The 72,089-nt window shown below is 40.8% G+C and overlaps 1 pseudogene; it reads right to left on the reverse strand.

Annotated features, from left to right (window-relative positions):
* Nucleotides 1-17,268: 17,268 nt before the first annotated feature.
* On the reverse strand, nt 17,269-21,869 carry LOC124081797 (keratin, type I cytoskeletal 10-like; annotated as a pseudogene).
* Between the last annotated feature and the right edge of the window lie 50,220 nt (nt 21,870-72,089).

Here is a 72,089-nt window from a genome sequence, read left to right on the forward strand (position 1 = left end):
TTGCCCCGCATGCCTTGATTTTTCTGTAGGCACACTCTTGCAGTCCTGCTTTCTCCCAGGAGATGAAGCATCATGAGGCTCTCACAACAAATCAAGGAAATGTTTCCAGAACCATGAACCAAATAAACTTCTAGTCTTTTTAATTTATCCAATCTCAGGTATTCCATTATAGCATCAGAAAATGGAGTAGGACATACCATCGTGGGGTTGGGTATGCAAGTATTGGGGTAATGCAAGTAAATATGCATTAATAGAGGGCAGAGTATTTTTATCCTTTGAAGAAGGGGTACAAAATTGGGCATTGTGTAGAGAGAAGGGGAGAAAAGAAGGGGAAGTATTATACATAAAGATTCCTTTCAAGTTGTGTCTCCAAAAGTATCTTATCTGAGATTTAATAGAACTCAAATACTTATCAGGGACTTTGAAGTTCTTTGTTTTGGTGAGGATGATGCAAACCTGCCATGTACATAATCATTGATAAGGTCCTCCTTGCTCAATAAAGACTTTGAGAATAAATTACTGAAAAAAAAGTGTTCTAATTCTCATTTAATATGGTGAAGAGTAAAGACAACATTCAAGGTTAAAAAAAAACTTTGAAAAGAGAAAAGAGTATCTTCATAAGAATTTGCTAAATCATAGGGAGCATTTGATGGGCTACAGAATTGATAGAAATAGGAATAAATTATAAAAGAGGACCACGTCTATCATCAGATACTGTTGGTGCAGTGGGTGGCACCAACTCATCACAAACATACCCCAGATGTTGGAGTGTCATCTCTTCCTTGATATAGGTATCATGTATCCCTAACCATTCCTAACAGAGATCAAGAAATATTATTTTTTTGGTGGAGGTGTTAAAAGGAGGTTGGATAATGTGCCAAAATACAGTTTCATAGGAAGAATAAGTTCTAATGTTCTACAGGAGAGTAGGTCAAAACAATTTGTTATACATTTTAGAAAGAACTGGAAGGGAGGAGTCTGAATGTTCCCAACATTAAAGAACTGACATGGAAATGATAATTGTTTAAGGAAAGGGGAATCTCAATGACCCGATTTAATCATTACACATTGCACCTATGTATTGAAGGAACACACTATACCCCATAAGTACATAAAATTATTTTATGTCAATAAAAATATTAATTCAATGAATCTCTGATTCCTTTGTTTGCCTGATATATCTCCAGTGACTCCACATTGTCCTTGAATTTCTTAAATGGGTTATAATGAGGTTATTGAGGGCTGGTATTATTTTTATCTTTCGGAGTATCACCTGCCACCACAAATCTTGCTTTGAGTGCCCTTAACAGCATGGTGTAGATGTCCAATTCCACCATATTCTCTCTTATCCCTGGGTCTCAACTGTCTATGCTTTTCTTCCCCTTTGGACTCAGAAGTGTCCTGTTCTCTCTTGTCTTAGAACTTTACTAGAACACCCTTTCTTCCTCTCTCCACTCCCTAATGATCTTTTACCAATTGACCAGTTTAGATTTTCCTCTTCTGTACCTTCAGGGCATGGACACATTCTGTGAGGGCTTGTTCTGCCTTTGCATCAGTTATGATCTAGTCAGAAAGACAACCAAAGCCAGTAATTTCAATAGAAGGCATTCAGTAGAAAGCATTGGGTAAACAGACATTGGAGGATTGAAAAGGTAAAGATGGCAATAGTGTGGTGTTAATAAGTATAGGAACAACAGGAGTCAGTTATTACCCCTCTATCTGGGAAATGAAGAAAGAGTTTGGAGGTACTAGAACCTCAAAGCCTGCAGGAGGAGTTCTGCCAAGCTGAGACCCAGAGCAACCTGCCTGGTTTTGATATGGCCCCATGGAGCTTAGAGGAGGGGACCCAAAACTATGGGGATGCTAACTAACAGGAGCTGTTATCTTTTGGTTGGAGGGAAGGAGGGAAGAGAGTGGGGAGTGTGATAAGGGTAGTTTGGGGAATGTGGTGAGAACTGGAACTAACCAATAATGTTGGGTAAAGATCACTGGTGGCTGTGCTCACAGATACAACAGCAAACAGGATACATTTTATGTCCTTCTTGTAGGCTCTTTCTAGCAGCCACTGTTGGCCCAGCCTAGTGGGAGCCCAATGCCAGGGCCATAGGTTGTATAATCCTAGACCAAGAGTCACAAAAGCATGTGTTTGGAGCTGAAAAAAAATAGCTTAAGACAATGCAGTCCAGTTCATTGCAATCGGGAACTATTAAGCACTCAGGAAATATTTATGAAATGTAGGACTGCATTAAAAAATGAGCATCTAAACTTCTGTTCCAGAAACTGACCAAAATGATCAGGTGGATATATCAATAAAAGGAGAACTCCAAAGCTCTCCTCAGAGAAGAATCAAGAGAATGGTACCAAGAGTCCCTTTGGTATCAAACAACCACAGAGCACAATTACTTCTGGATAAAGAGCAGACCTTGATAAACTCAAGGAAGACACGGGAAATCAGCAGATGAGTCTTATTCCTGAGATGATGGCACAGCCTTGTGAGAAGAACCTCTGTCAAGTTCAAGTGTTATCCCTTCCTTTGAGGTCATGGAGAGGTTACTGGAGAACTGTGGCTGTCCCACTGCATTAATAGCACCCCAAGGGCGTAAGGGTGGGTTGCAAAGGAAGCTCACAGTACAGATGTTCTCTAGCATGTCCCTGGCTTTTTCTACCCATGTGTTGGTGATAAGCAAGAGAGAAAGCAGAGAAACCCTCTCTATTGTGTCAGGCAAGGTTGGAAGAAAGAACCAACCAGATCTTTGGGGATTACTCTATGGACAACTATTCCTTCACCTTGAACTGGAAAGACTCTAGAAAGCAGAGTTTTTAGTTAAAGGAACTGGATCACTTCACATTCAAATAGTATTTTCAAATCAGAGGGACAATGCTAGTCTCTGAGCAACAGGAAGGAGACAGTTTCATGGTTTATGCACCACAGATCATGTCTGCATAGAAAAGCTTATAGAGGAAGGTCGTTCCTAGTTGCTGTGGACACAAAGAAAATAAAATAGACAAATGAGTTCTCCTGCCTTGAGATTGAGACTGCCATGGCCTCAGCTCCCTTTCCTAACTCTCTCAGGACCCAGAATAACCCAGCTAGCGATCTAGACCAGGACACAGTAAGTAGGAAACAGTCCACAAGAGCATCCACCATTCAGCTCAGTGGAAATGACTCGTCTTCATTGATCTGAACAAACTGAGGGAATAGTTAATAGCAGAGCAAATAAAAATAACATGTAACTTACTTTAGTATGTAAAACATTAAAGAAGGAAATTAACAAGCCATTCACAATAAGGCAGGGGACACTAGGGAAGAATAGCATTACCTTAGATTAGGTAGAGGGAAGTGATGGGAGGGGAGGGGAGGGGACTTGGGGGTAGGAAAGAGAGTAAAATGAAACAGACATTATTACTGTATGTATATATGTGACTGCATGACCAATATGATTCTGTAACGTGTGCACTCAGAAAAATGAGAAATTATATCCCATCTATGAATGATATATCAAAGGGCATAAATGCATTCTACTGTCATGTATAACTAATTAAAACAAACAAAAAAACAAGCCATGTAAGTAACATATGCAGAGTCAGAGCCATGAGTACCATAAGGAACAAAAAAATATTGGCACTAGAACTTTTTTAAACAGTAGACTTGGTGAAAATAAGATTACAAGATAATATGTTAAAAAGAAATGTGTTGGGGCTGGGGCTGTAGCTCAGTAGTAAAGTGCTTGCCTTGCATATGTGAGGCACTGGGTTTGATTCTCAGCACCACAAAAAAATAAATAAAGCATTATATGTCCATCTACAACTAAAAAAATATTTAAAAAATAAATAAAGTTAAAAAAAAGAAATGTGTTATGGGATATTTAAAGAAGAAGGTAGGAGAGACAAACTTTTACTTTAGAGTTTATAGCAGCAATGAGAAACAAGAAAAAGAATATTCGGAGCTCCAAAAATTGAATTGCATGATGAAGATGGTTTTCATAAAAATCGCCCATCATGCAGAGCAGGAGAACAAGGAGATATACATAATCAGAAGTAGGAGAGATGAGGAGTAGACAGTGGAAATTTGATAATATAGGACAGTTAGCTTTCCTGAGAAAGAGACAAAATAAAATAAGCAAAAATATTTGCAAAGATATATGAAAAAAAGTTTCTAGAGTTTAGGAAAGATTTGAACTTATGCATCCAAAGTATTCTCTAATTTTTAGGCAAAAAAATAACAAAAAGAAACAAACCAGTTATATTCTTGTTATATACTACATGCAAACAGAGTCACACGCTAATCATATTCTGTTGACAGATTAGTTCAGAAATATGGAATCCTACCATCATTTAGATGGAATGAACAAGTGACTGACTTACAAAGAAATAAGGCAGACTTCAGATGTTTCTTCCATCTTTGATGCCTGAAAATAACAGGAAATGTCTAGAAATTTTCAAAAGGAAAAGATCGATCCTCAAGATCCTTACCTATAAAAGTGCTATTTCCAAGTAAAAGGAGCAATACCACACCAATTTAGGAAGTATATGACCTCACACTTGTCCTTAAAAATGGACTCAGCGGGGCTGGGGTTGTGGCTCAGCCTTAGAGCGCTTGCCTACCACGTGCGAGATGCTGGGTTCGATCCTCAGCACCACATAAAAATAAATAAAATAAAGGTTTAAAAAATAGATTCAGGAAGGTGGTAAGCTAGGGAGAGAAGAATTGAGTTGTAAAGCTGAAAACAGGAGAGTAATAGAGTAAAGAACCTGCCAAGGAAATGTGTCTCATTCCCTTCAGGCTGCTATGACAAAGTGCCTTAGACGGGGTGGCCTCTAACAAGGGACACTGATTTCTCACAGTTTCAGAAGTTGAGAAGTCCAAGATCAAGGTGACATCAGATTCAGGGACTGGGGGCGGGGGCGGCATTTCTTGACTCTCAGATGGAAACTTCTAGTTGTGTCTGCACAAGGTGAAAGGGGAGAACTCTGGTGTTGCATTATGGAAGTCGAAACTTCCAGATTTTAAGTGTGTGCTTTGAAGATTGAGAAGTGACTACCAAAAGAAATAAAATAGCATCATTTCCACATGGCCCTCAGGATAATAAATTAAAGATGATACAGTTGATATCTAAGGAAATACCTTTCCAGCTGTCCTGTGTCTGCAAATCACCTGGGATCTTGTTAAAAATGCAGACTGGAGTTCACGGGGCAAGGCAGGAGGGTGGCTTGAGACTTTTCATGAGTAACCGGGAGTCCCCAGGTGGTTCTGCTGCAAGTGACCTGTAAGCACATCTGTGGAAAGTTATTGGTGATGGCAATGAGCCCAAACCATCCTTAAGTTCTGTCCATAGGAGGTTTCAACACACTAACCTCAATGTATTCAAATATACTTGGAAGCTCCCTGCTATACTTCAGACACACTTGGCATCCTATCAAACATGCCCTCCCATCTTCTTTACCACTGTCAATATTCTACTGAGCAACCTCAGACAAGGTCAACACAAATCGTGGGACCTTCCTGATTCCCAAGGCGAATTAATCCCTCCTTTCACTTGAGCCTTGTCTTATGGAACTACCTACTTTCTACTCTATCATAAACCATCTGTGTACATGTCCTCATTCCCTTACAGGAATATAAGGATCTCAATATTTGGGAGCCTGTTCTGTTCAACATCATTTGCTCTAATACCAAACACAGGTCCTCAACTGTATTCAATGCCCAACCTCGTTAGTTGAACTAAATTAACTGGGAAATGAGTGCAGCTATTGGCCATTAGAGAACTACAGGGGAAACAGGAAAATATGAAGGTGGTTTCTCAAGTAAGACCTCTTTTGGCAGCTTGATCTGTTGTCTCTGGAGTGTCTGAGCAGCAGTGGGAAGAGGTAACTAGTTAAGATGGTGAATCTATAGATAGCTGGTAAGTCCAGAGAGTTTGTCCTGAGTACCAACCCAAATCATTCAACCCAGCAACGTGCAGAACAAAAGAGGGGAAAGCATTCTGTTGATTAACTGAATTTTTCATCTTTAAATATTTGTTTTGACTTGATATATACACAATAAATATCAGTCTACAAAGGATAAATTTGCTTAAAATTTCATGAGTAATTTCTTCCATTTCCTTAATAACCCCTTTTCATTTTTCTTTGTCCAATTTCTGGGACCAATCTATATTTTAAGAGAGCTGAAAAATGAAAACATTCAGCCAAAAATATCAAAGTCATTCAAATGAACTCAAAGTTTGTTTTAATTACATTTAATCAGGAAACATGGGGAGAAGCGCTATTACATTACAGATAACAGGGAAATGATGTTCAGCTTCTATTTTGTTCCTCTCTTCTCCATTAGGAAAATTACCTTCAAATAAGGGAGGCTAGACTAACCGGGGATATGAGACTTCTAAAGCCCCAGAGAGGAAGAAATCTCATTAGAGAACTCCCTGCCAGTCTTCAGGAATCCAGGACACCTGTGCTTTACAAACTGTAGCCTCCAAAACAACACGGACCGGCAGAATTGATGCTTTCCTTGAAACGGATGGGAAAATTGTGACAGAGAGTCCCAGGCAAACACTGTCCCAGGCCTGATTGAACCCAAGGGCACTCTGTCATTGACCATCCCCAGCCCTTTTTATTTTTTTTTTTTAATTTCAAAATTTCAAAAAATTTTTTGTTAAGTTGCCCAGTCTGACCTTGAACTCAAGATCCTTCTGTTTCAGCCTCCCCAATGGCTGGGATTAACAGGCATGTACCACCATGCCCTGTTTTTAAAATGGGAGAAATGTGGCTTACTCAAAACAGAGACGTGCTCCTTACTTATTACATGGAATCATATTTATTACTTTCAAATTGTGAGCCTTGGTAAGGAAACTGGAGATCACTGGGAATCAGAGGAGGGTCACTTAGAATCAGGCAGAACCAACTTCAGTTTCCTTTGAGTAGGATCACCGGTCTATTTTCTCAGCAAGCAATAATAGCATGAATTTTATTATGTTATTTTGGTGATGATAAACTTAACCAAAAGTACTGTTGATGTGGCAATGTTAAAATAGAAGTCTCCAGGAAGCTGTCACAGGAATCAAGCTGCTGCTTCTTCTTTCTACTCCTCCTCCTCTTCCTCTTCTTCCTCTTCCTCCTCCCCTCCCCCACCCTCTCCTCCTCTTCTTCCTCCCCTCCCCCACCCTCTCCTCCTCTTCTTCCTCCCCCCTCCCCCACCCTTTCCTCCTCCTCCTCCTCCTCCTTCTCCTTCTCCTCCTCCTCCTCCTTCTCCTCCTCCTCCTCTTTCTCCTCCTCCTCCTCCTCTTCTTGCCTTCTTGCTCTTCCTCCTCCCCTGCCCCACTCCCCCCTCTCCTCCTCCTCCTCCTCTTTCTCCTCCTCCTCCTCCTCCTCCTCTTCATGTTGAACACATATCAAATGGAAAATATGCCTAGCCTTTGTCTTCACAGTGTGAAATCATTGTTTACTTCTCAACATGAACCTTAATTTGCTCCGGAGAACTTGGATTTTGTAAAACTTGCCCAATTTTGAGGAGCTTTTATTTACCAACACCTTCGGTTAGATCTTAAAATCCCCTCCTATATGTGCAGTAGGATGATCAGCTGTCTGGATTTCCTCAGACCCAACGGGACACATGCAATGATAAAATTGGAACCTTCCCAGGTAAGTTGGGAAAAGTCATCATCCTAATGTGAATATTCCTTGCCTCCTTAATCAATCGCTGTCTTCCAGAAATTTGCTTCTCTCATCCTCTTTGGATTGAGCAAGGCTCAGTACCAAGGGAGCTGTAGGTGCCATTTCTCTTTATATATCAAGGACTGTAGGGTGAATTGACTTCAAGTGTGAGGTCTCCCGAGATAAAATGTTGCTTACTTTTTAAAGTATATGCCATTGTGTTGAGTTGGAGGGAAAGATTTTATAAATGATATTAAAAATGATCATGGGGGGGCTGGGATTGTGGCTCAGTGGTAGAGCACTCGTCTGGCATGTGCGAGGCTCTGGGTTGGATCCTCAGCACCACATGAAAATAAAATAAAAATATTTTTACAAATGATCATAGGTGGTCAGGGTAGTTCTTTTGTCAGGCTGACCTAAGGAAATGACAATTTAAAGTCCAGTTGGATTGTGATGGATGCAAAAAATGGAAAGTTTTGCTTTCAGGTTTTTAAACAGATGTTAGTTCTCCCAAATCAGGACTTATTAGCATAGTATATCACAAAGACAGTAGAAGAATACCCCTTACTGGCTGCTTATATCATGGGAAAGCTTAAGATCTCCTGCTCAGATGACACTGAAGGATTTGTGTCTCATTTGAAAATAGGTCAACAATGTTTCCTGTTTCAAAATACTCTGGGGGACCTTAGGTTTCCTCCCTCTATATGTAGTTATTCCTTCAATAATTGCTTTTGTTGAAATAGTCTTGCTGACACTTCATGGTGTTGATGGATTGTGGAATTTTATGAACAAAAGTTGTTTTAATATAGGATGGTTATAAGGAACTTCTCGAAAACTTTTTAAAAACTGGCCAATATTAGACTTCCTGATGCTGAAACTTTGATTTTGCCCAAATCATCATGTCTTAATTTTTTTTCCCATAATGTGTTACAATTCTCTGAAGTAAGTTAGTATTTCATGTAAATTTTGTAAACATATAGAGAAAGTATAAACATGTTTAAACTAGTATAAACTAGAGCTAAAGACTTCTGTTTCTTGATATAGTATCACATTTCACCTGTACTATCTTCTCCACAGACCTGTCATCTGCAGCAGCCAGGCCTTGGCACAGCAGGGAGGCCTGCTGCAGAAGCCCATGCCATGCATCACTGCAGCTGGGTCCACAACCTCAATTTCCCACTACTCAACCTCCATTGAGAAAATGGAAGTGGGGCAGACATGAATGAATGGTGGGAATATAGAATTGACCAATAGCATTAGACCATTTCGAAACCTGATTGGACAGTCTGGACCAATAGCATTGGTACATTTTTCAAACCCTAATTAGCATAACTTTGAGCCAATCACAGTGACCCAAGGGCTATATAAGACCTCTTGCCAGCCACACTTCGTAGAAGATAACTGAAGCTGGCGGAGCAGAAGAAGCCGGCGGAGCAGAAGAAGCCGGCGGAGCAGAAGAAGCCGGCGGAGCAGAAGCCGAAGCTGCCGGAGCCGCCGCCGGCGCCGCCGCCGCCGGCGCCGTCCGAGCCGAAGCCGTCGGAGCCGAAGCCGGCCAAGCAGAAGCCGGCGCTGCCGCCGCCGGAGCAGCCGCCGCCGGAGCAGCCGCCGCCGGAGCAGCCGCCGCCGGAGCAGCCGCCGCCGGAGCAGCCGCCGCCCGAGCAGCCGCCGCCCGAGCAGCCGCCGCCCGAGCAGCCGCCGCCCGAGCAGCCGCCGCCCGAGCAGCCGCCGCCCGAGCGGCCCCCCGCCGGAGCAGCCGCCTCCCGAGCAGCCCCCCCGCCGGAGCAGCCGCCTCCCGAGCAGCCCCCCCGAGCCGCCGCCAGAGCAGCCCCGCCGGAGCAGCCGCCGCCGGAGCAGCCCCCGCCGGAGCAGCCGCCCCCCGAGCAGCCCCCGCCGGAGCAGCCGCCGCCCGAGCAGCCCCCGCCGGAGCAGCCGCCTCCCGAGCAGCCCCCGCCGGAGCAGCCGGCCAGGCAGAAGCCGGCGCTGCCGCCGCCGGAGCAGCCCCGCCGGAGCAGCCGCCGCCCGAGCCGAAGCCGGCCAAGCAGAAGCCGTCGCTGCCGCCGCCGGAGCAGCCGCCTCCCGAGCAGCCCCGCCGGAGCAGCCGCCGCCCGAGCAGCCCCGCCGGAGCAGCCGCCTCCCGAGCAGCCCCGCCGGAGCAGCCGCCTCCCGAGCAGCCGCCGCCGGAGCAGCCGCCGCCCGAGCAGAAGCCGGCCGAGCAGAAGCCGACCCATCTTCAGTGTGTTGAACTGCGAGTCTTCTACGCTGTTTTTCAACAAATACTTGCTCCATCTGGCCTGAGGATTCCATTCTTCGCGTTTGTGGGAGAAGACCTTTAAAAGAAAACGACGTTGAGGGTGAGTTGCTGGGGTGTGCTGCTCTGCACGAAATACCTCTATTTTATTTACTTATTTGTGTTTTAGGGATTGGCTAGCTTCACTTAGCATAATCTGCTCTAATGCCATCCATTTCCCTGCAAATTCTATGATTTTGTCATTTTTTAATGCAGAGTAATACTCCATTGTGTATAAATGCCACATTTTTTTTATCCATTCGTCTATTGAAGGGCATCTAGGTTGGTTCCACAGTCTTGCTATTGTGAATTGTGCTGCTACGAACATGGATGTAGCAGTGTCCCTGTAGCATGCTCTTTTTAGGTCTTCTTTAGGGAATAGACCGAGAAGGGGAATAGCTGGGTCAAATGGTGGCTCCATTCCCAGCTTTCCAAGAAATCTCCATACTGCTTTCCAAATTGGCTGCACCAATCTGCAGTCCCACCAGCAATGTACAAGTGTACCCTTTTCCCCACATCCTCGCCAGCACTTGTTGCTGTTTGACTTCATAATGGCTGCCAATCTAACTGGAGTGAGATGGTATCTTAGGGTGGTTTTGATTTGCATTTCTCTGACTGCTAGAGATGGTGAGCATTTTTTCATGTACTTGTTGATTGATCGTATGTCCTCCTCTGAGAAGTGTCTGTTCAGGTCCTTGGCCCATTTGTTGATTGGGTTGTTTGTTCTCTTATTGTCTAATTTTTTGAGTTCTTTGTATACTCTGGATATTAGGGCTCTATCTGAAGTGTGAGGAGTAAACATTTGTTCCCAGGATGTAGGCTCTCCATTTACCTGTCTGATTGTTTCTTTTGCTGAGAAAAAACTTTTTAGTTTGAGTGAGTCCCATTTGTTGATTCTAGTTATTAACTTTTGTGCTATGGGTGTCCTATTGAGGAATTTGGAGCCCGACCCCACCGAATGTAGATCGTAGCCAACTTTTTCTTCTATCAGACGGCGTGTCTCTGATTTGATATCAAGCCCTTTGATCCATTTTGAATTAACTTTTGTGCATGGTGAGAGAAAGGGATTCAGTTTCATTTTGTTGCATATGCATTTCCAGTTTTCCCAGCACCATTTGTTGAAGATGCTATCCTTCCTCCATTGCATGCTTTTAGCCCCTTTATCAAATATAAGATAGTTGTAGTTTTGTGGATTGGTTTCTGTGTCCTCTATTCTGTACCCTATAGAGATTTTTTTTATATGAATCACAGTTGTGAAGCTGGGTACCTCTGTGCAGTACTGGTAGCTATGCCCATATTTGTTTTAGAGTTTACTTCCCACCTTTTAATCGTTCAATTTGTGCTGCTCTCCATGGTTCAGTCCAAGAGCCACATCTTTCAGTGAATCTTCCCTGATAAGCCATTATAATTCGTATTCCAACATTGGCTTGCCCATGATCTCCAGCCCCTGACACATACTTCTATTGTGGCATGTATCATGGGGGACAGTTTTGACTCATTTAGCTTTTTATTTGCAGGACCCAGCACATGGCCTGACATTTGGTGTTCAATTGTGTTTTCTGAATAAACGAGTGAACTTGATCTATTGGGTTAAACTTTCAGGGGCTCCAAACCCTTCCCTCTTCCTGGCAGAGTTCTGAAAAGGCTTCCCTGCTGGAGTTCCACAGTGCACCACACCCTTGACATTGTCCAGAAGGCTTGATCTTTCTCTGGCACAGCTGTTTCTGCTGCACTTTTCTTCTGCTTTATTCATGGAAGGAAGGGTTCTTTTTGCATTGGTGCAAAACACCATTGGTGTTGGCAGCTTTTCCTGAGCTTCCATTTCAGTACTTGCCTTCTCTTACCTCAGTCCCAGAGAAACATGGAAACAGTGAATGAATCGGAAAGCACTGGAGGGACCCTCTCTGCCTGCATTCACATTTAGAAGTATCCTCACTGGCTCTGAACTAGTGTCTTAGGTTCTAAAATCACCTGCTGGGAGGGAGGGAGCTGCTATTACTGGAGGTGAGAGGACTCTTGTAGAAGGTTGGGACCACCATTAACTGAGTTTAGATATTTTCCATAAATGAAGTAGTGAGTGTGGAGAGCTAGAAAAGTTCCTAACACATGGGAGACCCTGGATGACATGGCTGCTCTTTTTCTTTTTTAAACTCAGCCTTTCTGGATTTGCCTTGGGAGGTGTGTAGGCATTAACTCACTCATTTTGTTACTCACTTAACCAGTATTTATTGCGCCTTTGCTATTTGTGTGATGATAACTGTGCTGGGCTTGGGTTTATAGTGATGGATAAGGCAGACATGGTCCCCATTTCACTGGGATTACAGTCTAGTTTATAGAAGGACTTCCCAAAGAGTTCCTGGGGAACATATGCTGACAAGTTTTTTTTTTCCTACAGGTACTCTTCATGTGCAAGGAATGAAAGCTTAGTTCTCAGTCTCAGTGAAGGGAGACAGTCCTCTAGGGAACGGTGTGTGTGTGTGTGTGTGGTCATCACAGTGATAGGATCATTCCTGGCATGTGGTTGGGCAGGGGGCAAGAATGCCAGCTATCCAGAAATTCACTATACAGTCTGACACAAGGACTTGTCCTGTGTTCCACATGACTTTTGAATCTCCCATGGGACATTCATTGAAGTGAAAATCTTATTTATAATGACCTGTCTGGAAACTAGTTCCAGTTTATAACGCCAAATTGCAAGGAATTCTGTCTGCATGGCTGTGACCAAAATTTTCACTGTGTTTGCACTAATATATGTTGTACATCGAGCTACAGTACAGCACATATATGAAGGCATGCATTTATGTATCGTTTAAGGTAAGTAATATACTCATTGGGCAGATCAGAATATTTTTATTGACTAGGAGTCTGTAATAGAAAATGTCTAGAAATCTGTGCTCTATAAGAAGGAGCTCTAGGCTCAAAAATCAGAGATCCTGGGTTCAGGATGTAAGTCTGCCATTTGCTGTGTGTGAAGCTTTGTGCAAGTCATTTAGTATTTCTGAGCTCTGCATAGGTCCCAAGGTGGTGCTGAAGATGATTTCTACATACAGAGATAAGCACTTTGTATGTACAGGTAGATGTTTACAATTATCAGAGTGTCATTGTTCTCTGTATCATTTGATAACAGAAGCAAAGACTTCCTTACTTTGGTGTGTCCTCATCATATAATACAGTATCCTACACATAAAGAATAATTATATACATATACATATAAATGATTCTAAACAGTATTTATGATCATTGGAGTCTTGTAGCTATGTGAATACCTTTCCCTTAATTAGAATGAAGTAGAAATTCCATTGTGATTATTTCATTTCTTCCATCTCAACATAGTTTCCACAAATAAATAAATGTCATGCATGTTGTCCCTACCAAGATGGGACATCTTGGTCTTTGTCACCAATTTTGGAGAAGATAATCAGTTCTACTAAGACAGTAGATGAAAAGAAAAAAAGAGCAATTACCTACCAGCTCCCTGAATCTCTTCCCACCAGAAATGAGAAGATTGAAAGTTTGGTTTGAATCTGAATGTAGACCCCCTGTGGACATTTCAGAGGGCATAGGTTGCTAGGGATGATTTCAATTGTATAGGAAATATTGCATTTTAAAGCTACCATAGCAACCTGGGATTAATTCTGTGTAGTGCGTTCTGTCCTCTGAGTGGCTATTTCTGCTAATTTATGGGCTCCTTGAGGTCACTATTTTATCCCCATTACCTGGCACAGTGCCTGATGCTGCTAAATGAATGCTCAACCAACCAATAAATGGTGTGCACTGTGAGCTAAAGTCTGGGGTAGACATTAGGTTCCTTTAGGTCAATAACTGGAGTTATTTTAAGAAGGCAGAAAGACAATGGACAGGTTTGGGGAGAAGGAGATGAAAAGGAATGAGTGATGGGCAGCAGGGAGAACGTTATTTCATTCTTTTCTAAAAAGGCAATTTGGAAGATAAACTTCTTATAGAAGAAAAAAAAGACCTCAAGAGGGAGGTGACATGGAGCTTGGAAGGGCGAGGATACATCAGAGAGGAGACGTTGCTGTGAGCCTGTTTCTCTTGGCTGCCTATCAAGTAGCAATTACCTACCAGCTCCCTGTATCTCTTCCCAACAGAAACAACCTAGTTATCCAAATATGACTCATCCACACCCCCAAACTGACTTTGATAACAAGATACCAGAAGAAGCAGGGGGAAGAATTTTAAAGATTGTATGCATGTTATGACTCTCATCTTTTCTTTCTCATACCAGCCTTGCAGGTATAAGCTGATGTGATTATAGACAGTCTATGGTTCAGCTTTACTTAATTCCTAGGCTCTTTAGATTAATAAGAGTATGACTCAGAAAGCATGGTCATTAAAATGTATTATAATGGAAATTATTTATTTGTGCCATTCCTTGTTATAAGGACATTCCATACTTTCCAGTTGTCAGAGTATAAGCTTTGTTTTTGGAGCTAAAAATAGAGTAGAAATCGACAACATTTAACACACTGAAAAATGAAATGTTCAGTCACAATTTGTTTATTTTCACTTTTTAAAAAGGAAAGGTTATTGAGGTTTAAAACCCCTGTGAACTTTATAGCAAACGTATAACTCAATTAACTTCGACACATTCAGTTGTATTGTAGCTACCAGAAACAAGGTGGAGAACATTTCCATAATTTTGAGAAGTTCCCTTGTACCCCTTTGTGGTGAACAACCTCTGGCAACCTCTGGTCTGTTTCCTAATTTTCCAGCTTGACTTATTTAAGAATATCATATAAACGAGATGCAGCACATTAGCCTTTGAGTCTGGCTCCTTTGACTTAGCTTAATGCTTTTGAATTTTCAGCTTGTGGTTTACAGTAGTTTCTCATCATATGTGGTTTTGCTTTGCATGGTTTCAGTTACTCACAGTGAAGTGAGGTCCAAAAATATTAAATGGTAAATGTCAGAAATAAATAATTTACAACTTTTAAATTGTGTAATGTTCTGAGTAGTGTGATGAAATCTTGTGCTATTCCTTCTGGGGTGAGAATTGCAGTATACACAACCCATCCATTAGTCACTTAGAAGCTCACTTATCAAATTGACTGTTGTGGTATTGCAGGGGTTGTGTTCCTCAAATCCTTATGTTACTTAATAATGGCCCCAAAGTGCAATACTAGTGATGCTGGAAATTTGGATACACTGAAGAGAAGTTGTAAAGGTGAAAATTTATTATAGGTATGTGTGTATAGAAAAAAAACACAGTATGGAGTTCTGTACTAGCAGGCATTCACTGAAAGTCTTGCAATGTACTTCCCTTGGATAAGCGTGGGGAGGAGGCTATTGTTTTGTTTTTATTGTACAGATTAAAAAAAAAAAAACTAAGGTTCAGAAGTAACTTCTCTATGTTAACATAATATGTAAATGTAATGCCAGGATATGAAACCCAGGGATCACTGACTTGAAAATTCGTGTTTATAACCCTGAGAAGGCACTTTCCCCAATTTCTACTGTCAAGATGCACTCCAGATGGGATATACTGGATGTACCTTTATTTAATCTTAATCAAGCTACCTCCCTGATAAAGGCGATACTAACAAAGGTGTTCTCCATTATCAAGCAAAATATCAAGTCATCATAAATATCAAGGCCAGTGTGCAAAATGTTAAGGTCTTTAGCAGCATTAGAGAATATTTGGGAGAAACAAGCTTTTTACTATGCAGTATAATTTCACATGGGTGACAAGTTGACTCTGCCAGTTTCACTGTGAACTGCTTAGCAGGATTCTACAACAATTTTAGTATCTGTAAAAATATGTACAGGACTTTAAAAAAAACAGCTACAAGACAAAGCTATGTGGTAAAAATAGTGTTATGTGCTATTTAATAATTTAAAAAACTTATTTTTCACAAATACCAATGTTCTTGTCAAAATTATTTTTGACAGATTACATTTATTCAACCATTGTACCACAGTATCAGTCAAGAGAGTAATTCTTTATCAGGTACTCACTGTATCTGAGATAATTTAACATAAATGTTTAATGAGGTATTGGAGGATTGAAAAGGTATGAAGATCACTATGTATTGAGGCTTTTCAGGAATGAAGGTTTGGGTTGCCACTCAACTAGATAAAGAATTCTAACCAGCCAAGATCCTGGCTGGAGTAAGGAGGGAAGAATGGACAGAGACAAAGCTTAATACCAAGGACAACTGTCTCATGATAACTTGTCTTGAATCAATGTTATTGGATATGAAAACTTTTATTTCTGCAGGATAAGGACAATGCTCATCTCACATTATGAACAATGCAATCCATCCCAGGGATTTGGTTAACTTTATTAGACAATAGTTTCAAAGATCGTGTTTCTGAACAGCAGCCACTCCAGCACTATTACACACAGTAGGAACTCAGTCCTCACCCAGCAATACCTGTTTCAGGGCTTCACAATGAGGCATGTTGGGTCTTCAATGGGGGACTATCTTCTAATAAGAGAAGCTGGTACAAATGTCCACATATAAAGAGGTAGTGAACTACAGTGGAGAGCTTCTCAGATGTGGTAACACTTGGTATCAAGTTGGTTATGGAGCCTGGACTGTAAAGAAGTCCATTCATATTGAAATATGGCTCTTGTAATTGATTTGAGGGTAGTGTATAATGTAGAGGGAATCCCAAATGTCATGCTAACCAGGGTTCCAATCCTGGGAGAAACTGGAGCTCAACTCAAAGGTATTGAGGAAGGTTGCTGTTTGGTGGGCATGGGTAATCCAGGAGACCACCAGGGAACACAAGTAGTTTTAGGGGGACATATTAACTCTAGCCTCTTTTCTTCCCCTTATAGTATTACCTAGCAGAGTACTAAGTAAAGCCGGCTGGGTTATTATTGGCTAAGGGATGGCACTGGGCTAACCCTGAAAATACCAGGTCTTTAGTACTGATCCCTGGGGAGGATTGTGGAAAGCAGAGACCTAGAGTTGCCCCTTTGATCACACTGGCATCATCTGATAGACACCAAGTAATTTTGCCGGCCTTGATATTTTACTGGGCTGGTTAAGTTTGGAAAGTATCTTTTAAGCAATATAGCAATTGGAATGAAGTAATATAGGAATAAGGGCAGGCAAATGTGAGTAGACAACCAGAAAATGTGGAATTTCCATTTTTATTTTTTTGGGTCTTATTTGAAATATTTTAAACTTCCAGGACTGAAATAGTTTAAAGCCAAGAGAGATGGGAGCTTACTACATATTGCATATCTTTAAGAAAGTATAAGACTGGGGATTTCTGAACCTTTTTATTCAGTGAGATTGATTAATTTGGTCTGAGCATACCCACAAGATTAAGTAAAGAAAAACTCTGACAAATTCAGATAGTTTGCATCAGCAAGAAAGTTTATTGAAATTCATTAGTAAATGAGAACAGAAAGGTTTTCTTTTTTCTTTTTCCATGAAAAAACACTTTCTGGCAAAGTGAAAAGAAGAACTACAGAAATCACAAAACACCTTTTAGACACCTTATTTTCAAGGAGTGAACCTGTTTCCACAGACCATTAAGACAGAAGTGTTGAACATTTTGCCATGCATCTGTTATATAATGGCCTGTGCGAAGGGAGACTCTTTCGTCTTGATGCTACTTATTAGTAGTGCTTCTTGGTTTCTGATTCAACCATAGATGAAAGAACACTACCATCAGGTGTCACTTCTTCAATAATTGTCTTGATTACTCTGGTTTTGTTAGTATCTGTGAATAATAATAAACAAACTAGAATTTAGGTTAAGCAATTTGTAGGTATCCTTGCTAATAAACATGCAAATATTCAAAAGGAAAAACGATATTGCACTTTTTAAGAAAGGAAAATTCAAATTTTCACATTAAAAATAATCCAATCAATGTTTACTCAAAAGTGCGTTTTGTTAAAAAATGCAAATGAAAACCCTAAGATTTTCATTTTTAAAAACAGCCCTAGAGCTGAAGAAGCACTAAAACCATCACGTAGAGTTAAAACTAATTCTGATTACCCCAGAGATTTTCTGCTGACCTTGGTCCCTTAGATGAGACCTCTCCAGCGGACCCGGAAGAGGAGGATTTGAAGCCTCCGCTTCCGCTCTGGCCTCCGCCGGAGCTGCCACCGCCAAAGCTGCCGCAGAGGCCACCGCCGCCGCCGGAACTGCCGCCGTGACCACCTCCACCAGAGCTGCCGCCACCGAAGCTACCGCCATGGCCGCCGCCGGAACTGCCCCCGTAGCTGCCGCCGCCGTAGGATCCGCCTCTGGAACTAAGAGGGGTGAGGGTCCTAAGCAGTGATCTTGTAACAGTGGAAAACGGTGGCTCCCTCTCTGGTGATTGTTATTTTAGTAGATAAGCCAAGGTTTTGAGAGAATACAGTACTGCCAAGCACGTGTTTTAAAACCCACTGTTTAAAACAAACTTATCTACACACAGCCCTGAGATTCATTCACTCCTTTTTCGGTACCCTGCCTCCTCCTTACACCTCCCTTCTTCCCATCCTCTGGCATTTCCTTGGGAGTTTGGATAAGCCTTGCTATTCATAATATTGAATGAAAACAATTGGGATTTTTTTTTTTTTCCCCAGTTTTCCAATTACCTTCCCTCTCCTTCTAGCAGGCTGCGGTAGGTTTGAATTTCATTCTCCAGTCGGATCTTAATATCCAGGAGTTGTTGGTATTCAGCGTTCTGGCACTCGGTTTCAGCTCTAATCTGTTGCAGCTGTTCCTTCAGGGAGGTGATCTGGCCCTGAATCTGTGAGAGCTGCACACAGTAGCGACCTTCCGTTTCTGCCAAGGAGGCTTCCAGGGATTGTTTCTGAAAAGAGGATTTTGTTGTTGCTTAATGACCTCGTTGTTCAATTGGCATACTGAAGCTTATCAAATTATTTAATAAGATACTACTGGAGAAAAAGGGAAATGAATAAAATTAGTGTTTTATGTAATGGCAACATTTCAATCTCAGCACTTCATACTGATACTAATAGTTCTTTTCCTCCATTAGCATAGAGTTCCAGTTTTATTTCTGCTTTCTTATCCTCAGCTCTGTGTTTCTATGATAAAATGGAAGTCATGTCTCAAGACTTAACATACCAGGGCCAGTTGGGACTGTAGTTCAATCTCTAGACCTTGAACCGTGCGTCTCAATTCAGTAATTTCGGATTTGTGGCTGGACATTTGTTCAATGTTGTTATCGATTTCTGTAGTCAGTTCCTTGCTCTGGAATTATAAAAATGGGAAAATATGAGAAACCTCGGACATGACAACAGAACTTACATGGGCTTCACTGTGAAGGGTGGTTGACTTACCTTTTCATTGAACCAGGCTTCAGCATCCTTTCTGTTCTTTTCAGCAAGTTGCTCATATTGGCTTCTCATGTTATTCAGAAGTTCAGTCAGATCAACACCTGGGGCAGCATTCATTTCCACATTCACATCACCAGTAGATACGTTCTGAAGGTCTCTCATTTCCTGTTTGAGGAACAAAAAAAGATTTAATGACTGCACCATGACCACAATGAACCTTTTGAAAAATTGGGGGAAATATAATTTTGTATCACCTCTTCATGGTTCTTCTTCAGGTACTGCAGCTCTTCAGTCAGGCTCTCGATCTGCATCTCCAGATCAGCCTTGGTGAGGGTCAGCTCGTCCAGCACCCTGTGCAGGCCGTTGATGTCGGCCTCCACGCTTTGTCGCAGGGTTACCTCATTCTCATACCTGCAACAAGCATGATACATATATTGGATACAATTCTTAAGAAGGAGTTGTATGTGGAAAAAGACTTTAAAAAATTTAGAGTTGATTTCATGTCCTTGCAATATTTACCATATACTGACTCACATAGGAAGATTAGCAATTACTTTAAATGCATTTTCTTCCTTTAAAGCTTACCAGGAAGGTAATTCTGAAATTGAAACTTTCTCAGATAATTCCAGTTCTGTCACTTTGAATGAATTCAGGAAAATGTAAATGCTACTATGGCATCTAAAGTCACTATTACAAACAATTGATGTATTTGTATTGATAGTATTGCACATTCAATTAGCTTACTTCATTCTGAAGTCATCAGCTGCCAGCCTGGCATTGTCAATCTGAAGCAGGACGTTGGCGTTGTCCGTTGTTAGGTTGAGGATCAGGAGGAACAGTCATTTAAGAAAAGGTCAGATGCAAATATGGCTTTTATAGTGGCATAGATAAGCTGCATTTTTATGTTGTTCTCTTCCAAAAACTTTTTGTGTGGATTATTTTTAAATATAAAATATTTTAAGCTTACCCACAAACTTAAATTTAAAAACCTATCTTGAAGTTTCTACACTATTCTATTTCTGTGTCATCCCTTTCTGAAAACTAACTATATGTAATCCTATTAATGTATTAGCCTCTTTTATACTTAGTGATTTTTATGTATTTCAACCAACTTTTGACTGGCTCACCCCTGTATTTGTTCCATTTGCTATAAATATTTCTAAATAGATATACTCTGAACTGGTAGGTACAATTCACAGATTCCCTGGAGTTAAGCAATATCCCAATTCCATAAAGGAGACTTCATGGATTTTGCAATGTTGCTATTGAATATGGCTTATTTGTTATCAGTCTTAATAATATTTTTGTTCTTATTCATTTAATATTTTTCAGCTCTTACATTTTTAAATGATCTGGCATATTTAACTGTGGGCTCATTATATGTTCATTAAAATCTAAAATTCCTTGTTAATCTGCATCATGTAAGACAGACAAAACACATGCTGGATGAAGATTGCCATGACCATACCTTCATTCAATTTATCCTTGATGAGACTGGATTTATTTGGAAGCAAGAAAATCACAGTGAACAGCTATATTATACTTAAGATTCATCTACCCATATTACAGGGATAGAATTAAATTTAAAGTTGGATTTTAAAATGCTCCTTACCTGATTTTTCAGTTCTTCAATGGTTTGGTAGTATTTGCTGTAGTCCCGAGGCTCCCACTGGCTTGAGTTGCCATGCTTTTCATACCACTCCTTGATTTTACCTTCCAGCTCATAGTTTGATTCTTCCAGAGCCCGAACTTTGTCAAGGTAGGAAGCCAGCCGGTCATTCAGATTCTGCATGGTTACTTTTTCATTTCCAGAGAGAAGGCCACCATCTCCTCCAAATCCACCACCAAAGCCTCCTCCATAGCCACCTCCACCAAAGCTGCCACCTCCAAAGCTGCCTCCTCCATAGCCCCCACTTCCATAGCCCCCACTTCCATAGCCCCCACCAAAGCTGCTGCTTCCGAAGCCTCCACCAAAGCTACCTCCACCATAACCTCCTCCTATTCCTCCAAAGCCATCTGAAGAGCCCCCAAAACAGCCTCCACCAGAGCTCCCACGGCTAAAAGAGCCACCACTGAAGCCCCCTGAGCTATATCCTCCACCAAGGGAGCCTTTGCTGCTTGAAATTCTGAGGGATGATCCTCCTCCACCTCCTCCCCTCCACTGCGGGAGGAAGAGTACTGCTTGCTTGAGCTGTATCGAACAGACATGTTGATGCTGTTGAGCTCAGGGAGTGCCTGCTACCAAGGACAGTGGCAAGCCTTTATATACTGAGAGGGTGTGCCTCTCAGATGTTAGGGTTTGCTTACTTGCATGGTTTTCTTTTTGTCAACTTAGCATCTTTGACTCATGATTGCATAAATTATCTTCAGTAATAACCAATACCAATATGTATGCTTTTGAATATGCCCTAAGAAAAAACAGGAGATTTACTATGTTGAAATTGAAAAATGGGTGGAGTTCAGATGAGCATGTTTCATTATTCTTTTTGTCTTTTGAAGAACATTGGGCAACTATTAAAATCCTTTTTCCTCAGCATTAATTAAGTTTGCACAGAATGTTTGCAAAGTTTTGGGGAAAAAAATTTAGCTACAAAATTATGGTTAAAATAAGATTTAAATAATTTATGCTTTAAACTGTTTTAATTAATTGGAACAACAAGTAGCATGAAGACTACCAGAATCATGCTATAGTAAGAATATCTTGTAAAAACCTTTAACCAACCAAAAAGAAAATAAAAACATGTGGAAATAATTTAATTAGCATCCAAGAGTTGCTGCATATAAGAAGTAAAAGCCTAAAAAGCACAATTTAGGAAACTATATGTATGTGTGTGTGTTAGGGAATCTTTTATTTGGAGAGTGAAAATATATTACTATATATTTTTAAATTTTTTTAATTGTACATGGATATAATACCTTTACTTTATTTATTTGTATGTGGTGCTGAGAATCAAACCCAGGGCCTTGCATGTGCTAGGCGAGCACTCTACCACTGAGCCACAACCCCAGCCCATATATTAATATTTTGTCTAAAATATTGGAAGTAAATATTGATTGAGAAATTTAAAATTTAATGATTTCATTGTTTTTAACATTAAAAAATCTGAAATATGTAGGGTAGAAACTGGTCACACCAGAAATGCCAATCAAGTGATTTTAGAGTGGGAAATTTGTATCATGTATCTGCCAACCTGGGGCTGAGTTTCTACTAGGTAGGCAATCAATCAGTCATGCTTATCTAATGCAGCCCTAATAAAATTTCTGCACATGGAGACTTGGGTCAACTTGCTTGGTTGGCAATACTCTCTCTATGTAGTCATATATATCAACACTGAGAAGGTACCATATCCTGAGACATTTGGAACCCTCCGTGTCCTTGCCTTACAATAAACTATAACCACGAGTATGATAGCCAAAAAAAATCTGAAATATGACATAATCCTGGGTTATTTTGTTTCTAAATTCCTCATAATTAAATTTTTTTAATGAAGACTAGCATACAGAAATTCTTAGCACAAGAACCAAAAAATCTAATCTCAATACTAATTTCTAGTACCTTACAATAAGTTTTGATTGACCAGAAAAAGAGAATTTAGATACGGTAGTTTACAAGTAAATATTTGCTTGCAAAAATATATATCCATGGTAAAGAGTACTTGCTTAAAAAGTTATGAACTATAGTTGTATGTTTCTTAATAAACAAAACATTTTCTTAGGTGTACTGTTTACAGAATCTGGTATAACAGTTTGTCTAGTGAAGTATTTAATTGAAACTTTATTAATGCATGATATGAAATTTTGTAATGCTTTTTGTGATACTATAATGTAAAATACTCTGGAACAAACTGCTGAGGATAGAGATGGTGGTTATCATCTGTAATTTGTATCTCAGGAAGCTAAAGCTGAGAGAGGTGATGATTTTTTTCCTAAAGGCATGTAATAGATGGTTGAACTGATTATAAGTTTGGTTCCTTGACTTTGACTTTCTTAGTATATCAATGTGTATATGTATTCTCAGTTGTGGTGTATTTGGTCTGATAGAACTGAATGTCTCTAATTCTTACCATGAACTTCTCCCCATGGAAACAAAATAAAACAGGAATAACTTGAGAAGCTTGAAGATATTGAAAGAATAGGGATTTGGCACTCATTATTATATTGAGAATTGCCTTTTTAAATTAAATTTATAGCTGTATCTTCAAGTTTATGATCTAAAGAAATAGTTTCTGCAGGGAAAGGGAATGTGGTTGAGAGCATTAATGAAGAGTTGATTGTTAGAGTGGAGATTACTACCCAACAAATTGCAACTCCTCCAACTTGTTGGTACATGGTGCAGGTGGAATTTAAGCTGAGCGTTGGGAAGGATAAGTGGGGTTTTTCAATGTGTGCAACATAATTGAGAGAACTGTTCTGGGAAGTGGGGACTGTGAATATGCCAAGCTGGTAGAGACTCCAAATGGACCAGTTCGGCTGGAACAGATTGTTCATATTCGTCAATGTATTCATTCCTTCAACAGGTTTTATTGAGCACATGCAATTTGACCTGGGTTTACATAGGTGACTAAGATATAGTTCTTGCTCCTTGAGGAGTTCATAGTCAACCTGGAGAGGCAAACAAACATACATATGAATCAGGGATAATAATACAGAGTCATCTAGGCTACATCTGAGGCATGGGTAGGGGGCTGAGGGAATGCAGAATGGCATTCCATCAATCTGGTGAAAGGAGACAGGCAGGGAAAGGAGGTGTACACTTGATGGATTCTATGTCCTCCTTCTCTTCAAAGTAGGAATAATAACTTTTGCTTAGCCTATAGAGTTATACTGGGGATCAAATGAGTTTAATTAATATAAAACATTTAAAACAGTGGTTGTCATACATAGAATAAGAGCTTAATAAATGGTTTTGTTCTCATTATTACTTTTACTGTAATCTCTGTTTCTTAGAGTCTGACCACTGTCCAATCCACAGTCAGCCTGCAAAATATGAATGAATGAAAGGATAGAGTTGGAAGTTGGAAAATGGCCAGTGAGGAGGAAAACATGGCTTTGCAGGAGAGTAAGGGCCAGGGGAAGCTGTTGAGTCTGACTGCTATGTAATGAACTACACCATCCGTTTTTCACTGGATGATACTTTAATTTCTGACTTCATTCTTTTTTTCCTGCACCCACCAAGTCACCATTTTTTGTTGCTTTGGCCATATCTGATGTATTTCTTTCTTTCTCTAATATCACTGCAAACCCCTAATCCGGCTTTCACCACTTCTCTCAGGATTACTTCACCAGCTTCTGAAATGTCAGTTAAGTTCTATCCTGTTCACTGTGGCATGATTAGTAATGTTCTTAAAAAAGTATTGTCATCACTTCACCAGCATTCTCAAGCCTCTGTGGATGGATTAAGTCTTTTCTATAATGTTGCTTGCTCGTCCAACCTCATGCCCCTGCGGTAAGGGTGGTAGAGTGGAAGGAGTGCTGCATTCTCCTCAGGAGGTGATTATGTGGCCTTGAGCAAGACACTCAGCCTTTCTGTGTCTCAGTTTATTGTCCCATAAAATATGGATAATACTAATATTAAATATTAAAATATATATGATGATAATAAATAATTATAATCTGTGATCCAAGGGAAAATGTTAGCATTTCCTTAAAAAAACCCTTTAATTATAAGCAGACCTTTCTTTTCGCTCTGGACCAAGACATTATGCTTTGTTCCATTTAGGACCTTTGTTGCTCTTGGTGAGGAGTGCCTTTTTTACCTTTCGCTGGCTTATTCAAATCATTCTACCTGAGCTTCAAACTCAAGCTTAAATGTCATCTCCTTCATGAGATTTCTCACCATTAGTCTACTTCATGGCCATCTCTTTCTTCCCATTTCCTGTGTTGTACATCTGATTATTTTATAATATGTTATAATACTCTGGCTTCATTATTGTTCCTAATGCAACATGGTACTTAACTTCTTCCATAGAAGGGAGGGTGCCTTATAGTCTTCCTGTACTGCTGGGTACTCAGTGTTTTCTGAATATTTTCATATCACTTTATGCCTTTTCCCACTTTTTTCTTCACCTTTATTTTGTTCTCTCAACTTTTGTCCTATATATTTTGCTATTGCCAAAAATTTAAACAAAGACTGGTTGGAGACAACTAACTTAATTTTGCTTTGAAAGAAATGATGCTTTTAGAATTGAGGATATTGTGTAAAAATGCTAAGAAATCTAAGATTCTACATAGGAATTTTGAGATAGCTTAAAGAATATAAAATATATACCTAGAATAAATGTACTTTATATATGTAATGTTTCGTAAAGAAAACATTTTGACTTTCACTTTTTCTTCTTCATTAATGGTTATTTTTTTGGCCATGAAGTTACTGAGATGATCTTGAGGCTAGTAAACCATTAAAGTCTGTGGTTCTAATCTAAAATTTGATTTTCATATATTAGGAGAATAGAAAGTTCCGGTTGGGTTTCTGGTTAGCTAGCCTATAAGTATGATGTAATTTAAGGATTAAATATAACACGACTTAACTTTTAAACTTCGTTGACCTGTCATAGGTTTCTGTTTTTGGTTAAGTTCATTCTGTGAAAGACAATTTCTCAATACAAATAACCTGCATTAGGAGAAGTTATTGATATAGAATAGAAAGCAGAAATATAATACTCTTTTTAGTTTTCATATAAGATAGTAAAAACTGAAAGTACTAAACCAACCAACCAATCAAACTCTACAGACCCCAGTGTTAAATATTGAAATTAAACATTGTCAAAAATTCAGTGGCTATTTCTCCTGCCTCATAAATTTAAAAAAATTCCTTTAGGTCCAGTTGTGTTTTTCATCCAAATCAATAATTTCACGGATGGCTGCGTGTGGACCATTGGCACGTTTGGATATAACTTCTTGTTAAGTTTTAGCTAGGGAGTTTGGGCCAATCTAAATAGAATGGAGAAAATTTTAGATTAGAAATGGTGCACACTGAGGTTAAAGTTCATAGAGAAAGTAATAATCCCCTACTCTGATGACTTTAAGTGAATATATGTGAGATATATATATATATATATATATATATATATACATTTAAGGGAAAAGTCTTATGAAGTTAAATTAATGTCTTAATTTTATTGTTTAGAGATTTTAAAAAATGCTTCATAACAAATGAAACTCCTTCTTTGAATCACTTTGGGAGAGGTTGGAATTGCAGAGGAAAAGATTTAAATCATTATTTAAATGTAACATATGGTAAAGGGGAAATTTATCATAATCTTTTTGGCTCCTCAGGGCTGATGGTTGATAATGCCCAAAGACCATTTAATTTTTTTGGATTACACAAATTTGCAGATAACATTGCAAAGTTAGTTCTAAGATTGAGTTTATAGAGCTATTCAGACTTTTTTATGATCCAGGGCCTGTGCTAAGCATTTACCTGCATTTTTCTCATTAAATCCTGATATCAGCTTTATGAGGTAGCTTTTTAAAACAGTTATTAAAGTAAGTGATTTGCCCCAAATTATTCTATAAAGGGGCTCCACTGGGATTTGAACACAGGTATATCTTCTGAGCCTTTGCTTTATTTAGTACAATGACTCTTTCGAAGTAACCTGATATTGTATTTTCCAGCATTGTGACTTAGAAAATTATTAAGTACATAAGGGATTTTATTTCCCTTTTCAGAGTGGACAAGCTTTCTTTATTATCATTGTTTTGTGATTAAAAACACTCTAATATAAAAAGAAAAAGAACTAATGAGACTAGATTTCCTGCCCTTGAAGAGGTTAGGCATGTAGGTCTTGCCTGTACCCAGCCTAGACTCTGCCCCAACTTCCTGAGGGTTCCTTTTGCTTGGATTTCTGGAGGTTCCTAACTTTGTCAGGATTGTCCTTAGTCCCAGCATCGTCATTAAAATAAATCACAGCAATTAGCCCCATGCATAACTGCTCTGTTAATCCTTTTATGCAACTGGCTTTTCCAGGTGCTGGTAATACCAGTTATGGAGATTAATCCCTTTTCATCAGGTTTTTACTCTAAGTCCTAGGGAATACAATGGTGAACTCATGATATATGTCTGAATTAATTCAATAGGTTCTATTGCTTTGGAATTCTCCAACTTCCATATTCAAAAGCTATCAAACTTTTTTGTGTCTTTCACAGATATTATCAATATTTCCCATATTGATCATTTTGGTTAAATGTGGAGCTAAGTAGAATTTTCTGGTCTTAAAACGTAGATAAATAAGTGAATATTTATAGAGTTATAAGATGTTAGGCTTTTTAAATTAATTAATTGGCTAGTTAATTGAAAATTTTTTTCAAGAATGAAGACCCCACAGTCTATATTGGGATGGATTGTTACATTCTATCACATTGATACCACCAAGGTGCTCTAAGCAGAAGAATAGCATGAATAACAAGAACTTTCATTACTAATGTTTATTTAACATTTGTTGTGCCAAAAATTGTGTTAAGGGCTTTATGTACATTTTCTCATGTAACCCACTTTATTCTGTAAACCAGATACTATCCCTTGTATACAGAGGAGGGAATTAACACTTAATAGTGGTTATAGGGTATACACAGAGTAAGACAACTAATAAGTTAGTAGCCAAGCCAGAATTCACACCAGATTGTCTGTCTCTAGATCTTACATTCTTTACCATGATCTTTCACTGATGGATATTTAATTAGACTTGGATTTGTGGTTTTAAAGGCCGTCCAGAAATGCAAATAACAGTGGTATGGGTGGAATCTGTTATTATAGCAGGTCTGTTTTAGTATAGGCTGACATTTTCTATGTATAAATGAACTAAATGGAATTTTAAGGTAAAAATTTAAAGAATGTTTTTCTTTGTTGAGCTTATTTTTATGTGCCCTTCAATCTTATGGGACTCTCACTGGCCCTGGTTTTAATAAATGTCATGCATGCCTCATGATCAGAGGTCCTTTCAGGTGCAGTATCCGAGCATGCATTGATCCTAGATATCTATGCAGACTTGAAACTGGATAGAGTTGCTTTTGGACAAGATGGTAAAGCTGATAGTTTGTCACTGGTGTCTCCAACTCTATTTTTTCTTCCTCTTCTCTAGGTTGAACTATGTCTGCATTTCTTGGAGCTATGACTTTTTGTCTTTAACTTCTTTTTTTCTCTGTCTAGGGAGGATATATGATATTGTTCATCCATACTAATAGAAACGTAACCACCGTATGTTGTTTCGAGAACCTTGGTATTTGCATTTTGAGTTTTCCTTTTAATTGTGAAATGAGAGATTGTTCCTTATGTTAGGAATTTCAGTTCTTGGTAAGAAAAAGGAGAGAAATTATTTTGGGCATAAATCTGCTGAAATTACACTTGGCCCACTTAAAAAGCCATCCTTAAACAAAAATGTAATTTAGTCTTTTTATTATTATTTATAATGCATGTGGTGGAGTACACTGAAGAAAAGGTACAAGTATCTCACGTTTACCCTCTTTTTACTCTATAGTCAGATACTTTCTGCTTCACTATCCACAGCTCAAGAGTTCTGTTCCTGTAGTCTCCTCAGCATTTTAGGAAGTTGCCTCCTCTTCAGAATTTCCCCCCCCCCCCCCCCTCCTTTCTTTCCTTCCTTCCTTCCCCTCCCTCCCTCCCTCCCTCCCTTCCTTCCTTCCTTCCTTTCTTTATTTTTGGTATGGAGCATTGAACCTAGGATTGCTTCACCACTGAACTACATTCCAGCCCTGCAGCCCCCATTTAAAAAAAAAAAATATTTTGAGACAGGTTCTCACTGAGTTGCTTAAGGTCTTGCTAAGTTCCTGAGGTTAGCCTCAAAATTGAAATCTTCCTGCCTCAGCCCCCTGAGTTGCTGGGATTAAAGGTGTGCACCACCACACTTAGCTCTCTGAAAGCTTTTGAGGATGTTATCCCTGATCAACTCAGCCCTAGGTGCTCAATTCATTTGTTTGTGCCTTTTATTGGTAAGGGGAAGACTTCCTCAGTGGGTCCCCTCTTTGGGATCGATCTATCTCTCTTGAAAATATTTCACCTTTTGTCTCCATGACTCGATTTTCCATCTACTTTTGGCTGACTCCTCATTCCCCTCTTTTTCTTATTTGAGGTCCTTTTTGTGTTGTGTTCCCAGATAGCCATTTTGTTCCTCAGTAGCTTCCCCTTTCCTTCAATGCTTTGCCATCCCCTGGCCTCTCTTTTCTTCTCACCCATCATACCCTTCCTTTCCTTCTCCTTCTCATCTACTCCACTCCATCCCATATTAATCAAAGGCCCATTCTTTGCCTTTGAGACTCCGACAAGGTGGGCTTCAGGTTGGAGTTGGAGATGTGCTGGGGAAATGCCCCAGTTACACAGCTGATGGGAAGGCATAAACCCTGCTGTGTTCCAGGGACATGGTGACGAAGGACCCAAACTAAATGCATCAAGACGCAGCTGACCTACATTTAAGACCTTGAAATAAGTGATAGATACCCTATGTTTGGAGAAGAGAGGAGCCTGCGGGGCTGGCTGGAAAAAACCAATCCAGCAGAACCTATCTTGTAGAAGAGAAAACTATCATGTCTGTAGATCTGGAAGAGGCCCAATCGCATGTATACCTGTCAACACACGTGTATCGTGTTGGCATTGTATGCCATCTATGAGCTGTGTAAGGACAAATTTGTGAACTTTTATAAAGGCATGTGAGCTGGAAACTCTGATTCTCTACTTTTTCTAAAACTCTCTGGGTGAATTGCAACCTGTACTACGTGTGAAACTGTCATACACAGCCAAGGTGAGCAATTTTCCCAAGTGGAGGAAAAGTTACTGCTCCTACTGGATTACCTTTTCCAGGTGTCTGTGCACCTAACTGACTAAATATGCTACAGACTGTAGAACGTTGGGAATTTATAAATGACCTGATATGCAAATAGAGCAGAAGTCATAGATATTTACTTCTATCTTGTTCCCAATCCATTAGATACTAACTTAGATTTAAACTTGATTCCTTCAGAAATACAGTTGGATCAGTTATTGAATAGTACTTCTGTTCCTGTCTTTGAATAGCATTTTTCAGATGGGTCACACTTAAATCAATCTTTCTGGCAAAAAATGAAAGAACCTTGAGTTTTATTGTATCTCAGTGGTGGTGAAATCAGTCTTTAACAAACAGTTAATGTAAGAACTGTGCACATAATAAATAGACCTAGGATTCCAGCTGGCATGGTGTCTGATTTTAGATTGAATGACAACCAGCTATGGTATTTTCTGTTTTCAAGGGATGGTGGGGGGGAGAGTCACAGAAATGGAAATGTAGGGTTTTTTTCTTTTTTTAAAAAAAGATGCTATTTAAAATAGTCTTGAGCGTGAAGTGCCCTATTTTTGGATTTAGGTCATTTGACATGCTTTTTTAAGATGAAAAAAAAAAAAAAAACAGACCAGGGGTAGCTGCATTGGAGGTTAACATCAGGAGGACTCTGCCCAGTGTGGGAACTTGTTTTTCTACTGCCTTGGCTGCTACACAGGCAGCTCAGTGACTCTGCCTCTTCCCTAGCCCCTCTGAGAACACCATCTTCCAGACTGGGGAGCAGAATAGAAACCAAATGAGTCTTCCCACTTCAGGTACAGCTCTGTGTTTTATTTCCTCATTACTCATGCCAGTAGACAGGAAGCTTCAGATGCTAGACCATAGCTCTGCCCTTAAACCCCCTCTCTCTCATTCCCTACTTCACTTTCTTAGGCAGAAGTCCTGACAGGGATCTGGCCCCAAGGATTATAAAGATATTTGCTTCTTTTTACTCATCTTCCAGTATTTCATCAGCAAGGGATGCTGGGACATTGTGAGTGAGAGCAGGACAGAAACCTTGAGAAATAAGGGGGTCCTTTGGCTGTGCACATTGGATGCTAAGATTCACGTGCTGGGGTGTGCCCTCCTCAGACAACACTGCTTCTTACACCTTCACTCACCAGCTCACCACAGGGGAGTTCACATGTTTCAACAGCCGTAACACATGTTCCATCCCAATAAGAGACACCAGATTTCCACTAGGCCTTTTAATATCAATCCACCTTAGATCTCTTCTGTTACATCTGTCATATGTTTTTAATATCTCAATATATACAAAGTCATCTTATTTTTTAAATCTCTACCAGGTAGATGTTTGTATATTAATACCTTTAGTTATTATTTGAGAACCTCATTTATCTCAAGTAACCTAATCGGGAGCAACTTAAAGTGTGAAGCTCTTTTAAATGTCACTCAGATGTAATAAAGGTGTTCAACGGTGGATTTACCAGTAGGAATTTGATCTGTTTTGAATTTTCTGTCTACTCTGTTATTGTTGATCATTTCCAGGGTTTCACCTCATGTACCTTAGGTATTGAATACAGATCTGTAAAAATTGGTGTGAATATAAACAGGTAGAAAGGAAGGCAGAGTGTCGGGGAAATGCTCAAAGATCTCCAGCCACCAACAGGCCTCAGAGAAAACTCTTTAACAATTAGCTAGCCCTTGTTAGTCACACAGAAGATTTCACTCACTTGGTAGCTAGTGGGCTCAGACACAACTTTTGAAGTACCTTCCAAGTAGGGGTGTCATATCAATCCTTTCAGAAGGCTATCTCCAGGCTCCATTCTTTTAATATCAATCAAGGACCCACAATCATGTTTGTCTAAGCCATTAACTTTTACTTATATTTTAATCTTTGTCCTCTTTCCCAGTAGATTACTTTTTCTTAAAGTGACAAGGAGCCGTCAATTGGCTTGGTGTCGTGGCATTTCTGTATCCTCCTCCCTTCTGCTAGTGATGGTCTAAAATTTGGGGGCCAATGGCTATATGCTGGACCGGTAGTCAGTGACGGGTATGATCCAATTGCAGTGGTATCAACCTAAGACAGGAGGCTGACGCCTAAAGGTCAGTTTTCCGATGACGGGTAAGAACCATATGTTGAATTGGACAACCTACCAGGCACGGTCCTTAAGCCACATTAACCTCACTCCCCCACTGGCACCAAGGCCAAATTTGGGGGCCAACAGAGGTGAGGCAAAGAACCTCACCCCCCTACTGGTGCATAGACCTATCCACAAGTATGGCTGTATGCTGGACCGGTAGTCAGTGACGGGTATGATCCAATTGCAGTGGTATCAACCTAAGACAGGAGGCTGACGCCTAAAGGTCAGTTTTCCGATGACGGGTAAGAACCATATGTTGAATTGGACAACCTACCAGGCACGGTCCTTAAGCCACATTAACCTCACTCCCCCACTGGCACCAAGGCCAAATTTGGGGGCCAACAGAGGTGAGGCAAAGAACCTCACCCCCCTACTGGTGCATAGACCTATCCACAAGTATGGCTGTATGCTGGACCGGTAGTCAGTGACGGGTATGATCCAATTGCAGTGGTATCAACCTAAGACAGGAGGCTGACGCCTAAAGGTCAGTTTTCCGATGACGGGTAAGAACCATATGTTGAATTGGACAACCTACCAGGCACGGTCCTTAAGCCACATTAACCTCACTCCCCCACTGGCACCAAGGCCAAATTTGGGGGCCAACAGAGGTGAGGCAAAGAACCTCACCCCCCTACTGGTGCATAGACCTATCCACAAGTATGGCTGTATGCTGGACCGGTAGTCAGTGACGGGTATGATCCAATTGCAGTGGTATCAACCTAAGACAGGAGGCTGACGCCTAAAGGTCAGTTTTCCGATGACGGGTAAGAACCATATGTTGAATTGGACAACCTACCAGGCACGGTCCTTAAGCCACATTAACCTCACTCCCCCACTGGCACCAAGGCCAAATTTGGGGGCCAACAGAGGTGAGGCAAAGAACCTCACCCCCCTACTGGTGCATAGACCTATCCACAAGTATGGCTGTATGCTGGACCGGTAGTCAGTGACGGGTATGATCCAATTGCAGTGGTATCAACCTAAGACAGGAGGCTGACGCCTAAAGGTCAGTTTTCCGATGACGGGTAAGAACCATATGTTGAATTGGACAACCTACCAGGCACGGTCCTTAAGCCACATTAACCTCACTCCCCCACTGGCACCAAGGCCAAATTTGGGGGCCAACAGAGGTGAGGCAAAGAACCTCACCCCCCTACTGGTGCATAGACCTATCCACAAGTATGGCTGTATGCTGGACCGGTAGTCAGTGACGGGTATGATCCAATTGCAGTGGTATCAACCTAAGACAGGAGGCTGACGCCTAAAGGTCAGTTTTCCGATGACGGGTAAGAACCATATGTTGAATTGGACAACCTACCAGGCACGGTCCTTAAGCCACATTAACCTCACTCCCCCACTGGCACCAAGGCCAAATTTGGGGGCCAACAGAGGTGAGGCAAAGAACCTCACCCCCCTACTGGTGCATAGACCTATCCACAAGTATGGCTGTATGCTGGACCGGTAGTCAGTGACGGGTATGATCCAATTGCAGTGGTATCAACCTAAGACAGGAGGCTGACGCCTAAAGGTCAGTTTTCCGATGACGGGTAAGAACCATATGTTGAATTGGACAACCTACCAGGCACGGTCCTTAAGCCACATTAACCTCACTCCCCCACTGGCACCAAGGCCAAATTTGGGGGCCAACAGAGGTGAGGCAAAGAACCTCACCCCCCTACTGGTGCATAGACCTATCCACAAGTATGGCTGTATGCTGGACCGGTAGTCAGTGACGGGTATGATCCAATTGCAGTGGTATCAACCTAAGACAGGAGGCTGACGCCTAAAGGTCAGTTTTCCGATGACGGGTAAGAACCAGAAGTTGAATTGGACAACCTACCAGGCACGGTCCTTAAGCCACATTAACTTCACTCCCCCACTGGCACCAAGGCCAAATTTGGGGGCCAACAGAGGTGAGGCAAAGAACCTCACCCCCCTACTGGTGCATAGACCTATCCACAAGTATGGCTGTATGCTGGACCGGTAGTCAGTGACGGGTATGATCCAATTGCAGTGGTATCAACCTAAGACAGGAGGCTGACGCCTAAAGGTCAGTTTTCCGATGACGGGTAAGAACCATATGTTGAATTGGACAACCTACCAGGCACGGTCCTTAAGCCACATTAACCTCACTCCCCCACTGGCACCAAGGCCAAATTTGGGGGCCAACAGAGGTGAGGCAAAGAACCTCACCCCCCTACTGGTGCATAGACCTATCCACAAGTATGGCTGTATGCTGGACCGGTAGTCAGTGACGGGTATGATCCAATTGCAGTGGTATCAACCTAAGACAGGAGGCTGACGCCTAAAGGTCAGTTTTCCGATGACGGGTAAGAACCATATGTTGAATTGGACAACCTACCAGGCACGGTCCTTAAGCCACATTAACCTCACTCCCCCACTGGCACCAAGGCCAAATTTGGGGGCCAACAGAGGTGAGGCAAAGAACCTCACCCCCCTACTGGTGCATAGACCTATCCACAAGTATGGCTGTATGCTGGACCGGTAGTCAGTGACGGGTATGATCCAATTGCAGTGGTATCAACCTAAGACAGGAGGCTGACGCCTAAAGGTCAGTTTTCCGATGACGGGTAAGAACCATATGTTGAATTGGACAACCTACCAGGCCCGGTCCTTAAGCCACATTAACCTCACTCCCCCACTGGCACCAAGGCCAAATTTGGGGGCCAACAGAGGTGAGGCAAAGAACCTCACCCCCCTACTGGTGCATAGACCTATCCACAAGTATGGCTGTATGCTGGACCGGTAGTCAGTGACGGGTATGATCCAATTGCAGTGGTATCAACCTAAGACAGGAGGCTGACGCCTAGAGGTCAGTTTTCCGATGACGGGTAAGAACCATATGTTGAATTGGACAACCTACCAGGCACGGTCCTTAAGCCACATTAACCTCACTCCCCCACTGGCACCAAGGCCAAATTTGGGGGCCAACAGAGGTGAGGCAAAGAACCTCACCCCCCTACTGGTGCATAGACCTATCCACAAGTATGGCTGTATGCTGGACCGGTAGTCAGTGACGGGTATGATCCAATTGCAGTGGTACCAACCTAAGACAGGAGGCTGACGCCTAGAGGTCAGTTCATCCGATGACGGGTAAGGACCATATGTTGAATTGGACTGCCTAACAGGCACGGTCCCTAAGCCACATGCTTGTTGTTTAAACAGAGGGGGAGATGTTGAGAGCCCCAGCAAACTTCCAGCTGCCAGCAAACTTCCAGCTGCTGGCTGATGATTGGCTCACAGCGGCTCCAGCAACATCTAGCTGATTGGCTCCTCGGCCCCAGCAACATCTAGCTGATTGGCTCCTCTGTGGTGATGCTCATTGGGCTGTTTCCCTGCCCTTTCAGACCACGGAGCTGCTCATTGGGGGACTTTTTTGGCTCCGCCCACGTGACCCAGCCAATCGGCCTCAAGAGCAGGAGGATTGTGGGAGGTGGAGAGAAGCTTGGGTGGGAGAGAGAGGCTTGTGGAAAGCCGGTGGTGGCAGTTGAGGCTCTGAGGGTTTTTCCTGAGAGACTATTTTGTTTGTCGTGTGTGGTTCTAAAAATAAAGTTAGTTTCTTTTGACAAGTGGCTCCTGTTTGTGCCCAGCCAGACTGCGGCAGATACGTTCATAATATTAGTTTTTACTGATACAAAGGATTTCATTGAGCTTTAATTCTTATCTCATAACACTTTCTTTCTTTCATGTTAGCTCTTTCCTATGTAATCCCTGTTTCCTTGGTTTCTGGGTGTTTCTGTACCTGTGTGGGCACACACACTCCCACCTGTGTCCTTTGGGTCTGGAGGGGCTGCAGCCTGTCAGTAGTCCTTCCAGAGTCTCAGCTTTCATCTGAATTTCCCTTTCATCCTTCAGTTTTCTCCCAGGACCTTGTTTTATGTATTTTTCTCCTTGTCTTCTGTCTTTCTGAATCCTTGTTTCTTCCTAGGGATAATTGCCTCCCACTGATTACCATCTTTCCACTTTTCCTGTCTGTGTTTTTCTGTGTCTGGTGGGATCAAAGTTGTGGGAGGGGCTTCATCCCTCTGGTTTGGGGCACCTGTGTCCTAGGATGGCTGCGCAGCTCTCAGTCCACCTCTCCTGATGTTGGCGGCAAGTACTAGGACTTCGCAGGGTTGTTTCACATAGGCTCCTTTCTCCCCTTCCCACCCTCAGGTAGTATTTCTAAGGGAAGTGACCTAAGTGGAGGGGGCTCCGATACAATCAAAATGCAACCAGTTACACAGCATCCAGGGATCTTCTGATCTCTTTTTTTGTGTCTGATATTCTTAAAGTGTGTGTCTTAAAGTGGTCTTATTTCTGTTTTACTACTGGTGGGAGTGTTGCTTTTAATTTCCTGTTCGTTATAGTAAGTTTGACTGGGGTGAAATTTATGATTATTCCCATAAAACTTTGATTTTTGACTCTGGAAGGAAATGAATGCTCTTCAAAAAAACAAATAAATAAATAACAGGGCCAATTTGATGGGTATGTTCTGGCCCTAATCGTGGGGTGATGGAGCTGCTACCAGATTAGGGCTGCTTATTAAATATTTAACCAGTCAGTTGTGTTCTGTCATACAAGGACAACACTTCTTTTCCCCTGCAAAGATAACTCTGCATTAAAGAAATTTATTAAATATCAACATGGTTCCCATTTCTACTTCAAAAACATTTTTTAAAAAAGTAAAGACTAGTTTGATTCCACAGTTTAGCTATTGTGAATTATGTTGCAGTAAACATTGATGTGGTTGTGTCCCTATAGTATGCTGCTTTTAAGTCCTTTGGGTAAACACTGAGGAGTGGAATAGCTGGATCAAAAGGTGGTCCCATTCCCAGTTTTCCAAGGAATCTTCAAACTGTTTTCCATATTGGATGCACCATTTTGCAGTCCCACCAGCAATGTATGAGGGTGCCTTTTTCCCCACATCCTCGCCAACACTTATTGTTGTTTGTTTTCATAATAGCTGCCATTCTGACTGGAGTAAAATGAAATCTTAGAGTAGTTTTTATTTGCATTTCTCATCAATGTTTATTGCAGCACAATTCACAATAGCTAAACAGTGGAACTAACTTAGATGCCCTTCAGTAGATGGATTAAAAAAAAGTGGTATATATATACACAATGGGCTATTACTCAGCAATAAAAGAGAATAAAATCATGGCATTTACAGGTAAATGGATGGAGTTGGAGAATATAATGCTAAGTGATGTGAGCCAGCCCCCAAAATCCAAATGCCAAATGTTTTCTCTGATTTAAGGAGATTGATTTATAGGAGGGGGAGCAAGGGAAAATTAGACAAACTCTAGATAGTGCAGAGGGGTGGGAGGAGAAGGGAGGGGGCATGGGGGTAGGAAAAAAAAGGAATGAAATGAACACCTTTACCCTAATACATTTATGAAGACACAAATGGTGTGAATATACTTTGTATACAACCAGAGATATGAAAAATTGTGCATATATGTGTGTATGTATAATATGAACTTTAATGCATTCTGCTGTCATATATAACAAATTAGAATAAAAAATGAAAAAAAGGAAGTCATTGAGAATAAGAGAATAAATGGGTGATGAAATGGTTAAAAAAAAGTCAAGACTAAGTCAAAATTAATAGAAATAGTACCTAAAGTATTTAGGTACTCTTAACCTATGTGAATACTGACTAAAATAGCAACTGTGTTAGTGGGCTCAGTATTTTAAATCCATTGCTGGATTGAAACCTGGCCATGGGTTCCAGCGAGACCACCTAAGTTGTCCTCAAGTTGTCTCCAAATGCAAGGTCAGCCATTGTGACTATATATAGAAATCCCCTGTGTGATTTCTCCCACACCTGTGCCAGCACTACTTCCCTGAGGTTTGGTTAGTAATAGATAATTGCTATTTGGGATAAGATTTTTAAATCATTTTTAGTATTGATTTTTTTAATTCACGATTTTTTTTTGTGAATGATTTTTTTCCCCTTAGAACTCTTTAGACCGCTGAGTAACTAACATCTTTGAACCGATCCTTCCCACCAATGTTATTTTAGCAAAGGGCCCACGAAATGAGAGAGCCATTTAATTCCAGTTACAAGCTGACCCATGATGGTTTTACCACCTCCTTTCTCACTTACAACATATTTTCTTAATTGAACCAAAGTTTATATTTGACCTTTTAAAATGTTATTTTACTTAGCAAGGCTGACTGGAATAGATTAAATTGTATCTCTCCAAAATTTATATGTTCAAGCCTTTACCCAAAGCATGGTGTCATTTGGAAATGGGGCCTCGGGGAGGTCATTAGATTTTGGTGAGGTCAAGAAGGTAGAACTCTCATGAGCAGATCAATGCCCTTGCAAGTAGAGAAAGAAAGACCCTCTATGTACACCCACCGAGGAAGACTATGTGAGTACACAAAAAGAGGGTGGTGGTCTGCAAATCGGGAAGACAGCCTTCCCCAGAGCTCAACTATGCTGGTGCCCTGATTCCTGATATCCAGCCTCCAGAACAGAGAGAACTAGACCACTATTGTTTAAGCCAAAAAGTCTATTGGATTTTGTTACAGAAGCCAAAGCAGACTGACACTGACTTACATAGCATTTATTATTAAAACTCCCAAATACTCAGTCATATTTGAACATAGCTTCCCTTCTTACACATGCACTGAGTTTTTAAAACCCAAATGCGAAGATTTCTATTCATCCTTATTACATTTCATCTATTTATTGAATCTTTTTATTCATGTAAATCTTAAATCAGTTTGTTGTAACACTTCCCCATCATTCCTAAGGTGAATTCTGTAAATTAGAGAGCTAGAGAGGGGGGCCCAATTTCCTGAGTAATCAATCCTCAGACATGCTCTCTCAGTTTGGACATGAAAACTCACCTACTCACTTAAACATGGAGGATGAAAAGCAGATTGGAGAAGACAGACAGTTGAAACAGAGCCAAGGACAAGAAGCCATCTCTATAGCTCCAAGTTACTGATTCTGCATATACATCACCCACTGAAATTCTGTCAAAGTGTCCAAGATGTTTCTATCCTGGAAATCTGACTCGTGGACTTGACTATGCATTCTCTTCTATAGTGAAGGAGAGTACAAAAAAACAACTCCAAGTGGGTCAGAGACTTGGATTTAAGACAAGAAACTTTGCAACTATTAAAAGAAAATGCAGGGAAAAACCCCTAACATTGAGAGAATAAATGGGTGATGAAATGGTTAATGGCCTCCTGAATAGCATTCCATAACCAGGTAATAAAACCAAAAATTGATAAATGGGATTGCATCAAATTAGAAATCTTCTGCACATCAAAGGAAACCATTAACAGAGTGAAGAGGTAGCCTACAGAATGGGAGAGACTCCTTTGTCAGCTATTCTTCTGACAGGGGATTCATATCCAGAGTAGATAAAGAACTCAAAAAACTCAACCCACCAAACCCAATAACCCATTCAATAAATGGGCAAATGAACTATAAACAGACACTTCTCAAAAGAACAAATACAACAAATCCAATTGACCAACAATGATATAAAAATATATTTACCATCTTTGGCCGTCAGGGACCTGCAAATCAAAACTACATTGAGATTCCATTTTGCTCCAGACAGAATGGCAATAATTTTAAAAAAAAAGCTGTAGAAGATACAGAAGTGGAAAGAGGGACATTCATATATTTTGGGGGAAAAGTAAATTAGTACAACTACTATGGAAATCAGTATGGAAGCTCCTCCAAAAACCAAATATTGGACTACCATATATATGATCCATCTGTACCACTCCATGGTATTTACCCAAAAGAAATAAAGTGAGCATACTTTAGAAATATATGCATACCTATGTTTATTGAAGCACAATTCACAACAGCCAAGTTATGGAATCATCCTTGGTATCTGTCAACAGATGAATGCATAAAACACACACACACACACACATACACATACACACATGAAGTTTTATTTAGCCATCAAAAAAGAATGAAATTATGCCATTTGTAAGAAAATGGATGGATCTGGGAAGTAACATGTTAAGCAAAATAAGCCAGACTCAGAAAGACAAATGTTACCTGTTTTCTCTCATATGTGAAAGCTAAAAGAGAAAGAAAAAAAATAGGGATGTCATAAAAGGGAGACCCTTGGGGTAGAGGAAAAAGACAATTGGCAGAGAGGACAGGGAGAGTAAAGGGAGATAACCGGGGGTGAAAGTGACCAAATGATGCTACATATGTGACTCACATGTCCAGTGACTCACCACTCTATGTAATTAATATGCACCAATTAAAAAATGAAATCCAGGATGAAGAAAAGGTAGAGGAAAAGGGCATATGTAGATTACCCAGACTTTCCTCCCAGCCTAGCAGTGTGACCTTATATAGTAAGTTCAATGATATCTCTGAATATGGATTATTGCAGTGATTTTCCTTCCACCACCCATATGCTACATTTCAGGTGAATTCTGTAAATTAGAGAGCTATATAAGGCGGTATGTACTGGGAGTGTGGCAACCATTCCTCCTCACTTTAAGGATGCTTCAATTACCCAAAGGCCACGCTAGGAGTCACAGGAACTGAGGCAGGATTCTGCACAGGAGCAAAGAGTGATAAGGTAGGAGATGCCAGCAAGTCCCTTGGTGTCCTACAACCTGCTTTTCCCAAAGTGGAGCTGGGCACAGATATACAGAAGAGCCTGCTCCCTACAGGGTTTTCACATCTAAATAATCTCTGAGAGGAGGGAGCAATTGATTGGTAGGGCATAGCCCCGCCTGCTCTCTAAGGCGAGCCTCCTAAGTCAATTCCCTTTGGTGCCAACACATCGCAGTGGGTCCCCCTGAATTTCTGGGGGGGGATGTAAAAGAGACATGAACACATCCCAGCCCCTTTATGCTGACTCTGGGATTGCACAGCAAGCTGCAGCCATTATTTTTATTGCTGATGCCACTTCCTATAGAAACAATTTGGTGCTAATAAGCCCCTATAATAGTAAGCAATGGTTTGGCTGAATAATTGTCACTAAATACCATTCAAGCCTTTGTTGCTTCTTGGGCATATTGCTAATTATTCCGCATCTGAAATAACACCCAGAGGCCCAGTGAATGCTAGTAAATAGGGTTTCTTCATGCTCCTGGAGCCCGAGGCGGGTGCGATTAGGAACGCCAAGGCTCTCATCCAGTAAACAATGGCCGCCTCGCAGTCTCAACTCCTACGAAATCACAGCCTTTTGTAAATTGTATCCGAGCTCAGACAAACCAAGGCATCCGTCTCATGCCAGAATTGGCAGAGGAGATAGGTGTGGGTGAGGGTCTCCTCAGGGCTGCCCAGGAGGGCTTCTGGGGTGAACAGAGAGATGGTGTTATAGAGAGGAAGATTCAGGGTCTGAGCAGTTTGCTGCAAAACTCCAGTCTATGCTCTAGTCAGGAGAATCAGAGGCTGCTGATAGAAGGGTGGGACGTGGGGGTGGGGTGCAGGTGGGGACTTGAGAATACCCATATCAAACCCCAGTTTATAGAGCCATGTGCATAGACTTCATCTTTAACCTAATCAAAGCAGCAAGTAATTTTTGTCTCCCATCTCCTGGTATGGACTCTCAGCCTCCTGGTATGTACTGGGAGTGTGGTAACCATTCCTCCTCATGTTAAGGATGCTTCAGTAATCCAAAGGCCATGTTGGGAGTCACAGGAACTAAGTCAGGATTCTGCACAGGAGCAAAAGTTTATGAAATTAACATGTTACTTCACGCCTCGACCAGGTTGGAAAAGATCCATAAGAAAGGCTAACAGTGGTTCCATCAGAGGAGGGAAACTAGGGGAACTTGGAGGCAGGGATGAGAGGGAGCCATGCTATTCATTGTACAACTTTTTGCATCATTTAAACTATAAAACAATATATGCATGTTAAAAATGTTTTAAAATGTTATAATATTTTTATAACATAAAATATTATGGTTTAGTTCCATGATGAAATGGTCATGGGCAAATGGAAGCACCCACAGGATTCTGAGGCTTGTCATTTTTCTTACTTCATCCATCTATCCATCCATCCATCCATCAATCCATCCATCCATTATGCAGGCAAAATTCTAGGCCCCAAAGAATAATTATAAATCATTCCAATTAAACAGGCTACTAATTCTCAAAGAATCAAAAAGTCAATAAAGATAGACAAGTTCATAAATAATTATAGTACAATTTGATATATCCATCTATTTGGGGAAGCTCAGGGGAGGGAAGGTATTGAAGAAGGCTTTCTGGAAGAGGAGAAGATTTCAGAGGAGGCCAGAATAGGCTATTGAATGACTGTGTAACTTAGAATGTTGCTCCTTTGAGCATTTAAAAGTCTTCTGCAATTAGAAGAGACACTTCTCACTTTCAAAATGTAAGCGGAATGGGGAAAACAGGCAGACTTAGGAAAATGGCCCATCATACATATTTCTCATTTGTTATTTTAGTCTGCTTTTTTTTTTTCCTTTTTTGCTGCTGTGTCTAAAGAACCCAACCAGAACTCCTGTAGAGGAGGAAAGGTTTATTTTGGGGCTCACTGTTCCAGAGGTCTCAATCTATACACAGCAGGCTCCATTCCTTGGGGCTCGTAGTGAGGCAGGACAGCCTGGCGGAAGAGTGTGGCAGAGGAAGCAGCTCACATGGTGATCAGAAAATAGAGAGAGACTCCACTGGCCAAATAGAAATATGTACCCCCATGGCCATACCCCAATTCTCACCTCCTCCAGCCACAAGTTACCACTCCAATTACCACTCAGTTAATCTCTATCAAGGGATTAACCCACTGATTCGGTGAAGACTCTTACAACTCAATCCTTTCTCCTCTGAACCTTCTTGCGTTGTCTTACTCGTGAGTTTTTGGAGGACACCACACCTCAACCATAACATTTGCTATTAAGAAAAGGGATGTTTTCTGAAAGTCTAAAACCAGGCCTATGGTTTGACAATGGTGCTATGAAAAGAAAAGATTGCTTAGATAAAGTGAGAAATACTAGAATCAGAGGTCAGTAGCATGAAGAGTCATCTGGAGATAGTCATGTCAGTTGCTTCTTCATCTGCAAACATGCAGGAGGGAGAGAGGGAAATACTGTAGTGTTCAGGACAACCATCAGATGAAGGATAGTCCTACATACCAGGCCATTTAAAAGGGAATCACCACTCATCATCTCTGATCCACTTGTTGGACCCATCACAAGAACCAAAGATAAAATGGGAAGAGATCTCCTAAAGAGGAGCAAGAGAGACACCTTCTTACTAAGTTGCTTTGTTCTTCTAAAACAAGGTTCAGTCGCACAAAACTTAAACTCATAACCACTTATCCTACTTGGGGCAGATGGATGACCTGTGTGTTTTGACTGAATTAGGACCTGAGATCTGACTTTAGATTGGATCCATTTTACTCAGGAAGCAAAAAGATGGAATGGATGGAGCCTCAACCCTAAATTCTTTTCTTTGAGGTTCAAAGTCAATGAAAACTGTCAGCTTATCTAAGATAGAAATGACTATCAGACCCTGCCTGGGTATTTCAAAAAGCAGCCACATACATCGAAAGGTTCACACTGGCATAGGACCATGCATGGCAAAGGGTTGGCTGATCACCGAGACCATAAAGGAGAGCTAATTCTGAGACTCTGAGTAGTTGAGTGCTTAAGTATGGGTGACCTCATCATAGAACATTTTCTGACTAGTGACCTTGACAATATGGACAAACTCCCAAGAAATTCATGCACATAAGAGGCACTCAAAATTTGTTTGCTGAATAAAAGAAGGGAAAGATCAGATCATGATGAGTTTGTGACCCTCAGTGGTCTCAGATACTCTTTTGTCCTTAATTGTCATTTATATAATGATGGTTTTTAAACCTCTGACTCCAGCCCAAATTTCTTTCCTGGACTACAGGCTCATATGTAGCCAAACCCTAGGAGCAAAGCATTACAGCCAGTTTTGGTGATGATACAGGAGTCCTCACATGTAGGAATTATAAAAATGTATAATTTTGGAGGTTAATTAGGCCATATTCTCAATCTAAAATTATGCATGTACCTGCAACTAACATTCCACTTCTAAGAATTTATTTTATAAAATATTCCATTTATATAATGTTTTGAAAATAGATAAATTTAGAGAAGCACAGAAGAGACTGGTGGTCACTAGGGAATGGGGGAGTTGTCATTCAGTGGATATAAAGTTTCAGTTATACAATAAGTTCTAGATATACAGTAAATCTCGGAGATCTGTTGCACAACGTAATGCCTATAATTGATGATATGGTATTGCACACTTCAAAATTTGATAAGAAGAAGGTAAAACTCAATGTTAAGTATTCCTGTCACACAAAAATATGAAGGGATACAAGAAAACTTTAGAAATGATGAATATGTTTATAATTAGGATTGTGGTGATGGTTTCATAGGTGTATGCCTATGTTCAAAGGCATCCAACTGGTTTCATTATTTATTTTAATACAAGTATACCACAATAAAACCGTTTTTTAAAAGCACTGAAAAAAATAGGCATAAAGTGTGCTAAGACATATCTGTGAGATTATTTTCATGGGATTTTTCTACAAAAGCAAAAATAGGAAACAACTTAAGTACCAATCATAGACAGATAGTTTCATAAATTGTAGTACATGTGTGGCTGTTGTCTACTTCTGTGCTCACTGTTAGAGTGACAGGTGTTTGTAAGTATACTCAAACATTAAGAGCTAATATTTTTGTTTTCTCTATTATAACAGTTTTGTTTTCTATAAAGGGCCAGATATTTTAGGCTTTGTGAACAATCCCTCTTGCAACTTCTCAGTCCTGTCCTTCTCATGGAAAAGCAACCATAGACAAAATGAAATGGGCAGTTGTGTTTCAATAAAACTTGATTCGCAAAACTAGGGTTACTGGATTTAACCTCTAGGTGGAAGTTTTCTGAACCCTGATCCAAGGGCTTTATTTTAGCCCACATGTAAGATGGGCTGAAAGTACCAAAGACAAAGATCAGCCAGTGATAGAGAGATGTGGGGAAATAAATTCTATATGCTCCTCGGCCCTTGCAGGGGAACAGCTTTGAGATTCTTATTACTGTTGAGTATACTATTGTTATTATTACTAATGAGTATACTATTACTATTGATTCTTTTTACTATTGACTTACTCACAATAGTAACTTGCTCATTAATAGAAACGCCATAGGTTTTGTCCTTGTCTCCTTCCTCTGTCCCCAAGCAGATTTTCTGGGATCATCTCCCTAATAAGCCACTTAAATTTCAAGTGTTGTCTCAAGACCGGGGGTGAACCAGCCCATGACAAGTGGTAAAGAAGAAGACCCTCAGGTGGGCTTCTGAAACTGGATCACTCCCCACCCAAATAACAAGGAGGGCTCCATTTCCATGTCTGATGTAAAGGAGAGATGTTATCAGCCTGTAGAATCATGTTGACTAGGATTCTCCCTATGGTTAGAAAGGGATATGCAGGCTTATGTAACAGAACTAGTGGTTATGAGACACAGGCACAGTAGCTGCTTTTTATGGGGGGGAATTTGGGACCAGGGATTGAACTCAGGTGCACTTGACCACTGAGCCACACCCCAGTCCTATTTTATATTTTATTTAGAGACAGGGTCTCACTGAGTTGCTTAGCCCCTTGCTGTTGCTGAGGCTGCCTTTGAATTCACAATTCTCCTGCCTCAGCATCCTGAGCCACTGGGATTACAGGCATGTGCCACCATACCTGGCACAGTAGCTGCTTTAAGGATTATGAAATTGGATGTTGTTCACCACCCTAGAAGCACTAAAGGAAGAAAATAAAAGACTCGGGTTGATCGATTATCAACTCAGGGCATGTTGAGAATGTCAGTGTATCCATGGTAGCATTTACAGAGTCTTCCATCTCCTGCTGGACAACTGTGCTAAAGATGAGGCTCAAGACTTCATTGTGAGTGGCAGAATATGCACAACCCAGTAGGTTTTCTATGCTGGTTACTGAGAACTTTGAACAAGCAGATTCCTCTGAACTCTGTGAGCAAACAGAGGTGGCCGTCTCCCCCCTTACTAGAAAAGATCAGACTTATTTCTCAGACATCATGCAAAGGGGACTCCTATGGAGCATGCCTTAAAAGAGTAAGTTTGTCCTCAAAGTCTGTCTCTGCTTTCTCTCATTGTTTCAAAGCCAATAATAAGGATCAAAATTCAGCATGGCTCAAGCTGAGAAGTGTTATCTGTGCTTTGAGAAGAAAGTGATTATTTTTCAAAAGAACTGCAGGGTACGATTAACATGTACTGGAAAGACTTATGATAATGTAACTGGTCTCTAGAGGTGGATGGACTAACGAAGTGAAATATAAGGCAGAGTAGTGGAAAGTTTATCAATATAGACCTATTCTCCAATGACCATAGACTTAACATCCTGGCAAGGATGCTAAGAGCTGGGACACATATTCTGCTAGAATACCTTCTCCTTGAATCCCAGAAACAATGCTGTTTTGCAGGTAACAAAGCAGAGATGGAATTGCTTTGGCAGAGTTTTGAAGAAGGTATCAATAGGTTCTGAGGTACACATGTTAGAGTGAATTTTTACATAAGACCAGACAATTCACCAGCTGACCATCTTGGCTGGAAAAACTCAAAGAAGAGTACTGTCGCTAAAAAAAAAAATACGGAATGTGCTCGTGAAGGAGAACTTGACCTTGATGAAAAGCTCAGTGGTATCTTCCCCTAGAGTACAGGGTTGATAGTTAGAGATGCTTCCATGAAAGTAGGATCCCTAATGCTAATAAAAATGATAGAATTCCAGAACAGAAGAAACAGGCAGTAACTCTTAACCACCAGAGGCAAAGTGGATTTAATAATCATAATAGACAGCAATACTGGAAAAGCAAATAGAAGCCTAGAACTACAGGGCTCTGTGACAAAGAGAGTACTAGACCTTGTTATTTCTAGGGGAAGCTAGTTGGGAAACCAACAAGGGCATTGCTTGTCTTATATCACCAAAGTAGACCAAGAGCATATGATCAGGGTTCTGGAGGTAGCTGCTCAATAGAAGGTTATAATCTCTTACCTTGTTTCCAAAGCTGAGCCAGTTCTCAGATCCAGAGTCCTGTGACGGGGGAGATGCTAGATACTCTTGCAGAAGTAGAGGCTTCTACAAAGCCTCTGCAAGAATATGCAGAACTAATTTTCCAATTCTTCTCCAAAGGATTATACGTTGAAAAAGTAAAATGAAGTGTATATCATACCATGTGCTATAGGTATGGATACAGCCCAGATATTTCCAGGGCTGTTGGATCCAGCATTTGAGCTGACACTAACACTAGAGAAATGCCCTTATTAGAGTGGGTATGTGAAAGCCAGGTGAAAAATGGAGTCTTGGCCCAAGTCCATCTCATAAATGTTCATTGGGTCTGCCAACCCACACTGTGATAATTTTTATGGTTACGAAGTGCTTAATTTGGTCAGATATACTTAGCAGCTGGAAGACCCCCTCACGTTTGTTCCTGCTCAGCAGAATGACAGCCATTATAGTATAAAAGGCCAAGTGAAAACCCCTGAAAATACTCAATACCCTAGCCAAGAGAATAATTTAGAAGCAATAACTCATCCCAGCTGAAATGGCAGGAACCAGAGCCACTCTCAAAACATAAAGATTGAAGAGGTTTTGGTCCCCCATATATCTCATTTAACTCACCAATATGGCATTTGTTGCAACCAAGTGGATTGTGAATCACTGTCAGTCTAAGTAAATGATAGACTCAACTGCAGCAGCTTTGCTAGTGTCTTCAACGGAACAGAGTAACACAGGTGTAAGTTCTTGGAATGCAGCTACTGATCTGGCAAATGCATTTTTCTCAATACTCAACAAAAAGAAGAAGAAAAGGCAATTTTCAGTCACATGGGGTAGATGGCAATCTTCATTTACAGTTTCACCCCAGACCTATGTTAAGTCTCATTTTCTCTGTCACTATCTTATCCAAAGCAATGTCAATTGTCTTGAAATTCTGCAGAACATGATAGTGGTCCACTATACTGATGATAATAGTAACCAAGAGATCTTGGCAAGTAATAGTGTTAGTATTTTGGATACTCTACACACAAAAACACACACACACAGTCAGTGGGTAAAAGAAAAACCTGACAAGTTCATGATCTCCTCACATTGGTAACCAATACAGGAATCCAGTGGCCTCAAAAACTGTGCTTTTCAGTGTAGGTGGGGTCTGTGGACTGGAGACATCAGCATCCCTTTGGAACTCATTAGCAATGCAAATTTTCAGTTTTTACTGGAGACCAACTGAATCAAAATCTGGGGGAGAAACCTAGGAAACTGAGTTGAGCTAGCTCCTCAAATGATTCCTTTGCCTGCAAAAGTTTGTGAAGCACTATGTTAGGACCACACTGATATAGTTATCTCCAGAGGAAAAATGCACTATGCCTATCACTTCCCACCACCAAGCAGCAAGTGCCCATGGTAGGTAAGGTGCCATGTAGAATCCCTGGCTAGTTTCAACAGGAGAGTGCAGTTCTTTCTAGTTCTGGAGTAAGGCCATTGGATCTACAGCCACAGAACTATTCATGGGCATAACAAAACAAATCCAAATCATCTCTGATCTGCCCTGGCCAAGGAGAGACTGAGTAACTCCTGACACCTGAGACCTGATAATCAAGTGATATCAACTGACTATAAAATTACAGCTCCTCACCATAACCTAGGGCCCATCCAAACTACAAGTCATAAGCCCAGGTGTTAAATTAGTTTTCTACTCTGGGCATAACAAATTACCATAAGTTTCACCAGTTAAAATAACAAAACAAAAAAAAAAACTTATTATCTTATAGTTGTACAAGTTAGAAGTGCAGGTGTCACTGGTTTAAAATGAAAGAGTTGAGCAGGACTCCATTCTTTCTGCCTTAATTCCCTCTTTCCACATCCTAACATCGCCACAGGTTCCAGGGATTGGAACACATATACCTTTGTGTGTCCATTATTCTGCCAATATAAGTGAATGTGATGGAAATGAAATATTTGAAATTGTCCCCAAGAAGGTCCAGGAGGCACAAGTTATATAAATGGGTGGCCCAGATTCCCAAGTCACCGGCTTTTTTGTGTCGATATATATGCCTTGTCCATTGAAGTTGCTGTCACAAGATACGAAGACTGGGTGGTCTCTAAAGAATGAACATTTGTTTCTCACTATTCTTCTGGGATCAAGGAACCAGCAAATCTGTTGTCTGGGGAGAGCCCACTCTCTGGTTCATACATGTATCTTCTTGTGTCCTCCCATGACAAATGGGATGAGGGACCTCCCTGGGGTCTCTTTAATATGGGCGTTATTCTTACTAATGAAGGCTCTGCCTTTGGGATTTAATCATCTCTTCCAAACACCAACACATGGGGGTCTAGGCTCCAACATATGAAGGGGGTCATAAACATATAGCAATGCATTTCTATCAGCTCATAAGGAGAGCTCTGTGGTGGAGTTCCCTATAACTCCACCTATCAGTGGAGGAAACATACCCAGGCCTGATTCATCAAGGGAGTGTCGCAACATGTTGGTGCGGGAAGAAAACAGAACATAGACACTCAAGAGCCCAAGAGATGGGTGGCTTTAAAACAGTGGGATAAGGGAAAGCCTCCAGAGCAGAGCTTAGAACAGTGCACCACACCATCACCTTTGTAGGGGAAGAGAAGTGACTGAGATAAGGACACCTATGAATCCCTTGGTGGTAGAGCAGGAGGGGGCAGAGGTCAAGACTGAAAGAACATAAACCTGAAGAAGGGAAGGGGCATATGAATAGACATTTGGGAACGGACACAAAATGAGTTCTTATGTCTCATATCAGTGACAACTCAAAAGGCACTGGGTGGGAGGACATGCAGAGTTCAGCTGTCTTTCATCCTCAGCCACTCAGTGCCTATAAATTAGCACATTAGACATACTGGAAGGAATTCTTGGACCTACCAGCATGAACTTCTGGTCAACAAAACTACCTTGCCTTTGCTGATAACAAGTACTCTAGCTTGATTGTAGCAGAGCCCAGAACGAAGCCTGGCATTTTCAGGAGACCAACTACTATTACGTGTCAAGTGGATTACACTGGACCCATTCTTCCATTTAAAGGGCATGAATTCAACCCTTGTTAGCATTGCTACATATTATGAGCATGGATTTGCCTTCCCAAGTACAGTGTCTCAGTCAGCATCATAATCTAAGAGCTCATGGAGGTTTTGACTTTCCAAACTGGGATTCTGAATTACAATTTCTAGGACCAGTGGACTCAATTTAAGGCAAATGAGCTTCGTTAGCTTTTTCATATATTTCTTCCTCTATAAGTTGCTGATAGAATAGAATATTGAGAGGAACTCTATTAAGAAGAAACTAAGTCACCAGCTCTGAACACCTAAACAGTGCCATCCTTCAAGACAGAATACACTTGATGCAGAGATCAAGAGATAGAAGTAAGAGTGTATTTCTCAGCACCAGTTCTAGAACCTCAGCTGCAGAAATTGTTGTTCCTATCTCCACAATTTTGGCCCTTCTACTTTAGAGATGCTGCTTACTAGGGTGGTGGGGATAGTTATTCTAGGAGACACATTAAGTTTTCTACTGAACCAAAAGCTATGGCTGATATATAGCAATTTGGGTCTGCCTTAGCCAGCAGATTCTCAGGCAAAGAATGGATTTCTTATATCAGCAGGGGAGATAGAGGGAAACAAGAACTGTCTGGAACTCAGGGGATTCACTGGGACACCTCAGGATGATTGCATGCCTAGTAATGACCATGAATTGGGCCATTACAACCATCAAGTCTTTGCAGAGGTCCAGAAGATCTGGATTGCCGCAGTCTGGCTGGGCACAATCAGGAGCCACTTGTCAAAAGAAACTAACTTTATTTTTAGAACCACACACTCCAAACAAAACAGCTCCTCAGGAAAAACCCTCAGAGCCCCAACTGCCACCACCGGCTTCCCACAAGCCTCTCCCTGAAAACACAAGCCTCACCACCTCCCCCCATCCTCCTGCTCTTGAGGCCAATTGGCTGGGTCGTGTGGGTGGAGCCAAAAAAGTCCCCCAATGAGCAGCTCCCTGGTCTGAAAGGGCAGGGAAACAGCCCAATGAGCATCACCGCAGAGGAGCCAATCAGCTAGATGTTGCTGGGGGCCGCTGTGAGCCAATCATCAGCCGGCAGCTGGAAGTTTGCTGGGACCCCTTTGGCTGTGGCTCTCAACACTGGATTTCTCTAAGGGACAGTGCCAAGACAGAATGAATGTGGAATCTGAGTGGTGCAAGGAGGAACTGTAGCAGAGGCTCCATGTCCCCTTGGTACTGTGTTCCAGCAGCATCCTACCTGGGACATTAGCCATTCTCCATGTGTGAGCTTTCTGTTAACTGTCTCAGGGAAGGCCAGAGTGTGGGGAGTACCTCCAAGAGCAAACTTCAGCTGATGATGAATGGGAGTTAGAGGACAAATATCCTTGCTCCCTTGTTCCTACATGGGATAATTCTGAGGCATGTTTCATGCTACCTCTCAGATATCCACAATGGACTGAGTCTTGGTTGCCCACCATGGTAATCTGCTCTGTATGCTCTTTGCATCACTTCTTCCTCTTCTAGTCTCACAACTCCTGGTACTTCCTGGAACCCCCCTCCCCGGCATGCCACCTGTACTCAAGCCCTTATCTCAGAATCAGATCTGGGAAAATGCAGACCTTAGGCTGACATCTATTATATGCTGCACTGAGGGAGCATTGATTCATAAAAGTGAGGTTCATCCAAGAATTATCTAATATTTAAAACATATACCTGTATTCATTCAATGATATTAGCAATACAGAATTGTCTTTCTCACAGCATATTATATAGTAGAGTAGATGAAGTGTTATCTCCCTGTAAGTACTAAATAACTGCTAAAAGGAAATACTGGCTTTGCTCAGATTAGAAGCTGCTGACCCATCTGTTTGCTCCTCTTGATCTCTCTGACACTGTTTCATGTCATAGTAAATAGCTCTGACCCACAGTAGTCAACCAAAGTGGTGCAACAAAGTATGTTACAAAGATGCTAGAAGAATTTCATAGGATAGATTTCATGCAAATATCCAGGTGTGTCCAAGTACATAGAAAGAAACTGAGGAAAAATCAGAGTGGCATGTTTATCAGGAAATTAGAGGATGTTGGACATGCTTGGACATTTTGAGGGTCTTATAAACATGCTACTAGGCTACAAGAATCTACAGATAGAGCCATGTCTTGAGAGGACAAGAAGAAAAAGGAAAATACTATACAATGGACTGAATATTATAAACACATTTCACAAGAGCCTATGATCTTATAGTGATCCCAAGTACTGAGGACTAAATCCTGCTGGGTGTGTGGCATGCACCTGTAATCCCAACAACTGAGGAGGCTGAGGCAGGAGGATTGCAGGTTCAAAGCCAGTCACAGAAACTCAGCAAGGACCTAAACAACTTAGTGAGAGCCTGTCTCAAAATTTAAAAATTAAAAAAATAAAAAGACTGGGAATGTAGCTCTGCATTCAAGCACCCCTGTTTTCAATCCTCGGTACCAAAATAAATAAATAAATAAAAGCTCCATCTCCACCACAGTATCAGCTGCATTAACTGCAGCCTAGGCGTGTGCATGTGTGAGTTTGTGTATACAGAGTGCTCTGTGCCCATATCTGCTGATCCAGGATGAGTTACAATAGAAACTTTAATATCTGTATATGTGTATTAAAATCAAATTTTTGTTGAGAGCATACTTATTATTTCCATATATAACGAATTAATGTACGGTGGGCATTTTAAGTTACCATTTTTGAGGTAGTTTAATTTTCTTTTCTTTTAAACAAGTATACACTCTGCTTATAATCAGAAACAAAGAGTACTTGCTCTTTTCTTTCTTCTTGAAGCTCCCTGAAAAAAAAAAAACACACACACACACACACAAAGAGAAGAAACAGAAAATTCTGTATTCTATATTCAGTGAAATTAAAATGGATTTGTAACTTCAAACTCCAATCAATGAAAGAAAACTGATGTGCATAGTAAAATGTCAGCCAGGATAAGGTGGATGCTCCAGGACCGAAGACTCCCGCTGCTGAGGTTTTAGATGTGGCAGGCAGGGTATGGAATCCTCAAGAAGATAGCATCTAGGACTCTTAGATGAGAAAGGCCAATCAGAGGTACATGGGCAGCTGAGGGGGTTATCCTAAAATTTGACATAGTGGGGAAGGAGGGGTTTTGTGAAATTAAGTAGAACTACCACCTTTGTAAAAAAAGAAGTCATATTGGAGAGGTGGAAAGTGTATTCAAAGCTGCTGGAAATACCCAAAGGCTAAGTCATTTCCACCAAGAATGGCTGTGAAATATAGAATTTCCCTATGACAAGGGAGAATTTCTGAAGACCAATGCAGAAGGAGAAATCACTGTGTTTTAATGTGTTTAAAGACAGAAGAGCAAGTCTCCGGCTGTTTCCTCTTCCAGCTGAATCCCTCAACCCTTTGCTGTGTCTATCCAGGAAGGATGAAGTCCATCCCAACGAGAGCAATGATCCTAAGGAAAATAAATAAGCTGGTGTGAATGGAGACGGTGGGGAAGAAGGAGACCCCCTAACAGAGGGAGCAACTCAGAAATATTATAGAACAAAGCCAGTAAAACTTATGACCAGATTTCTGCATGAAATTAAAAAAATGAAGTTTCACATGAAATAAAAGCTCAAAGAAGAGATTCAAAAGCACAAGTCAGAATGATTGAAGGGATAAAATATGTGCTGGCGAAGCTCAAGAAATAGATGGAAAAGAAACACCTGTACTATTTCAGAAATGAGGGTAACAACAGAAGCACTAAAAAAGAAAATTAGATAATGCAGAAATACAGTCAGGGAGATTGAAGATGATGTTGAGAAAACGTAGTAAAATCAATTTGAGAAGAATAAAATGTTTAAAAGAAAGAGGGAGAAAATGGCAAAGCAGATTTAAAAAGCTATTGAAAGACAAAACACAAAATCTGAAATCTAGCTGGGCGCACACCTTTAATCCCAGCTCTTTGGGAGCCTGAGGCAGGAGGATCACAAGTGTAAGGACAGTCTGTGTAACTTAGTGAAGACTTATGTCAAAAATAAAAAGTAGAAAGTTCTAGGTATGTGGTTCAGTAGCAGAGCATCCCTGGGGTCAGTCCTCAGATATCAACTTTGAAATCTGTGGATTCCTCCCATTGAAACAAAGAGAGATTAATGAAGAACTACCTACAGCAGAATATATTTTTTATTTTTCTTTTTTAATAAGTTTTTTTGTTAATTATCATCTTAATTGTATCAATTTATGGGTACAGCATGATAATTCAATACATGTATATAGTATATCATGATCAAATTCATCTCCTTAACAGCTCCATCTCCTTAAATATTTAAATATTTTTTTGATTGACAAGTAATAATTGTACATATTTATGAGGTGTAGCTTGATATTTCAATTTATGTATATAAAATGTACTGAGCAATTCAGGGTGATTAATGTTTCCATCTCCTTATAAAGTGAGAGGCATTCAATAAAAAAGTGGTGGTTTAAAAATGTATCCAGAGACCTCCTACTAGTCATCCCCCAATAAATGATAAGCTCCCCAAAACTTAGAGGCTTAAAAAAACAAACATTATTGAACAGTTTCTGTGGGAGGGGTTTTCAAGTGCAGCTAAGCTGGGCCCTCTGGCTCAAGGGCAGCAATCCTAAAGTCCCCAGGTGCTGCAGACATACCAAGCCTACTCCAGGAAGGATTACTTCCATACTCATTTATGTGGCTGTTAGATTCAATTCCTCCAGAGTTGATTGACCGAGAGCTTTGGTTCTTTTCTAGCTGTTGGTTGGAGACTGTGCTCAGATTCTTGCCATGTGCCATTTCTATAAAGCAGCTCACCATACAACAGCTGGCTGCTCTCTGAGCTAGGATGTCCAATTGCTTAAATTTCAGATAAAGAGCAAATAATTTTTTAGTATAAGTCCCAAATATTGCATAAAGACATACTGACTCTACAAGATTATTCACTGCTTATCTGAGATTTAAATTCACCTAGCCTCTTATGCTAGCATTTGCTAAATCTGGCAAGCCCACTCAGAAGGAGCCACTTACAGAGTAAGAGAGGATGATCGAGACAGAAGTCAGTCTTTCAGTAATGATACTAGAAGAGATATCCCATCACTTTGGCTATATATTATTTGACAAAAGCAAATCACTAGGTACAGCACTCACCCAAGGAATTTCTCAAGTGCATGAATACTAAGAGGAAGTCATCTCTGTGGAGCATCTCAGGGTGCCTAATTCACTTCCACATCCACACCCATACCAGAAAATTATATGCAAAGATAAAAGCTAAACCAGGCTGGTAGAAACTAATTGACAGAAACATTCCAATTAAAAGACTGTGAAAAGGTATCTACAAAGTCCTCAAGGAACTGAAATTCATATACAAAAGTCACATACATATCTGCACATCTTCAACTTCTCACGATGTAAAAGATCCTAGAACATCTCCTAAAATAAACAAACAATAAAGCTGAAAGACAAAGTCCAACTCACTATGAAAAAAATGCAGTGTCCAAGCAAAAGGATTGGTTTTGTGTGTCAACATATGGTGTGAAACTAAAGCTAAACCTCTGTAGAAAATATAAGCATATTTACCTTAAAAGTGTGTCATAATATAATTAACCCAACTTTTGAACTGGGATGAAAAAAGAAAACAGTAGATTTCATATGCGGACTGATCTTTGTCTTTCATAGCAGGTGAAGATGAATGTCATCCAGTTCCTGTGGGGGGTAGGGGAGAGAGCATGGGGGAATGAGATGGACATCATTACCCTAGGTACATGTATTGCCTGCACATATGGTGTAATGCTATGTCTTATACAACTAGAGAAATGAAAAGTTGTGCTGCTGAAAGGAGAGTGACCACAATACTTGGAGCAACCAAGAGATCTTTATCGCAGCAGTGCAAAAGAGAGAGAGAGAGAGAGAGAAGAAAGAGAGAGCAAGAGAGAGCGAAAGCAAGAGAGGGAGACAGAGCAAAAGAAAGAGAGAGGGGCACGGCAGGAGGGAGTTTTTATAGCTCAAATCTAATGGGGTCTCTGGGTCTGCAAGCTGCCTTGTTGGCGTACAGTGATTGGATCATACAGTAGTGTCATCTTCTACCTTCAGGCAGATGGGGCAGGGGTCAGATGTGGTTTCCGTTGTACCAGACAGGTGGGGGTCAAGTGTTCAGCCTTGAGTGGGGTTGAGTGTTCAGACTTGATGCAAACAGGTGATAAAGGACCAGACAGAGCGGGGTTTGAGTGCATGGGTTATCCTGCAGCTAATATTTGTCCAGCCTGCCCTGCAGACAACTTAGTTCAGTCTGCCCCGCACCTAACAGCACCCACCTGTAACCCCAGCAACTTGGGAGGCCAAGGCAGGAGGATTGCAATTTAAGGTTAGCCTCAGCAAGTTAGCAAGACACTGTCTCAAATTAAAAGAAAAAAAGTACTGGGGATGTAAATTGGTGTTAAAGAAGCCCCAGGTTCAATCCCTAGTACAAAATAATAAATAAACAGTATAATGATTTAACTCCTCAATAAACCTAAATCATAAAATCCAATTTTTAAAAATCTTTTATTCAGTTTAAAATGAGCAGACTATACCAAAAAAGCAAAACCTGAGAGAGGTATCTAAAACAAAATGCTCTCCAGAATTGAAAGAAAGAGGTGGTCTCAACCACATAACAAATAAACACAAAAATGACATGAAAAAATCATTCCACTGGACAAGGGAGAGTTCTTTAAACTAATAAAGGATACAGTTTCTGACATAATGAAAATCCCTCCTGGATTATCACACATTATACAAGAAAATATTGGCATTGGGATGATAAAATTCCCACCTGAGGAGAAATGGAAACTCTTTCTTGATTGGAGATTTTAATGCATCTTTCTCAGAACTTGATAGATGAAGTCGAATAAAGCCATGATCACAATAAACAAGTCTCACATAATATGTAAGAATATATCAGAGTGAAAGGGGGGAAATAGTGTTTTCAATTGCTGCAAACATGCAACATTTCAGAGTGAAAATACCAGCATGTTTCATGAATACAAAGCAATAAAAACATAAATAATGAAATAAAACACTAAAATAGGAAAAAAAAGATGTATTATCTGGAGATTTTAAGATTTTCTTTTAAACAACAGTGTTAGCTTTACATTGCTGTCACCAAAATACCTGACATGAACAACATAAAGGAGGAAAGGTTCATTTTGGCTTGCAGGGTCAGGGGTTCCAGTCCATGGTCAGCTGACTTCAACACAACAACATCAGGGTGAAAGGGAATGGTGGGAAAGACAACTCCACTCATGGCAGCCAGAAACAGAGAGAGGGACAGAACAAGACTCTGGGCATAGGGAATAGGTTTCTAGACACATCCCATGACCTGCTTTCTTCAATCAGGCCCCACCTCCTAGAGTTGCTACCACCTCCCAGTGGTTCATTCAGCTATCAGTGGATCAATCCACTAATGAGGCCAGAGCCCTCATGATCCACTACAAAGCTTCTGTGCTCTCTCGACATGTGTAGCAAGGTGGCTTTTTAAATGGTCTCCCTGAATCTTTCATCCTAGTATTCACATCCTGTGTTCTCTCTTGCCATAGAATGTGGGCAGAGCCTACTGACTCCCTTCTAACAAATAGAACAAGTCAAGATTGATGGATGTCATTTTGATTCATTTTGGTATGAAGGATTGAACCCAAGAGACTTAACCACTGAACTATGTCCACAGCCATTTATTTATTTACTTATTTATTTATTTTGAGACAGGACCTTGCTAAATTACTTAGAACCTCACTAAAATTAAATCACTAAGGCTGGTCTCAAACTTGTGATCCTTCTGGTACAGCCTCCCAAGTTGCTGGGATGACAGGCATGCACCACAGCATCCAGCAATGGATGCCATTTTTGACATTAAATCTCTCAAAAGACTATTTTTCTCCCTTCTCCACAGCCCCCTCTTCCTTTGAGGAAGGCCAGCTGCCATATTGTTAGCAACCTAGTGGCAACAAAATGATGTCTTGTGCCAATGGCCCAGTAAGAACCCAAGACCTGCCAAAAGCCATTGATTTGGGACATGGATTCTTCAGAATCAAGTCTTCAGATGACTGAGCTCTGGCCAATGCCTTGATCACAGTTTGGCAAGAGAACCCAGGTCAGAGGGACCCAGATTTTTGACCCACAGGGTGGAAAAAAGAGATTAGTAAGTGTTCATTGTTTTAAGACATTAGGTTTTGGAGTGATTTATTATGAAACAATAGATAACCATGATTTTCTTTCTCCATCTTGAGTCACCCTCCTCTTACATAGTTGAACTCTGAAACACCTCTCAGTCCATCCCATTGCCCACAGATCCTTTGCAATGTTGTCCCTCCTGCCCAGAATGTCCTTCCCCTCATAGACTTACTCAAATACATTCATCAGAGTTTTCAGTTCAGTGATACCTTCCCTAAGCTCCCTAACAGTTAAGTCTCCAAGTTTCTCTCCTTCTTAGCATGAACTTGGAGAATTTGACTCCAGAAGCAAAAACATTTAGCCACTACTGAACAGGCGAGTAACTCCTTAAGGGGCATAAGTTTTCTCTTGGGGGAGATGCAAAAGTTCTGAAATCACTTAGTGGTGACGGCTGCACAATATTGTGAAGGTACTAAAAATGGCTGAACTGTATGCTTCCAAATGGTTAAACTGGAGAGCTTTATATTTTGTGTAGTTTACCTCAATTTAAAAAATATGAGACAATAGCATATACTCTATAAAGTTTTATGAAAATGAAATAGTTAATATCCACAAAAGGCCTGTGATGATGGCACACACCTATAATCCCAGCTGCTCAGAAGGCTGAGGCGGGAGGATCACAAGTTCAATGCCAGCCTCAGCAACTTAATGAGACCCTGTCTCAAAATTAAAAAAAAAGTGTGTGTGTGGGGGGGCGTGGATTGGAATATAGCTCAGTGGTAAGGCACTTGCCTGGCATGTGTGAGGCCCTGGGTTCAATCCCCAGGATTGGAAAAAAATCTATAAGAGTACTAAGAGATCTACATGCACATTTCAAGTGCTAAATAATATTATCTTGCAGCCAGCAGCAGTAATGAGAGCGGGAAGATGAAATTGGAAGGGGGACTTGAAGGGGCACAAAACCAGAAGGTGAGACACCAACCTCCCCAGGAATGTTTCTGCACATATATTTTATCCTCAGGAGTTTGCCTATGTGGTTAAAGTTCAGATTGCTTTGATTCTTTTTGAAGCACCTTTTCTTTCAAAGCTATTGCTTGCTTTGTTGAGTAACTTATCACAAAGAGAATTTCTCACCCAGACCTTCACTCTGGCTGGCTTGAGAAGATATTGCACCTGCAAGAACATCAGTCTCCACTTTGTTATTCCAGGTTTCTTTTGTCTCTACAGTTAGGACACTTGAGAATCTTGGTAGCTTGGTTTTTCTGACTACATACCGTACTTGATGGCACAGATCTTGTTTGTGTGATAAGATCTTCAGTATCAATCAGGGTCTCCGCCAGCAAGCAGAGAATTGATGAGTTATGGGAGAGTAATCTGACCACGCACAACTGTTGGGGGAGTTGGAAAGTAAAGGTCCAGAGGGAAGGGAGAGGACCAAAGAAGGGATTCTAGTTCATTTAATTCCATAAGCCAAACATGCCCATCCCCCAAAGTAGGGCTGTGAAATAAAGAGTCCTGTGGGGTCCTGTAGGAAGGTAACTTCCTATAGTTCTATAGGTAGCTTCTGTCAGTATCATATGGATCTACCTCCAAAATCTGCTGATAAGCTCAAAGTGAGAAGTGGTCCATAGGCGCAGAAGTGTTGGGGGGGACTGCTGGATGCAGAGAGAGCAGAGTAAGAACAAGCTACAGCCTCAATGATCTTCACAAAGGCCACTGTAAACTCTAACCTAGAACCAGACAAGGAAGGGGTCTATGTGAAATGTAGCTCCAGCTTCTCCAAGTGGGCACTGTACAAACCATGACACATTCCTAATCTCCATAATGGATGTGGGATCTCGATTACCATAGAAAAGTCAGTGTTGAGATGTGGTTTCCAAGAACTATGTGGAATTTCATACCCTCACTGTGTGATGCTTTTGATTGGGGAGTCCTTCTGTTAGGTATATTAGTTAGCCACAAACAGGTGGGTAGAGGAAAAGAACAATGAAGATTAGTCATTAAATCTAAGCACCAGAGTTCCAGAGGCACAGCCCACATGCCCAACCCATGCTAGTGGCCGGGAATTCTGGGGGAGAGCCGCCCCATGCCTGCGTGGACAGCCACCCTGTGTTGGGTCTTCTTATTCACCAAAGCATGGCTCCACAGCCCTACATATAGGCTTTGAGGCTGCCACCACCATGAAAATATCACCGCTTCTATCAAGAGACAACAATAAGGACCCTGGTAAGATATCACCAAGGACCCTGTGGCCTGGCTGCACCAGAGGTTTCTCTACTAGGGGTGCTAACAGTTATCCTGTTGCTGAGGAAACAGGGAGTCTTATATGGGGTTGCCTATCTCTTGTTTCTCCTACTAACAGCCAATTTCTTATGATCACCCCCTCACTGGTCATATAATCTAATACCTCCATATTCTCACATCCTACCCTTAAACATCTCAGCCAATCACCCAGAACCCCCTTCCACCATCAGAAACTGCAAAACTATTGCTTATATGATTTAAGATAACTGAACTCATTATTTCTGTTTAAAATGACAAAACTGTAAGTGTAAAAATAGAAGCTAACTGATACATGGATGCACTTTGGGTTGATTAAGTGCTGTAATATTGATCTCACCCTTGAAAGTGAGGTATTGGTAACCTGTAGGGACACTATAAGACAATAGGGCAGAAACTGTAGTACCTGAGATCTACACTCAAGAGAGGAAGACACATAGACATCATGAAAAAACAAGGAAGGAAAGTGCCACAAACAAACCAAGACACTACAACAATAGAATCCATAGATAGTGCAGTCGATAAAATGTCAGAGAAAGAGTTCAGAATATACATAACTACAATGATTTGAGAATTAAAGAATGACCTAAGTGAGCAGATACAGGCAAAAACTGATCACTCCAACAAAAAGATAAGAGAACAAATACAGGTAACCATCTATCACACCAATAAAGAGATAAGAGAGCAAATACAGGTTGCAAGAGATTACTTCAAGAAACAGATAGAGATACTGAAAAAAAAAAAGAGAAATCCTCAAAATGAAAGAAACAATAAGCCAATTAAAAAACTCAATAGATAGCATCACCAACAGACTAGACATCTTGGAAGACAGGACCTCAGACAATGAAGACAACAATGTATAGTCTTGAAAATAAAGTTGACCTCACAGTGAAGATAGTAAGAAACCATGAACAGAACATCCAAGAATTGTGGGATACCATCAAAAGACCAAATTTAAGATTTATTGGGATAGAAGAAGGTTCAGAGATTCAAACCAAAGGAATGCACAATCTCTTCAATGAAATATCAGAAAATTTCCCAAGCCTGAGGAATGAATTGGAAAATCAAATACAAGAGGCCTATAGGACACCAAATGTACAAAATTCAACAGATCTACACCAAGAAACATTATAATGAAAATGCCTACCATACAGACTAAGGATAGAATTTTAAAGGCCGCAAGAGAGAAAAATCAGATTACATATAAGGGAAAACCAATTCAAATCTCAGCAGATTTTTTTAAGGCAGACCCTCAAAGCCAGAAGATCTTGGAACAACATATATCAAGCTCTAAAAGATAATGGATGCCAACCAAGAATCTTATATCCAGCAAAATTAAGCTTCAAATTTGATGATAAAATAAAAACCTTCCATGATAAACAGAAGCTAAAAGAATTTACAGCAAGAAAGCCTGCACTATAAAACATTCTTAGCAAAATATTCTACGAGGAGGAAATGAAAAACAACAATGAAAATCTGATCACTAAGAAAAATCCAGGAGTAATAAAACTGAAAAATCAAGGAATCTTATCCAACAGGCAAGCATTTGGGAAGGAGATGTTTAATGCCCCACTTTCCTCATGCTGTAGAGAAACACAATCCCTTGGTGGAATTGTTACTTAAAATCTTTGGGACCCTAACAGAAATAGATGAGCAATGGAGAAGGGAGTCTGGTATGTCAAGAACCCCTACCCTCCAGTTATAGTTAATTGCAACCCCTTGAGGGGCACTACAGTTTCCAGAAAATGTCATAATCATCTATTGCAACCAAGTTACTGGAACCCTCCCTTATTACTGAAACGATGTCACAACTGTTCAAAGACCCTGTCAACCAGAATATGAAGATCCTGATAAAGAAAAGTTGTTGAGGGCTATCCAACAGAGAAATAAACCAATTAAAGTGGGCAGGGAAATTGAGGAAAGAACAAGGGATTCCATTTCCTTAACCACTTCAGCCCTGTGAGCACCACAGCATCCTCTCTTTGAGGTAATCTGTGCAGCCCCGACACTGTGCAATCCTCTCCATCCTGTTAATTCTCCTTACTACTGTTTCAAACCCTTTGCTCTTTCCCTTTGATGGTCATATAGATTGACAGGTTTGTTTGCTCATTAGGTGTAGAGAGAGAACGTCTATCCTTGGCCAAGCGACCATTGTCTACCATTGTTGGATATAAACATTGAAAATACAAAGAAGGAATGGGTGGGGTTTCTGCAGAAGAAGGTAGAGGCAGCACTGAAATTCTTGGGTAGGTGGCTGTGGCGATGCTCAGACAGGCTGGGAACAGCCTGCCTTCTGCTCTCACCAGTTCCAAACAGCCTGTCCTTCCTGGGGGAGCCAGTCGCACCTCCAGCCCACCTGAGCCATGCCTATCCCACCCACCGTAGAAAAGCTGGGTACAAATGAATTCTTTAAAAGCAACTGAACAACAAAGCCACACATCATTCATACATACTTTTCATACCCCTACCACCCATAGACAATGGAGCAGAGGATGATGAAGAGGATGAATTTGGAGAATATTGTGGATTTTCAGAAGTGAGCCCTTCTAGCATAGGATTTGTTGACTTTGATATCACTGATTATACTGGTCCCAGGGATGAGTTTGTGTTTTTCAACTATTTTATACCAATTCATGATTTTTTAGAAAACATAGATAGCTCAGGAGGCTGAAGCAGGAAGATCGTGAGTTCAAATCCAGCTTCAGCAATTTAGGGAGGTGATAAGCAACTCAATGAAACCCTGTCTCTAAATAAAATACAAAATAGGGCTGGGGATGTGGCTCAGTGGTCGAGTGCCCCTGAGTTCAACTCCTAGTACCCAAAACAAAACCAAAACCAACCCCCCAAAAAAAACCCTCAAACATCCATCATCTATGAAATCCCCTCCATTTTTTTCATATAGAATCACCTTTGCTATCATAAATAAGCTCCAAATTTCCTGTTTAATTTTTTTTTTAATTTCATTTGTGGTGTTTTTTTTTTTCTTTCAGATCTGGTTTTGTTAACAATTTTAGGCTCCTTTTGAATCTTAATAGTCTAGCATATTGCTTTTAGACCTTTTCCAAATTACTTCATCAATTGCTCTTTTGTTCTAGGGCAAATAGATTATTGTTAGAACTTCATTAGAGGAGTTTAACAAGATTGTGTCTATTTTAAATCAGTTTGATTTGGAGAAGGACCAAATTATATGAATGCATTACAATAAAATTCCCTTGCTACTGATTTTTTTCTATTGTATCACTAGTTTGAGGATTTTGCACAGTGTGAAATGATATAATCATAGATTATTCTGGTTTAGGCTATATACACTGTAAAAACTAGGGTTTAAATGTTTTGGGAAATTCTTATGAAAAAAAAAAAAAAACACATGCAGAAGAAACTCTAACTAGGTTAGTATGCATGCCCAAAGTCTTGAGATTTTATTATTCAATTTCCTTTTAACTTACACAAAAATAAAATAATTTTATTTTTATGAGGGATTGAACCCAGGGATCCTAAACCACAGAGCCACATCTCCAGCTCTCTATTTTTATTTATTTATTTATTTATTTTGAGCCAGAGGCTTCCTAAGTTGCCTTAGGCCCTCCCTAAGTTGATGAGGCTGGCTTTGAACTTGTAATCCTCCTGCCTCGGCTTCCCAAGCCACTGGAAAAAATAAAATAATTTAAGGAGAAAAAATTTAAAAAATTTTTAGAAAATATATGTAGCATTTTTTAGATAGCATGACTGTACATGTATGAAATTCAAATATTTGAATTGAAAACTATAATTAATAAGATAATTGGATAAAGTAATTGGAAAACTGGATCCAAGATGCATATATTTAAAAGAATATCTTTTATATAGCTAGCAATAAATACTTAAAATGATATATTTTAAAAGTTCCATTCACTGTGAAATATTATATTATTCCTGTAACTTTAAGAAGAAAAGCATAGAGGCTACATCTTAAAATTTATAAAATTTACTGAAAAAAATCAAGATTCAAACATATGGAAATGATGATAATAATAATGGCTAGCATTAACACAGTAGCTACAGAGCAGATATTACAGTTAATGCTTTACTGACCAGTTTTTGGATAGGGATTCTAAATGTCACCAAATGTCCATTTTCACTAAATTAATGTCTAAATTGACTGCCATTTTACTAGATTCTCTATAGGCATTTTTTAATTGCATGTACTACTTTAAATTTTCATTTGGCAGAATAAATGCATTTGGCAGAAAACGGCTAATAAAGCAAGCAGGAGAAAGCTATGAGGAAAGCTGTCTTATCAGGCATCAGAGCATTATAAAGTCAATGTAATCGAATCACTATAGTGTTTTATAGAAATAGTCAAGCAGCTGAGAGAAACAGACATGAGAACCTAAATTAGGTCCTAGAATATATGCAGTTTTGATGTGACAAATGCAGTGTTTTAATTCATTGGGAAAAGAATGATTCATATTTAATAAATATGCTTTATGGAGTTTGGGCATAAGAAAAGTGGATTAGTAGGAGATACCTGGACAGGTATGTCCAAAAAAGGCACATTTTGCAGTGGTGTGTGTTGAGGGAAGGGTAGAAACATCAGAAAGGGGATTGTCACAAAGAGGAGCACAAAGGGATCACGGAAGCCCTGCCTTCTTCCATGAGAAGAGGAGGCAGGCTGAGGGGGAATGGCAGAATCATCCTTCCAACTGCAGCATGCACAGTCTTTCTTCTTTTAAGCTAGGGGCTGAACAAGCAAGCCCAGAGTCAGGGATATGACTGTCCCCACAGGAAGGTGAGAAATCCCACTGTCCACCCATATGGAGCTACCACTCTGGAACCTGAGAGCAACAATGTATCTGTGACCCGCAGAAATATCTGAATGAGGTCAAAAGATACTTTATTCCAAAGCACAGCATACAAAATATCCACATTCTAGTCTACTTGAGTGATTTGCAAGTTATAATAAGATACACTGATAAAAGAAGGTATCATATGGGCACATTATATCTATGCTCTGCTTCTGCTTCCAAAGACCTTACATCTTTGAAGTGATGAGTGCCTTTTGAATGCTAATGATTGGACTGGTAGCTGGGGACCCCTAGATTGGTTCAAGCTGGGGGCATCACCAGAAATACCAAGGTATGATTAGAAGGTTGGAAATTTTAGTTCTACCTTCAGCCTCCATAAAATCCCAAAAGGGTTCAGAGAGCTTTGGGATAGCTGAACATGGAGGTTCATGAAGGGTGGGGCACCCAAAAAGGACAAGGAAGCTCTGTACCCCTTCTCTCATGACTTGCCATATACATCCATTCATCTGTATCCTTTGTAACATCCTTTATAATAAATGAGCAAATAGGTTTCCCTGAATTCTATGAGATTATTTAGTAAATTGATCAAGCATGATGAAGGTATCATGGAAACCCCTGATTTATATACACCCAGTTGGTCATAAGTTAAATGACAACCTGCTAGTTTTGATTAGCTCCTGAGGGGAGGAGGCAGTCTTGTGGCAGTGAACTCTCATCCGTGGGATCAGATGCTAGCTCCAGGTACACAGCATCAGGATTCAAATGAATTTGAGGCTACTCAGGTGCTGTCCACTGGAGAATCGCTTCATGTCTGGGAAAATAAACTTCCATACACCAGGTATCAGAAGCATTGTGTTGCCAGAGAGGACAAGAATAGGAACAACACTTTCTCCCCCAATCTCTAATAATTCTCCATCGAAAAATATGTAGAACCAATCAAGTGCCCTCAAGATTGTACAAGGATCCCGAGTAACCAAATAAGGGTGCCTGAATTTTAAATACAGTAAATTAAAAACAAATCAAGTTCTGAAAGTAAAAATCGCGTTCCCTTTTAGAAAAAAAAAAAAAATCACTTCTAGGAAAAAGAAATTCTCCCAAAATTATAATGCAAAATTCCCCCCTTAATTTTTCATTATGCTTGAACCAGGCAAAAGATCTCACTCAAACTTCTTGATCACACCTTGGGGGGGCTTAATTTTTTTGGTGCTTCTAAAATGAAATTAATCCAATCCTAAATCAGTAGAAAGGGCCCTCAAAGACTAAGAATGGAATCACCATGCCAAACCACTCCTCGGTATTTATCCTAAAGAATGAAAGCCAGCATGCTGTCATGAACCATGCATACCCATTTTTATAGCAGCACAATTCACAATAGCCAAACTATGGAACCAGCCTAGGTGTCCATCAGTGGATGAATGGAGAAAGAAAATACAGTATATATATACACAGTGGAGCTTTATTCAGTCATAAAGAAAAACGAAACGATGTCATTTGCGGGAAAATGGATGGAACTTGAGAACATTATTAGGTGAAGTGAAATCAGCCAAACTCAGAAGGTCATGGGTCCTGTGGTTTCTCTCATGTGAAAGCCAGAGAGGAAAAAAAATAAAAGAAAAGGTGACGGGGTGGGGGAGGATCTCATGAAAATAGAAGGGAGATCAGTTAGAAGAAAGGGATCAGGGGGGAAGGCAGAGGAAAGGGAACAAGGAAATATGGGGGAGTGGGAGTGGCCCAACTATATTGTTATATTGTGCGCATTTGCACATATGTAACAACCAATCCCACTATTAGGTATGACTGTAATGCACCAATTAAAAAAAAAAAGCAGACATAAAAAGAAATTAATCCAATCCAAAACTTCCACATGTGTCACTTTGAAAATGCAGAAAGGTCAGTCCTAAGAGATGTGTTCCTTTTGGTCACTGAACCCCTCCGTGTCACACACACATCAGATTCTGATGAAGCTGTCCATTAAGTAGCTTTGCTTTCTCTACCACCGGGTTAGGGACATCACCAAGACAGGCCATCAGTGACCTAATTTCTACAACCTGGACATGAGACCCAGGCAAAACCAATCTAAGCCCTTTGGAGGGATGTATATAGATGCCAGCAATTTTTTTAAAATTATTTTTCTTCAGAGAGCAAGGGTTTTAATGGCGACATAAGCTTTTGCAGTGATGGGGGTTGAAGACCCAACAGGAGGACAATATTCTGTCACCACATGGGACAAAACCCAATTAAAAATAAATGCAGGGAGAAACAAATCTCTGAGTGGTGGGGAGTGACAGTCACCAACAAAGAGAATTCTGAAGGCAGTAGAGAAACCTCTGTAGGCCTCCAACCAGCAGTTTGATCTACCCTAAGACCTTCAGTCCTTTGAGTTAATCACTCTCCTTTTATTTACTAAACTGATGGAATTTCTGACTTTTTTTTTTTAATCTTAAAGAGCCTCAAGTAGGTGGACCAATAAGAGATGCATTTCTTCTATGGTGCAAGACCCCCACCCCCCACCCCATAGGCACACACAAAATATAGACCAGGTAATACTTTCTGCAGAAATCGGTTTCCCTAAGCAAAATCAGTCGTGCCATGTCACTCTCCTGAAGCCACAAAAGAGCCGTGTATAGACTGAGCAGGAAGGAAAGGAAAGAAAGCCGAGTTTCAGCTTTGCTGGGGGTCAGCCTGTGGACTTCCCTCTGACTGGGTAGAAGTCTCCCAAGAAGAAATTAAATTGCATTGCCGTGGGCTTTTTCTAAAACTTCCAGAAAGCTCCAAACTTTCTTTTGATTATGTGCAACTTTTGAAGCTGCCCAAACCTGTGTCTTTAAAAGACAAGTGACATCTACAGCTTCCTCCTCCCCTCTGCGCTGCCTTCCCTAAAACTGCTAATCCTTCCTGCCTTAGTTAATTCACTTGTCCCCTTATCTTTTTTTTAGAGAGAGAGAGAGAAACTTTAGTATTTATTTATTTATTTTTTAGTTCTCGGCGGACACAACATCTTTGTTTGTATGTGGTGCTGAGGATCGAACCCAGGCCGCACGCATGCCAGGCGAGCGCGCTACCGCTTGAGCCACATCCCCAGCCCCTTTTTTGGACTTCTTGAGCTTGCCTTCAAACCACGAGGGTCCCCCAGCTCTAATGCCGAGAATCAGTGAAGAATCAAGTCACTCCCAGAAACAACTTTTATTTCTAAAATTTAGAATTTGAAGTGCACCCCAACCCCCATCGCCCTTCCCCTCCAGTCAGAATCCTGCCTCCCCCATGCATTCTATGAGAAGAAATAAAACCACCACCTTTCACTCCATGAAAAATATCTCTATCCTGAGCCAAAACTCTAAGCCAGCTATTTGGGAGTGAGGTCCAGTACATGCTTCATTCAGCCCCAATTAAGTCTTTCTGTTGCAAAATCTCTTAATCAGTGCTATCTGTCATGGCCCAAGCTTGCCCAGAACTGGGTCCAGAGTTTTATTCCTTCCAAGTAGTTCTTTGTACCCAAGTATTCAGTTTTTCTTGTGCATTTCCCCATGTGGTTCCAGATCATGGTAGAGTTTTGTTATTATTATACCCCAAGCCCATAAACACTGGAGGTGCTAGGAGCAACTGCAGAATCACAATCCAAGTGCTATTACTTAGTCGATGGCAAGCACTTGCTATGCCACAGTACAGCTTTCAGCAAAACTGAATAGCAAAAAGAACATTGGCTTAGTGCTTCTTTACTCTTCAAATTATATCTGATCACATTTTCAGGGCAGGCCCCAAATTACCAACCTAATTGCAGGTGCAGAGCAAACAGACGAGAGACATTTGATCAGTCCTCCTGGCCCTGTCTGCTTGCCACCTACATAATGGAAGAGTCGGCTCATGGCTGTCAGCTTGCAGTTCCTAATGAGTCTGCCCTGGTAATAATATGGGCCTCATATTTTTCACTCATTGATCAATAATTTACTGAGTGCCTACTATATGTCAGTCATTGTTTTAGGCACCTGTCATGACGAGGATGTGAGGACGGCCTCCAAGGGTCATGGCAGCTAGACTCAAGCTGTCTTGTTGTTTTCCTGCCCAGGATGGTGATTTACCCTGAGGGAGCCCTGAGCAGCAAGAACTTGGGTATCCCAAAGGGAGAAGGAGCTAAGGGAAGCTCAAAGAATTCAGCCAAAGTTACCTTCACCTTCTTTTCCTTCATTCCTGGCCCCTCCCCTCCTCTGTCTGCCAGAAAAGGATCACCAGGGGCCACCAAGGCAGACTGCTACCACCAAGGTAGATTGCTGCCTCCAGCATTCACCACCTTAAAAAAAATGGACTTCCTCCTCTCACCCCACATGCAAACCCCAACACACCAGAGAAGAAGGGAAGGAGGAGGAAAAATGTGTATGCTTCTGTGTATGCTTCACATGGATGCCTCGGGTAGAGGTGCGAGCAATTTGGAGGGGAGAGAAAGTGGGTACAGGCTGGAATGAGACTGAAGCCCTCAGTCCACTCTTAAATATCAGAAAGTCACCAGAAAAACTAGGAGGTCTGACGGAGATAGGAAGAAGGGACAGAAAGGGGAAATTAGGCAGAATGTTTGGGAAGAAGTGATTTGATGGGAAAACAAATTTACGTTCAGCCCAGGCCCAGTTCAGACTTCATGAGGGTAATCCTAAAGACAAGGACAGTTAGTATTGATGGCAGGCCAACTGGGAGGCTGGGGCTGCACCAAGAACTAAGATTGTCATCTAACTTCGAAGGGAACACCATGGTGAGAGGAGAGCACGGCAGAGACCTTTATTGGATTTGCCAAGGTCACACTGCTGTGACTTGACATTAAAATGCAAGTGCCCTTGCCACCAAGGCCCCACACAAGGATTTTTAGATATACAGTTACTGTCCCCAAAGCTTCCCATCAGGTCTGCTGTGACTTGTGGGAGGGCCTCAGATGCAGAAATAGCAGTCCTTGGCATCCACAGGGGATTGGTTCCAGGTCTCCTGAAGATCCCAAAAGCCATGATATCTAAGCCCCTTGTATAAAAGGGCAGAATATTTGTATACAACCTATGCATGTTACTTTTATTATTTTATGTATTTTATTCCTTTTTATCATTTATTTTTTAGAGCCTCGTACATCGTAGTTGGGTTCATTTTGACAAAACCATACTTGCAAATAATTTGGTTTTAATCACCAACCCCCTGTTCCTCCCCTGTTCCCCGTCCTCTTCCACACACTTTAAATCTTCTCCAAATGACTTAAAATACCTAATGCAACGTAACTGCTATGTAAGCAGATGTTATACTGTATTTTTTTAGAAAGTGACAAGGAAAACAGCTGTCCATGCACAGTACAGATGAATATTTTTTCAAATGTTTTCAAGTCAAAAAGAAATCAAGTCGACGTAAATGTAGAATATTGATTACAAGAGATTGGGAAAGGATTGAGAGAGAGTGGCTACAAGGAGGCTGAATTTTGAATCTGATCAGGGTACACTATATGCATGTATTAAAATATCACCCTGAGCCCCATTGATATGTATGATTAATAGATAATAACAAAAAATTTTAAATTTTTTCAGCTGATCCTTGGACATGGACCCCATAGACAGAGACGGCCAACTATGTATGGTGTAATCTGGAGTCTGCAGCAGATGAGACATCTGGCTTAAACGGTGGCATCTCTTTATCTTTTAATGTTACAACATTATTTTTCCTCCCGGGTATGAAAAGAGTAGGGCAAGCCTTTCCACAGGGGCTAAGCAAGGCATAAACTAGTCATTTTTAAGCATCTCTCTGGAGCAGGTTTTGCACACTCCAGGAGCAATGTTGGGAGAGACACAGGACTCCTCCTAATAACTTTTATCCTCCTAATAACTCTGGGAGGGAGAAACAGCATCTTCATCTGCAATAAGGATGTAAGGCTCAAAGAAGTAAAGCCACTTGCCCATGACCATGAGCAGAAAGAGTTTGAGCTGAGATTCAAACCCAGGTCTTCTTACTCTACCTTCTTTATGCCATGAGAGTGCCCGCATCATATCCAAGGCCCTGGTGCTGTCTTGTGCATAGGATTGATCTCTGCAAAAGGTGAGAGTAAAAGTTTGGCAATAGTCAGACAGGCCTGGGGACCAGGAGACCAGGGTGAGCCAGGATGCGGCACACTGTAAGCACCTAAACAATTACAGCAAGAAGAGACATTGATGCTTGTAAATCCCAGCAACTCTCCACAAGGGCTGGCAGTGCAGACAAGGTGAAAGAATTTGAAGGTAAGATTACTCATTAGGGAGACCCCTTTATCTTGTGTCAAGGACCTTCTGTGGTTTACATGGAGCATAATCCAGGTTTGGAGGAGCTGAGGAGAGTCCCTAAGGAGGGAACGAGTGACAGTAGTTCCTAAAAGACTGTTGTAGCAGTTTCTGATGAGCCCAACCTGACATCCTACAGGAGGGAAAGACAGAGGAATGCAAATTAAGCCAGCTTGTGGGGACCCCCAGAGGTTAGGTTCTAGAAATCCTTCTCCTTCATGTTCTGACTCTCATGAGGATAAGAAGCGGGCAGTCACATATGAGAGGAAAGTCAGAAACTGCCGCTCCCCTTTTCAGAGTTACAGATTAAAGGGCCAGAGAAGAGTCGTGGTTAGAGGAAGACTGAACTGAGGTCCAAGGGGCCAATTGTCAGACTCTGTCTGACATGAGTGACAGATAATGAGAAGGCTTTTACTTTGCTTTTGTGAGTTTAGACTAAGGAGAAGAAGTTG

The sequence above is a fragment of the Marmota monax genome, unplaced genomic scaffold (genome assembly GCF_021218885.2).
Source record: "Marmota monax isolate L192 unplaced genomic scaffold, Marmota_monax_Labrador192_F-V1.1 WCK01_AAM20220418_F8-fsc01162, whole genome shotgun sequence".
NCBI classification, from domain to species: domain Eukaryota; kingdom Metazoa; phylum Chordata; class Mammalia; order Rodentia; family Sciuridae; genus Marmota; species Marmota monax.